This window comes from Vigna umbellata, chromosome 5 (genome assembly GCF_029865625.1).
Source record: "Vigna umbellata cultivar VRB3 chromosome 5, Vumbellata_1.0, whole genome shotgun sequence".
Lineage (NCBI taxonomy): Eukaryota > Viridiplantae > Streptophyta > Magnoliopsida > Fabales > Fabaceae > Vigna > Vigna umbellata.
In genome coordinates this window covers 51167197-51239104 of record NC_142169.1, presented here as the reverse complement: position 1 = coordinate 51239104, position 71908 = coordinate 51167197, and the positions used below count along the sequence as shown (strand labels likewise).

The 71908-nt window shown below is 38.2% G+C and overlaps 4 protein-coding genes and 2 pseudogenes across 5 annotated transcripts in view; 4 read left to right on the top strand and 2 right to left on the bottom strand.

Moving 5' to 3' along the window:
• LOC124838934 (uncharacterized) overlaps positions 1-267 on the bottom strand; it is a 3106-nt gene extending 2839 nt beyond the window's left edge. The window contains exons 1-2 of the mRNA XM_088115845.1: positions 127-267; positions 1-40 (exon numbers count right to left, since the gene is read on the bottom strand). The exon at positions 1-40 is cut by the window's left edge and continues 65 nt beyond it. Coding sequence (XP_087971971.1) covers positions 1-40; positions 127-267 — 181 coding nt within the window. The remainder of the gene's footprint in view (positions 41-126) is intronic.
• A 23039-nt stretch (positions 268-23306) lies between these two features.
• Positions 23307-27725, top strand: LOC148198550 (cyanogenic beta-glucosidase-like). Of its 2 annotated transcripts, XM_088091627.1 has the most exons (6): positions 23307-23915; positions 23992-25510; positions 25625-25740; positions 25819-26088; positions 26216-26318; positions 26670-27725. In XM_088091627.1, the coding sequence occupies exons 2-4, from the start codon at positions 25427-25429 to the stop codon at positions 25883-25885; spliced, it is 267 nt and encodes an 88-aa protein (XP_087947753.1). In that variant the 5' UTR covers positions 23307-23915; positions 23992-25426; the 3' UTR covers positions 25886-26088; positions 26216-26318; positions 26670-27725. The 2 variants fall into 2 exon arrangements, with proteins under 2 accessions (XP_087947753.1, XP_087947754.1); XM_088091628.1 differs by having other exon boundaries at positions 23307-25510; positions 26665-27725.
• Positions 27726-28623: 898 nt separating this feature from the next.
• LOC148198549 (uncharacterized) lies at positions 28624-31093 on the bottom strand (annotated as a pseudogene).
• A 3694-nt stretch (positions 31094-34787) lies between these two features.
• Positions 34788-40862, top strand: LOC148198548 (uncharacterized). The gene is made up of 3 exons (XM_088115844.1): positions 34788-34841; positions 36822-37829; positions 40518-40862. The coding sequence occupies exons 1-3, from the start codon at positions 34788-34790 to the stop codon at positions 40860-40862; spliced, it is 1407 nt and encodes a 468-aa protein (XP_087971970.1).
• Positions 40863-41126: 264 nt separating this feature from the next.
• On the top strand, positions 41127-50427 carry LOC148198547 (uncharacterized). The gene is made up of 3 exons (XM_088115127.1): positions 41127-41752; positions 46262-47445; positions 49970-50427. The coding sequence occupies exons 1-3, from the start codon at positions 41238-41240 to the stop codon at positions 50425-50427; spliced, it is 2157 nt and encodes a 718-aa protein (XP_087971253.1). The 5' UTR covers positions 41127-41237.
• Positions 50428-51732: 1305 nt separating this feature from the next.
• LOC148198546 (uncharacterized) lies at positions 51733-52982 on the top strand (annotated as a pseudogene).
• The last annotated feature ends 18926 nt before the right edge of the window (positions 52983-71908 follow it).

Genomic DNA, 71908 nt, shown 5'->3' with positions numbered 1-71908 from the left:
CTTCTTTGGAGGATACTCCTTTCTCTTCTAGTTTTTCAACCTATACGCAAAAAATCGCAAAGCTAATAAATTGAAAGCAAACAATTTTTTGAAATCCAAACAAGGAGGAAAACTGTTAGTTTTTACCATGGCTAGGGTGTCTATCATAATTTTTTTTGCCTTGGAATGCATTGTCCGCGCAACCGGATGGAATTTTGCTCTTGGACACGAGGAAGTCTCAATAAGTCCGATTAACTCCCATATCCCTTTACCAAGGCGGGTGGCCATTTCTGATTCCACGACCAAGCAAAAAAAGTCGCACAACAATATTTAGCTTTCACAAACAAATCGAACAGTTAACGAAACCACATCGCACTGAGAGAACACGAAAGTTTGTAAAAATCACGTTTCTTGTAGGTAAAGATGGATCGAAAATGGACTGTTACCTCAATCAATGACCAATGGAAGGAGAGGAGAGAGAAGCTGCTCGGAGCGAATGGCTTGTGGTCCACGAGACCTTCCTTTCTCGAAGTAGCTTGCGATCGGAGAAGAGAAAAGAGGAAGAGGCTCGGCGCTGCAGGCGACGATGATCCCGGTGGTGAGCAACAGTTGGTGCAACACTCTAGGCCTCGATTCGAGGCAGCCGTTTGGTTGGAAAAGGCGTGAGTGCACCGCTGCGGTAGTGGTTGCCTTTAGGTTTGCCGGCGGGGAGAAGGAGAGACTCTAGGTCCCTGAGGCGGTGAGTGCGAATGGTGGAATGGGGGTGGAGCTGGCCGAACCCTAAAGGATTTATGAGTTGAGAGAAAAAAAAAGGTGTTGGGCCTGGGTCTGGAGGCCATTTCGTTTATTTAATTGTTTTTTTTCTTTTATAGCTTTTTGTTTTGATTACTTCTCCGCATCCCTGTTTTCCATTCTTGCACCCTACCGTGTTTTGGGCTTCTATGGGTTTAAATCCTCTTTTCCTTCGTACAACCTTTTATTTTTTCATGCACCATTGTCATTATGTGCCTTGTTTGTTCATGCACCCTTTTATTTGTTAAATCTCACACCCTATATCTTGGTTTCATTTTTAGATCTACTTTTATTTTATTTGCACCTTGTTAATTTACTATCATTTCATTTTAGTTACTTAGGTAACTATAATTAGTATTTTTTATAATTTTATTTTCGTATAATATAAAATTTTAAAAATATAATAAAAAATTTAAATAACGGTATAGTACTCGTGCGATCATCCGCAGATCAGCCTAGTACTTATGATCATTAACCAAAATTATGTTTTAAAGGTTAAGCACACGTGTGACAGCTCGCGTCGTCCTTGTGCTAGAAACCTTTTCTCTTTCTTTTAAAAATAATAACCAAAAATATGTTTTAAAGGTTAAACACACGTGTGACCGCTTGTGTCGTCCTTGTGCTAAAAAACTTTTTCTCCTTCTTTTATAAATAATAACCAAAAATATGTTTTAAAGGTTAAGCACACGTGTGACCGCTCGCGTCGTCCTTGCGCTAAAAACCTTTTTTCTCTTTCTTTTAAAAATAATAAAAAAAAATATGTTTTAAAGGTTAAGCACATGTGTAACCGCTCGCTCGTCCTTGTGCTAAAAACCTTTTCTGTTTATTTTAAAAATAATAACAAAAATATTTAAATATCATTCTAAAGGTATGGGTACCTTCCCCCCGTTTTTTTTTCAAAAATGCCAAAAATATATAAAATTTTCAAAAACTAAAAACATCCATATTTTCAAACAACAAACATTCTCTCTAAAAGAACTACATAACCCTGATTTCTCGTTCAGAATGAGAATACGTAGGAGCAAGGTCAATCCTTGTCGAGCTTAAAAAACTAAAAAATATATTTTCTTTATAGTATCTTTTTTGGGATAGTTAAACATTTTGAAAGCAACATCACATTCACATATTTAATTAAAGGTACTGCCTTCGGGCAGGCGATGTAGGTTGCTAACACCTTCCCTACACGTAACCGACTCCCGAACCTCGAATCCGGTTTTCGTAGACTATGCCTTTTCATTTTATGGTTTTTCTATAGTTTTCCATAATAAACTATGGTGGCGACTCCAAATCTCTTTTCTAAACCCGTTTCTTTTTGGATCGTCGTCCCGTCGCGATTCCGGTTGCGATAGATGGTGACTCCACTGGGGATAAAGAGAGTCAAGCCATTTGATTAAATATGTGAATGCGATGTGGTTTTGCTTTATGTTTTTCTTCCCTTTTTCTTTTGCTTGTTCTTTATTTTTGAAATAATTGTTGTATATTGAACCCTAGGGTAGAAAACATGTGTATATCTGCCTGAGATTTTTCTGGTTGTTTTGTAGGTGAGAGTTGGGATGCATTGCATTCTCCCTTCACATACGCACATTGTGTATCTATTGAGTGTGGCCCTATACCCGGGTCTGAGTGCAACTTAGAAATAGAGGGGTTGTGTAGCGGTGCCACTTGGGACATACTTCTTGTTTGGCTATCGTGAGAACCCCATCTAGAGTTTGTTCTTTTCATTTGTGTCTCCGCACCTAGTTGATTACTCGACTATTGTGGAGATGCTATGAAGGGGGTCATAGCTCTAGTGACCATTGATCTTTAGGTTCAGGGAACCATCCTTGTGAGATTGTATATACTTGGCCTTGAATCCGAAGTATTGAACCTCTATTAGGGCATAAAGGAAGAAATGTATATTCCTGTAACTCTCACGCTGTTTGTTCTTTTTGAAAATAATGACTTTGCATTTTCATACTATGCATGCATTTTTGTTAGTCATGTTGTTTTACTTCGCGGTATTTTCATGCATCATTTTCATTCATCATTTGATAACATGCTGGTTTTAGGGGAAATCACAGGTATTCACTTGATCTCATACAAGATGGAAGTTGATGCAAGATCTGGTGCTACACAACAGACCGATTCTGCCGTGTTAAGAAAGACACATCGCTTGAGGACTCATGTGGGAAACCTAACATGGCTGATAAACTTAGGTAAGCAGCTAAAGACCATAAGGAGAGAAACCTTCAAGAAGAAGTATGGAAACCTGTTGAGTCTAATGGAAGTGGAAGTGCAATTGCTTGCTATCACAACCCTTGCGCAAGATTACGACTCTCCGCTTAGATGCTTCACATTTCAAGACTTCTAGTTGGCGTCGACTGTAGAAGAGTTTGAGCACATCTTAGGTTTACCACTAGAGGGTACCACTCCATATGAGCATTTGGAACACCACGCCTCTATCCCTACCATTTCCGCCATAATGAAATTACATCCCAAAGAACTTGAAGGCAAGATGGTAATGAGGAATCAAGTGTGTGGATTGACACAAGGATATCTGGAGCAATACTTGCATCATCTAGCTGATAAGGAAGAGTTGGAGACTTTCATGGTTGTGTTAGTTGATAACAGTTGAAAAACTGTTATTTTCATGCTTAAAATTGATACTAAAAGCAACCTTTATACTTAGAAACTAGCTTGAAATCATGCTTTTATTGATATTTTCAGAAATAAGAGAGCTGGACAGGTTTATGCTTGATTTCAGTGTTTTTGTGCAGGTTTTAAGGTGAATTTGGTGAAAGAAGTGAAGAAGGAGAGAGATGAAATCAGAAAAGACATCAAAAAGTGCAAAAGGAGAAGCCGCAACTACCGCTCAGCGGCAGTTTACCGCTGAGCAGCACTCAGGAGTTCACGTTGGAACCGCTGAGGGGCAAAATGGCCGCTGAGGGGAGAAAACTACTCACGCACTCACCGCTGAGCGGTACTTTACCGCTGAGCGGCACTCTTATGGGCTTGGACCTAGATTTTTTGTAATTTTAGAATAGTATATAAGCTTTAGGACGTCCTAGGGTTTGTATTTTTGGCAAAGACGAAGCAAACACTCTCTCTTCCACCCCTTTGAAGGAGGATCTTGGATGCTCAGGCTACCTCTTCACCTTTTTAGGGTTTTATCTTTCATTCTTTCATTATTGTTCATCTAGGTTCACCATGAATATGGTGAACTAAACCTTGTATGTTTGTTGGGGAATCAATGTAATCTTTTGAAACTCTCATATATGGAATTTGTGCTTGCATCTTAATCTAAGACTTATGCTTTCTTTCATCATTAGTTAGGGTTTTTCCTCTTTGCTCAAGGCTTGCTTTGTTTAACTCATTCAATGCATGATTATTGATTTTGTCGATACGGGAACGTACGGGGAAGTCTAGATCCGGGGAAATTCTCCCAATAGTATATTGGTTGCCTTAAGCTCCTATGCTAAATAAACTAATTATTAGGGATGCTAGGAATCGTATGAACTCGTAATTAGGGAGAAGCCTTCTTGAAAGGTAATTTAGAGAGTGGCATTAACAATGATGACTCGAATGTTGAATTCCTAAAATATATGAGAGTGGATAAGATGAAATTGACCCCCAACAACATATTCATCAATATATTTCATTGAAAGTGTCTGTCTTTTGTTTTAGCCATTGATCAACCTCATGCATACATGTTTATTTTCGTCTTTTGCATAGTAAAATCCAATTATTTCGTTCTTAAGTCTTAGCTAATCAACAAATCATATAACTAAACTAGGCCGTGAGTCCTTTGGGAGAACGATACTTGGTCTTACCGAGTTTATTACTTGAAACGATTCGGTCATACTTGCCGATTGTTAAACAAGTTTGTGACATCATATTTTGGTGATCATAAATTTGTCCATCATTAGCCCTTATAGTGTATGGCGTTGTTTTGTTTCCCAAAATAAAAGACTTTGTGGATTATACCGCAATAGATGTCTTTGTGGCAAGAAAGACAAGATCAGAGAATCCTGTAACAACAGTCCTCGCAAATGTTTATGGGACCATGTGCTTTTGCCATGAGAGAAAAGGAAAGAAAATTCTTTGTTGTTTGTCGGCGCTTTATGCGTGGATGACTGCGCGTGTATTTAAGGGGGCGGTTGATGTCAAGTGTCCGTCGGAAGATCTGTCGCACCAAGGGCTTAAAGACAAAGGAGGAAATGAGTGGGCCTAATTCTTTGCTGGTTTGAGTGAAGGAAATGTAAAGTGGTGCCTTCCTTGGCTTGGGATTAAACCCTCTATCCGGAATTGTGGCGACTTTCCCAATGTACCCCTCATAGGTGCCCGATATTGTATCAATTACAACCCTATTTTGGTTCAAAGGCAATTCGGGCATCCCATGAAAGGGGCGCCTTCACCGGACTATCTTGCTACCTTATTCATTTACTATGAAGACGGGCATTTCACTGAAATGTTAAGGAAAGTTAAAAGCGCTTGGGAAAGTGTTGTGTGAGCAGAAAATGATCAAAGGATGGGAGTGATGGACGGAAAAGTTAGTTATCATACATGGATCCTAGAAAGGGTAAAGGAAGTCAAACTCCTTTTCAAGCCAATCAGTGATCAGCCGACTAACGAAGGTCATCCCAAGACCTAGAGAGTGAAGAGATGAAATAGTTGAAGGCAAAGATGGAAAAACTAAGGGAGAAAAATGTTAGGTTGGAAAAAGAACTACAAAGTGCGCGCAACGATTTTGTCGATATGAGGAATGCTAAAGAGGAAAAAGCATGGGCCTATGAAGAAATTCTTAGAAGTTAGAAGGTCGAAAGAGATTACACATTCCGATTGAAGCAAGATCTGGTGGCCGCAAATAAAGAGCTAGCCATGAGAGTGAATGAGAAGAATGCGACATTAGAAGAGGGAAAACAATGGAAACACCTCTACGAAGAAGCCAAAAGAGATAAGCGAGAAGCCCTGAAAAGACTAAGACAAGCGCAAATTCAGGTAGAAAAAGTGGGGCATTAGATGAAGGAAATGGCCACGTTCTTTGAGGCAGATATGAACCATGAGCGCTGCAAGCTAGTAGAAGTAGAAGAAGATCATCGGGCCATGATGAAGCAAATGGAGAGTTATAGTGAGGAGCAAGAGGAGCGATGGAGGTCGATGGAGTTTGAAGAAAGGCATCATGCCTTGGTGAAGCGAATGGAAGATCACATCACAGAATAAGAAAGGGCTGCGAAGCATTGGAAGGAAAGTTTCTCCCAATTGGCTGCTTTGGCAAATGAAGCAATTGGGGATATCCCCAAAATGGTGTCGGACGTCGAAGCGAGTACTCATTTTTGTAGCCCGCCAGAAGAGATAAAACTTTTTATTAATCATTGTAAATGGTTGGTAGGCAAAATGAAATCCTTCATCGCCCGAGCTCGGGAATGATGTATATATGAGATACTTATATTTTGTTCCTTTGGTAATGTAATGAATTGAGTTTTCTTTAAATGAAAGATGTGAGATGTTCGTTTGGTATCGACTTGTGTTAATTTCCATTAGTAATGTCATCGCTATCCTGTGATTTCCACCTATCACTAGCATGCATCATGTTTTCTTTTGTTTAGCATATTTCATTCTCATCTAATTTAAATTGATCAAAATAATAAAATAGTACAAGTGAGGAAAACAACGACCAATTTTCCACGACATCCCTACAGGACTCGGGCCAATTCAAGAGTCATGGAAAGCTGGGAGGAGTCGCATGAATCCATCAAAGTTGATGTTAGCCAGTTGAAAGATCAGGTCGGCCAGATCTTGAAAGACCTCGAATCCCTAAAGACTACTAGAGAGTCTTCGTCTGCATGAGTTGAGGGGAATGCCCACTTTTATCCCCCGATGTTCAATGCTGTAAGCCAATCGGTTCCTTTCCCGATGTATGGTTTACCCCCAGGTTACACTCCTTCCATAGGAGATTACTCAAAAGCAGAGCACACTTCATTCTCCTTTCCCACAATTGTTAATGTACCGCCGATCGGTACTCTAGGACCTGTTTTAGTGTCGGCGCCCATGGCGAGTGTAGGAATAAATGAGACAACTACAGTTGAAGGAACACGAGTAACTGTAATGCCACATAGGGTTACTAGGGAGGACTCATCAGCCAAGAACATATCGCACGCTGCTTTGCATGGGGTAATTAGTAGCGTTGATGGAGCTAAAAGTAAACTGGAGATTCTAGAAGAGAGATTGAGGGTTATTGAAGAAGTCGAGAGTTATGGGTTCGGTGATTGATAACGGTTGAAAAACCGTTATTTTTATACTTAATTTTGATGATCAATCATCCCTTTTTGACTTAGAAACTTGCTTTAACTCATGTTTTTGCTTTAGTTTGGTGAATAAGAGAGTTGAAGGTGAATTTAATGGTTTTATGCTAGATTCCTTTGATTTTGTAGGTTATTGGAATGATTTGAAAGAAGAGTAAAAGCACCGAAGGAGTTGGAACCTAGAAAAGACAGAAACAGTACCAAACTGAACGGTAGGATGCAGGAGAATCCAAACCGATTGGTCAAGAACCCATACCGAACGGTTACTAAGACGGACTGAACGGCCAGATAGAGGAGAAGACAAAGACGGAACGGTTCATAATAGAGACCGAACGGTTCATGAAAAAGACCGAACGGTCTGAAGGTGGTGCAACTGAGGTCGAACGGTTGGAGACTAGGCCGAACGGTTTGTTAGAGGAGAAGCTGAATGAAGTGGTAGAAGACATGCCGAACGGTCAATAGTTTAAGACTGATCGGTCAGAAGTGAAACCGATCGGTCAAGTTCAGCTGTTGAGCACCAGTTGACTACCGCACCTGCCGCTGAGCGCAAGTTCTGGCAATGAGCACTGGTGACGCGTGCTTGGACCTGTTTTCTATTATTTTTATGTTCTATTTAAGGATTTGCACGTCCTAGGGTTTGTATCTTTTGATGGATACACAGAAACACACTTTTCACCCCTTGGGGGTAGATTTGGGGATGGTGACAACTCTCCTCTTCTCTTTCTCGAGTTTTTTTATCTCTTCCATTCTTTCATTCCATTATTCATCTAGTTTTTCCATGACGATGGAGGGCTAAACCTTATTGTTGTTGGTAAAGATTAACCTTTTTAAACTCTCATGTATTGAATTGGTTCTTTAAGATCTTTGAGATATATGCTTTCTTTCATTAATTGTTAGGGTTTTTCCTCTTTTCTCTAAGCATGCATTGTTTAACTCATTCGATGTCATGATTATTGATTTTGTCGATATGGACACATACGGGGAAATCTAGATCTAGGGAATCTCTCCCAATAGTAGTATTGCCTAGACATAGGGATATGATGGTTGGTTGCCTTTAAGCTTCTATATTGTGTAATGCATGAATAATTGTTAGGGAGACAAGACATTGTAAACTAGTGATTAGGATTAGGCTTTATTCGCCGAGACATCGGGTTTAAGTTAAATTAGAAAGTGACATTAACATTAATGAAGAAAGATGAATTCATATATGCATGAGAGTAAATTAGGTGAAATCTAAACCCCAACAACAATATCATCAACTTCATCCATTCTTTCTTGTGTTTAACCTCAATTGATCAAATTGCATTCATGTTTATTTTATTGCATTTGCATTCAAAACCACAAAATTTGTTCTTTAGAGTCTTAATTAGTTGAGTAATCACATAATTGTTTAGTCCCGTAAGTCTCTTGGGAAACGACACTTGGTCTTAACATGTTTATTACTTGATACAATTCGATTCACTTGCCGAGGTATTAACAAGTTTTTGACTCCGTTTTCGGGGATTAAAAATTTGTTTACCATGTTTTTGGTGCCGTTGCTGGGGACTCGTGGTATAACTATTCTATTTGTGTGATTCTTAACCGATTAAACTTTATCTTTAATTTTTATCTTTTTATTTATATTTTCATCTTTCTACCTTTTCCTCTTTCTATCTTTTCATCTTTCTATCTTTTCATCTTTCTATCTTTTTTATTTTTTCTTTAATTTTTTATTTTTTTATCTTTCTATCTTTCTATGTTTTCATCTTTTATCCTTTTCTTTTCTTCTTTTTCTCTTTTTGTTTTCTTTTTATCTTTTTTTTTTCTCTTTTTATTTTTTCTTTTTCTCTTTTTATTTTCTTTTTATCTTTTATCTGTTTATGTTTTTCTCTTTTTATTTTTTATATTTTCATCTTTTCATTTTTTTTATCTTTCCATCTTTTTATTTTTTTTCTTTTTATTTTTTTTTCTTTTATCTTTTTATCTTTTTCTATTTTTAATTTATCTTTCTATCTTTTTATCTTTTTATCTTTTTATCTTTTTATCTTTTTATCTTTTTATCTTTTTATCTTTTTATCTTTTTATCTTTTTATCTTTTTATCTTTTTACTTTTGTTTTCTTTTTATCTTTTTATATTTTTACCTTTTTAATTTTTAATTTTTAATTTTTATTTTTTATTTTTTATTTTTTATTTTTTGTGCTAATTGGGCGCTCTAGTGCAATGTTCTTTAGTGTTTGCAGGATAGAATTGAAAATCTATACTAGGAGCATAAGATCATTAAGAGAAGAAGCACAACATCTATTGATGGATGCTAGGTGATTGAGTATCTACTGAATGATACTATTCTATCATACACTTACTGATGAGTGTTGATGAAAAGGGTTTACATCTACTGATGGATGTTAGGTGGAAGAGTATCTAATGAAGGATACTATGTTTGTATACACCTACTGATGGGTGTTGGTGATAAAGATATGGGTCCACTAAAGGATGCTAGAGGATTTTGGGTCAGGCTCGTGACGTTAAACAAGCGCTACTTGGGAGGCAACCTAGTTGATTGAATTTATTTTTTATTGTTTGTGTTGATTTTGTTCTAGTTGCATTATAGGGATTGAATGTTTGAGTGATGTGAGAACCTAAATACATTGAGTGAGTGAGAGGCATTGGTATAAGACACCTAGGGCAAGCTAGGAAGAAGGTGAGTTGATGCTGCAAGTGCCGCTCAGCGGTAAATACCGCTGAGCGCGACTGCTGCAGAGTTGGGTGTACTAGTTTGGTTCAATTGGGCTCAGTGGGATTTGGCTCATTAGTTTTTTTTTCATACCCTAGGGCGCTATACAGTCTCAAGCACTCTCCCAAAAGTTCCCTTCATTTTCCCTTCTTCCCCCTTCACAAAACCTCTCTTCCACTCACTTTTGGACTAGGTTTCCATCCAAGTTTGGGGTTTGGTGAGAGCATTGTTGTTAGGGGCTGATTTCTTCGTATTCCTAGAGCATTTTAAGGTAAGGAGTGGTGTAGGGAGTTGTTTGTGGTTTATTAATACTTAATGATGTGTCTTGTGGTTTTGTGAATTGTGTTTGATGTACGGATGGCCTCCTCATCGGGCAAGAGATTCAAGAGTACAATATTCAAAAGGAAAGAAAAGGAACCAAATCAACCCTATTCCAGCAAGTTCCTTTCTTGTAAGCATGAGCAACACTTCCTCATTGTCTAAGATAGCATGGCAAGAGGAGCAGGCATAAGCCAATAGAGCTAGAGCAGCTGAAGCTCTAGCTATGGAGGAAGAGGATGAGGATGATGATTTTGAAGATGCTGAAGAAGGAGAGAAGGAAGACTCTAATGATAGCATGAGCTGATGAGGAGCTGAGATAGCATCTACTAATGGATGTTATCTGTAACACCCAAATAATTTAAAGGGTATTACTGGTAGTAAAGACTAAATTAATTCGATATCTGATATAAACAATTAAACTTTATTTCAATTTATCCAAAGTACAATTCCAAACTTTCAAACTTTAAACAATATAGTCTTCACCACTTAACATAAATTCGAAATTAAACTTATAAGTCTTACACAACATATTTTTCCAATGAAAATTTATTCTTTTTACAAAAATCCCTGAAAGTTTTTCCGAGCATATCTCTCATCATCTCTAAGCTTTTTCAACCGCATCTGCGACATTACCTGCTCACGTATAACATGAGTTATACGATCATAGCACAAACAAATAAGGGTAAGCCAACCATATCATACAATCATTAAACTTACATATAATATAAATATTTCAATCATGTATTTCTGCAATTTATATATACAATTATCCCGATGTCATTAATTCATTTTTCCTTAACTTCTTCAAAATCATCTTTCTCATTTTCATAAACCTTACAAGTATACCCTGCTTACTCACGAAGCCTTATGGTCAGACTGCTCTCTACCTGCTTCCTTAAGCCTTACCTGTATACTATATCTTACTTTCTGAAGCCTTATGGTCAGACCTCTCTCTGCCTGCTTCTATAAAACTTACAAATAATATGTTTATGTCAAAGCCTTATGGTCAGACCACTTTCTGCCTGCTTTCATAAACCTCATGTGTTACTCTGCTCATATCAAGGTCTCATGGTATAAACCGAACATACTACTCCAGTAGTAAACATCATTTCATAATTAATGATTTCTTATATTCACCCCAACATTTCATAAGATCAACAAAACATATCCTCTTATCCACCTAACTCAATCATGTTCATTCTTTAATCATAAATTGACAATAACCCATTTTTGTGTCAATATCCAAAATAATGTAAACATATTGCCAGATATCATACTTCATATTATAATATCATCTTTCCCATAACAAGTATAACTCAACATAATTTCACCAATCAAAGGTCATAGATCAGCCAAAATACATCAACATGTCTTAGGAACTACATATCTAAATTTTAGGTTAATCTAATGGTTAACTAGATTGAAATTTATACACCTTGAAAAAATTACTCAATTTGGGTTGTCGTCTATATCTAAATTATCAAATTAATTCCTCCAAGTACAGATAACCAGTTACAAATCCATGTCATCAAAATATAGTAATATATTTCTGGGATCATTTATCAAAATTTTCATCTTAATCTATCGACAAAAGAAGGGAGAAGTTAGATTTTTCCGATATAAATTAGAGATAGAAATAAAGTGATGGTCATTCTACCAAAAATTATAATATTATTTCCTTTAAGTACAATTCTCAATTTAAAGATCCTGACAGTCACAGTTAATTTCTATGTCTTATAAACCATATATTAAATTTCCAGATTGATTTAACGCTAGACTAAGTAGCAATTAGAGTTTTACTAAGATATCTTCAAAAAAATAAAAAGTAAAAACATGATCCAAATTTAAATTTCACAATTTGATTGAGTGTTTACCCCCACAATCTTATAGTTTACTTGTTCGACATAATAAAAATGTATTCATCACAGATTCCATACAAAATGAATGTAGCGCAAACTAAATTAATCATAATAAAATATCACAAAACAAATTAACAATAATAAAATATTACTATAAATGGTCACTGGAGAAGAATCAAATGTTTGACGAATCAAACTCACCATAAACGCCAGTACATATGACTAGTCACAACTTACTGGATCAGACCAGGGCTGCTCTATGATCAGGGATGTACCAACTTCGCTTTTTAAGAGTCCTCTATCCTACCATCAAAATTAATCTTAATATAAAATTCAGGGGAAACAAGAAGTTGAATCTGGCAGAGCCGGTTAGACAACTTCTCATCCTTCCAGAAAGATGCAATAACAAAATTGATAAAACAATAAAATTTTTGGGGAAACAAGAAGTTGAATCTGGCAGAGCCGGTTAGACAACTTCTCATCCTTCCAAAAAGGTGCAATGAAAATAGATAAAACAATAAAATTTCTAGGGAAATAAGAAGTTGAATGTGGCAGAGCCGGTTAGACAACTTCTCATCCTTCCAAAAATACAACATAAATAAATAAGTATAATAATAAAAGGTCTGGGGAAACAAGAAGTTGAATCTGGCAGAGCCGGTTAGACAACTTCTCATCCTTCCACAAATACAATATAAAGAGATAAGAAACAATAAAAGGTCTAGGGAAACAAGAAGTTGAATCTGGTAGAGTCGGTTAGACAACTTCTCGTCCTTCCAAAAATGCAAAAGAAACAACTAAATGTTCTAAGTAATAATAACGTACAAATAACATAACAAAATCAATATAACGTTTTACAACTATCAAACTTGGATCTCATCACAGAAGCATGTTCTCATTCAAAATTCAAGGTCATCTAGAAACAAAATACTCCATATTCAAGATTTAAGATTATACAAAAGCAAAATATTGTATATTCAAGACTCAAGAGTAGCTTCCCTTACCTGATTCTCGCTCCTTTCTGAATGAAGAGCACCTCTTCAGAAGCTCTTGCTACCTTCTCTACAACTCAGATTCTAGTCCTAATATCTCCTTATTTTTGACAAAAGTCTTGCTTAATTTCACTCTCCTCCCTTAAAACTTCATTTCTCACCCCTTTTTATAGTTGAAGTTAGGGGTTACTGTAGCAGTACTACAATTACTGTAGCAGTACTATAGCTGTACTTCGATTCACTGTAGCGGTACTGTAGCTTGTACTACATTTTTCCTGTAGCAGTACTGTAGCAACACATGATTCACGAGGTATTTTTACTGTAGCACTATACATATTTATTGTAGCACTATACGTATTTTACTGTAGCATTTTACTATAGCATTTATACAAAAATTTATTTTTTTATTTTAAAAATATCTAGTATCTTATTTACAACTAATTTCAAGGGTCTTACACTATCAACACTAGAGCAGGATTTTTCTTATCTTTTGTTTGCTTATGTTTTTAGTATAGGATTTGATGTACTTGGCTTAAAACTTTATCTGTGTGCAATGGTTTGTTGATGCTATGTTGTTTGTGATGAGTAATATTCTTGTGTTTGTTCTATTGTTCTATGATGCATGTTGAGTTAATATTGGTGAGGCTTTTAAGCATTGATGGTGGTTGCTCATAGTTTTGTTAAAAACCGATGCATGATTTCAATTGTGATTAATATACTGGGCAGGATGTTTATCAAATTGTGGAACTTTAGTTAACATGTGAGAGATTAGGCTCTAGAGTTTTTGATTGATTGAGTGTTATTGCTTTGGAAGCATGACTGATTTTGCCTAGTTTTCTATGATCGAACCACCTGCTTGCTTGTTAAAAATGATCAAGGCTATGTTTTTCTTCTCCCTTAGAGCCAATGTTTATAGGTGAACCCAATAAAGATCAATGTTGTCTCTAACCTTTGCACCTTGAGCCTAAATTTGAAAAGTGGAAAACCCTTTTTGAAAGCCTTACCTTGAGTTAAGTAGAGTATGTTTTTGTCGTAATGGAGAATGGTTCAAGTTTGGGGTGGTGAAAAACTGAAAAGAACTTTGTGAAATTCATTAAAGAGCATTGGGCAAAAGCAAAAAGCAAAAGAGAAGAAAAGAAAGAAAATAAAGGTTAAGCTCAATGCAAGTAAAGTTTGGGAATGAGTTGAATATTGGTTCATAATAGAGACCGAACGGTTCATAATACAGACCGAACGGTTCATGAAAGAGACCGAACGGTCTGAAGGTGGTGCAACTGAGGCCGAACGGTTTGTGAGAGAAGTTGAATGAAGTGGTAGAAGACATGTCGAACACTCAATACTGTAAGACTGATCGGTCAGTAGTGAAACCGATCGGTCAAGTTCAGCTGCTGAGTACCACTTGACTGCCGCACCTGCCGCTGAGCGCAATTTCTGGCGCTGAACGCTGGCGACGCGTGCTTGGGCCTGTTTTCTGTTATTTTCATGGGCTTGGACCTATTTTCTGTTATTTTTATGTTCTATTTAAGGACTTGCACGTCCTAGGTTTTGTATCTTTTGATGGATTAAGCACAGAAACACATTTTTCACCCCTTGGGGGTAGATTTGGGGATGATGACAGCTCCCCTCTTCTCTTTCTCGGGTTTTTCTATCTCTTCCATTCTTTCATTCCATTATTCATCTAGTTTTTCCATGACGATGGAGGGCTAAACCTTATTCTTGTTGGGAAAGATGTAACCTTTTTAAACTCTCGTGTATTGAATTTGTTCCTTAAGATCTTTGAGATATATGCTTTCTTTCATTAATTGTTAGGGTTTTTCCTCTTTGGTCTAAGCATGCATTGTTTAACTCATTCGATGTCATGATTATTGATTTGTCGATATGGACACATACGGGGAAATCTAGATCTGGGGAATCTCTCCCAATAGTAGTATTGCCTAGACATAAGGATATGATGGTTGTTTACCTTTAAGCTTCTGTGCTGTGTAATGCATGAATAATTGCTAGGGAGACAAGATATTGTAAACTAGTGATTAGGATTAGGCTTTCTTCACCGAGACATCGGGTTTAAGGTAAATTAGAAAGTGACATTAATATTAATGAAGAAAGATGAATTCATATATGCATGAGAGTAAATTAGGTGAAATCTAAACCCCAACAACAATATCATCAACTTCATCCATTCTTTCTTGTGTTTAACCTCAATTGATCAAATTGCATTCATGTTTATTTTATTGCATTTGCATTCAAAATCACAAAATTTGTTCTTTAGAGTCTTAATTAGTTGAGTAATCACATAACTGTTTAGTGCCGTGAGTCTCTTGGGAAACGATACTTGGTCTTACCATGTTTATTACTTGATACGATTTGGTTACACTTGCCGAGGTACTAACAAGTTTTTGACTCCGTTTTCGGGGATTAAAAATTTGTTTATCAGTGATGTCGCAAGACTGAGCTTGGTTCTTGGTGTGAAAATACGCATAAGTTTAAAGCATCGGAATTTGAGAAGTACAAGGGTAGTTCATGCCCAAAAGGCCACATAACCATGTATTGTAAAAAGATGGTTGCGTATACTTATGATGAAAAGTTCACTACAGTCGTTAGGTATTTGATATCCTAAGGGATCAGGATTGGTTCAGTTAAGAGAATATTAATGAAGATGATGAAATACGATGTTGATGAGAAGATATTGGTTATGAACGAGCGTTCCGGGGAGGAATGTCTCATGAATGAATATTGAAATTGGTAAAGTATGAATATGGTTAAGCTAAGCTGGCGGCTCATCCTGACATTCAATGATTACTCTTCTCATGTAGAGAGGGGTAAGTCATGTGTGTGAATAGCAGGAGGTCCTTAGTCCATAAGTTAACATGGGCGACGTAAGAACGGACTAACCTCGGGTGGCAGCTGTTGAGGGCATCCCAGTTACTACATCACCCGGGTGCACGAGCGTCGTAGCTACATAATTCATACAGTCCGGACAGTCAGAGTCTAGTAATAGGCTTTGTATGCTTTATTGAATGATGTATTATGTTCGTTTGAATTGTGTGAATTTTATACTTATATTTGTATGATTGAATTACATAAGCTTACCCTATTTTCGGTGTTGTCATGTATTCCCGTTCGTCCGTCCTTGTCATTGCGATGATCATCCTGTAGGTGGGAGCAGAAGGATCAGAGTTGCTGGAAGAAGCGTCGGATGAGACGAACGTGAAGGTCCAACCTTAGCACGCTCGGTCAATTATTGGCCTACTCTTTTGTAGGAGCGTTCGGTCATTCATCTACTTTATCTTTTGAATTGACCGTTCGACTTAGGATGAGTTAAAATCCGCTCGTTCTTTGATTGTAGCCCTTTGTACAATTTTATCTTCTTGCAAATTTCTTTTGAAGGTCGTTCGGTCTTAACCGTACGTCCTATCTTCTGTAAGAACTGAACTATATTATTATTACATGTTAACGATCCTATGCGTACGGTTTTCCATCGAATTTTTGGGATGTTACATTAATGGTATCAGAGCGGTTGTTCCTGAAACAACCTGCGAGTTGTGGGTTTGTTATGTTTTTCCTGTGGAAAGTTGAGTCTAAATGGTATGTTCTACCATTTTTCCCAATTTATATGCACACTCATGACTTGTACCAGAGATGATTTTCTTCTCTCAACTCTGATTGAGATTAGACCCTTCTATTTATTGAATTCGACCGTTCGGCTTCTTGTTGATCGTATGGTCTCTTGCTGACTTTCTAGTGACCGAACGTTCTATTAATTGAACCGTTCGGTCATGCACTGTCTTATTGACTAAGCTGATTTGGCTTTTGGTTGTAGTCAGCGTTCGGTTTTGGTAGTATCCTTGTTTCCTTGAATTAGACCGATGGTTATTTCTTCTTGTATAATTGGAAGAGGACATCTAGGTCTCTTTCTCTCTCATCTGTGATTGGATGCGCTTAACTCCACGACATTGATGAAATGAATAATCACAGCTATGCAGCAACAGGACGTCGCGTTAGTTCAGGCTCTTCAGCATTTGGGAAGCACTCGGATTTCAGTAGAGAAGTCTCAGCAGCAGTATGTGCATTTGATGATGAAGGATGGAACTACAGCTGAGGCGTATACTTCTTATACTCTTCATCACCAAGAGTGGAGCTTAGAAGATTCTTTGCTAGTTCATTCCGGTTAAGTCCAGTGGGAAGTGCAGTCCGGATGAGTCCGACCAGTGGTTTAAAGATGTGGAGAGGATTTCCAATACTAAGAAGTGTCTTAGCGGGAGCAAGTTTAATCGTTTAGGGTATTTGCTGACTGGGGAAGCAAATCATTGGTGGAGTAACAGTACATTCATCTCATGGGAATTATTCAAGCAAAAGTTTTACTTAGAGTATTTTTCAACAACGTTCGGTTTGCAAAGGAAATGGAGTTTTTGGAATTGGTCCAAGGGACATGATGTTGTCTGAATATGCCGATCGTTTTAAACATCTTATGAGGTTTCATACTGTGGAAATGGATAAAGAATGACAGTGTAGAAAGTTGAGAACGGGTTAAGGGGTGATGTTGAGTTGATAATCAAGTGTTCATGCATTCAGAAGTTTCCAGTTTTGATTGATAGAGCGAGCATTATTGAAAAGACGGAGGCGAAAGTAGAAAGTCAGCAGATGCAATCACCAAGAGTTGGGAGACCTAACGTGTCTAGAGATATGGTTCCAGGAAGATTTTACAGTCATCTGTACCGTTCGGTAATTCAGGACAACAAGGTTTAGTAAGTTGTTTTAACTGCGGAGGACATCATCAGAGGACGGTCTATCCTAACTTAGAGAGATCCAGGGATAGTAAACTACGAACAAGAATGCCTACTGGGCAGAAAAGCTAGTTCACGATCGCTACTTGCTGGGAGATTTCAACCAAAGGGAGATGGTAGATCTTAGGATAAATAGCCGAATCAAGAATTTCATAATCATAGGTAGTAATGTTAGAAGTTAAGACGAGCGTCTGATATTTTTGTTCGACCAAACAGTTTTTGTTTAACTGTCCTTGGTGGTTGCTTTTCAGTTTTAAAAATACTAAACCTTTGTACTTATAAAGTGAATTGAAGATTAGTAGAATACGAATCTTCAGTGCATTTGCATTTTTACTTTTTCTTTCTTACTTCCCTCCTTGACTGTTCGGTGCAAAGGGATTTACCGCTCGATTTAATACGCTTGACGTTTTCAAACCAATTGATTAGACGCTCGGTACAAAACCCTCGTTCTTTTTCTATTCCAACAAGTAAGCTCATGTAATCTCCGTTTTATACTCTTTGATAAACCTTGCTGTGTTTAACTGTCCGTAAGTTAGATGTGTCGTAATAATGTAGTGAGCGTGTTACTTTTTGACGTTGCCTCACTTGGAAGTCATTCCTAGTAGATAGTGTGTAACTTGCTCGTTTTGTTTTGTGGTATGGACCGTTCGGCAACAAGTGGAATATATTGAACGACAAGGAGGGGCATTTGGGACGTGTTTCATAAAGAGGTTCTTTGAGTTTACTCTTCAACATGAGAATTGCGTCTATTTGTATTTAATGCGAGGTGCTGAGTAGTATTGATAGCTTTATAGGACGGTTTCAACTGAGTTAGTGGATCTCAAGAATCAAATTTTTAAGGATTAGCTGAAGTAGTTCAGAACCGAACGTTTTGATTTAGTACATGCCAACCTTACTAGTAAAGAAGAAGGATGAGTCATAGTGGCGCATCGGAAGCGTGGTGGTTATTAGTTGAGAAGTAAATGATAAGAATTGAGTCAACTCTACAGCAGGGAAGTGGTTTGATCGCTTAGAATGCAATCTAGTAGCAATTCAGGCAGAGATTTTCACTCCATCCTTCGGTACTGTGCAATCATTGAAGAATAAGTTGGACAACCACTTGAAGACTGGTTCAGTTATCATTCTAGAGGAACGATCAAATGAATAGAACGATTCATACATCCGAATACTTGTACGAACCCCGCTTTGAATCAATTAGGGGTCAAAGATGAAGTCTTGTTTTCTCCATCGACCAAGAAATCCAATCTCCGCCTAAACCAAAGATGTTTGATACTCTTCTTCAAATTACTCGATAATTATTTATACACTCTTTCTTAAACAGTAACTGTTAGTTAGACTCAGCTCTTAATTGAATCCATTCGGTTCTGGTTAATAATCGTTCGATTTTTGTCTGGTCATTTGTGGCCAAACATTCTCTTTCTTCTGAGCGTTCGGTTAGAAACGAACGTTTGGGTCTTTTGACTGCTCGGTCTCGTTTGTTCTTTATTTTTCGTTCTTTATCGTTCGTTCTTTATTATTCGTCATTTCTGTCCTTTAGTTGGATTGGTTATATATATATATATATATTGTAGCTTGTCTTAGTTTTCAATGATAATTCAACCCCGTAATATTCAGATTATCCTTCTCTTTGTTTTCTCTGCTTTATTTTCGGGTTTCTGTTTCACACTCGAATCCAATAGTAACAAACTCCCATATTAATTCTTTTCCTCTTGAAAGACTTGTTACTCTTTATAATAGTAATTTTCCCGTTCGGTATTTATGTTACCGTTCGGTTCACCTTTCAGAATCATTACCTCTTTATTTAAATATAACCATTCAACTCTTACTCAAATACAACCATTCGATAGAGTTGAAATCGATCAGCATTGAAGATTTGCTAAGGACGTGCGGGTCGGCATAACCGTTCGTCCTAAGAAGCTGTCTCCCAAATTCATTGGCCCTTACCAAATCATATACGAATCGGACCAGTTGTGTACGAGATAGCTTTACCTCCTCAACCATACAACCCTCATCCAGTCTTTCATGTGTCTCAACTCAGAAAGTATGTGGCCGATCTTTCTTACGTGCTGGAAGTAGAGGACATTTATATTCGAGAAGACCGTTCGGTAGAGATGCAACCAGTTAACCTTGAAGACAGGCAAACCAAACCACTCAGGGGAGAAACCATCAGTTAGTTGAACTGGTTTGGGATAAGAAGACAGGTAACTTTACATGGGAACTGGAAGGTGTCATACTAGAGTTGTCTCCTCAACTGTTTCTGATAAGTTTTAATTTTCGAGGACGAAAATTTTTGTAGTTAGGGGGAATGTCAGAACCCTTAAAAACCCACCAAGAAACCCATTTGAGTGGAAGCCAAGTGTCAAGGCGAGCGTCTTAATTTCAGAGTGGAAAACAGGTGGCTGCAGGAGATTGGACGTTCGGTTTTGACGGTAGAAGTAAAACTCAAAGTTTTCAGAAATTCACGCCACTTCTGCATGCACCCTTCTTCCCTAAAGCTCTGAACTTTCATTTTCTCCTTCTTCTCTCTAAGACTTCTTCATCTTCTCTCTAAGAAATCTCACATTTTCTTCCTCTGATCACCATTTAGGCACCGTTTCTACTTCCCCAGTGTCAGGTGCTTCCGTTTGGACCGATCGGTTTAGGATTAGGAGTTGGTAAGTTTTCTCTTCGCTCGGTTGTGTTGTTTCCTGGACATGCAAACCAAGTTCTGGTTTCATGTGTTGATCACTCTTCTAAAATGAGCGGTTCTGGTAGTGTTTTAATCTTTACTTGGTTTTGTTTTGGAAGTGGTCGAGCGTTGAGGGTAGAAGGACTTGAAGAGATGAACCAGTAAATCTAGCTGTGAACGTTCGTTCACGTTAAGAGGTAAGGGAAGCTTATATAATTTGATTTTTACGTTCGTTTTCAATGAATGTATGTTCGTTGAATTGCTGAATGAATATGATGGTTGCTACGTATGATTGTATGAATATGGATGTTGAGAAATGAATGGATGTATGATTGTATAAATATGGATGTTGAGAAATGAATGGATATGTATGACTGTATGAAGTTAAATGTTGGAAAATGAATTGAAAAGATTATGAATTCTAAGTCTGAAAGTTTATATGAAAATTTATGTTCGTTACTAACGGTTTTTGACCGTTCGGTTTTCTGGTGAACTCGGTTTGAACTGGATTTTTTCATTTGGAGAGAATTCCAGTTGAAGACCGAGCGTTTTCAGTTTGTTCATATCCGCACTTAAACGTTCGACTAAGGAAATTCGTTCCTTGGTGTTTGATATGAAAATCCAGTATATCTATATGTAATTGTATCTCTCGTTCGTTCTTGAACCATTGTTAAATGATATTTTATATTTATCAAGTCTTTATTTTATAAGCTAAGTGTCAATACCAAATTTCGTCCGGATTGATTTTTGGCTTTACTATAGTCTATTTTCCTGTTTTTATTTTTATTTTTACTGTTTTACTTTATTTTTGCTTTTTATCCTTTTATTTTTATTTTATTTTTATTGATTTATTTATTTTATGACTTTTCTTTATTTATTATGTTTTATTCTATTCTTATTTATATATTATATTATTTTTTATCTTTATTTTTATTTTTATTTTTTATTTCTCACTTTACTTATTCTTATTCTTATTCTTTTCTTCTCTTTTTATTTTTATTTTTATTATTATTTTTATTTTTGTTTTTCTAGTTTTATCCCTTTATATTTTATTCTGTTCTAATACAATATAACTAAAAAAAGAAAAAAACAAAGAAGAAAAAAGGCATTTTGTCTGTAGTGAAAAAGAAGAATGTTTTGTTTGGAGGGACAGTGTCGTGTAGGTGGGAACGAGAGGAGGCAGAAACGGTTATTGGCAGGTGCGATTTGGAGCGTACGAAGGAGTACATTTCGTTGGGGGCGCATGCAGAGTTGGAGAGAAAAAGCACAAAAATTGCAAGGGAAATAAGGAGAGGAAGGGGGCCTTCATCTGGGATGATCCATTGCTGAGGAGGTTTTCACCATTGGCAGCTGCAAAGAGTCAAAGAGGCCAATTAGAAAAGGGGAAAGAAAGCTCGCGGCCACAAGCTCTTCCACAACTTAGGAGGAAGAAACCTCCCGGCCAAAGTCCAGAGAGAACCGATTGCCATCACCCAGATAAGCTCTTTCGAAGCTGCGGAGGAAAGTTATCACATTTAAACTCTTGGAATGCATGCTCCTGTATTGCCTGTCTGGACATGAATAAATGATGACAATATCTGCTTGTCATCGTTTTCCTTATGCCATCATCTTTTAATCAAAAACTTCAACCAAAATGTGGTCTCAATGCCTACGAGGTTCACCAAATAACTAACAATAGTTACATAACTAGCAATAGTAGTGTAACTAACAAGTTGACACATAAATGCAAATTGAAAGTTTAAGAAAGTAGCCGTGAATTCCCTCAACGTCAAGGATTCCTTTCCCTACACCCAGAAAAAACATTCAAGAGAGCAAATTGTACAGAACTAAAGCTCAAACTTAGACTCAAATCAGATTCATTCTTCCCATGTCAGCTTCCAGGAAACATAAAACAGAAGTAGTTTGATCTCAGTACCCCCCTTTCATCTGTACCAAACATAATAAACAGCCAATAACAAGCAAAGCAAATGTGACTCGCATCATCTTTATCACATAAAGACTACAACCACGGAAGAGCAGCAACGACGGGTTTATTTTCAACAGCAGTGGTGGAAACGGACTGTGGCGATTTCAGTGGAGAATGCAAGAACAACGTCGTGGAGGTGGCGGTGGTGCTCCGGCTTGTAACTTGCAGCTCGCGGCATGCGAAAAAGAGAAAGGGAAGATCGGAGTTGTCGCCGGCGATGGTCCTGGCGACGAGCGGTGGTGCTCGAGTTCCCTCTTCGCGACTCACGGCGGCCGATCGCGGTGGAGGCGGCGGCAACGAGCTTGTGGTCAGAGAAGGAGACATTGGTCTCACTTGAGAGGAACGGCGTGAATGAGAGTGGGAAGTGATGGGGAAGTGCATACCTAGAGAGAATATACTAAATGACATTTAAGAAATGGAAGAGAAATTAAAAATGGAAGAGATTAGAGAAAAGGAAACTTAGGAAATGAAGATGCGCCACTTGAACAAGCTTCCAAGATAAGCATCATGAAGAGGACCGCCACTTGCTTGAGCAAGATAAGGTCTGCCTAAATTTGGGACTTTAGAGACAAAATTCTATCTCAAAGAAGAATGCAAGATTGCAATTCAACTCAAATTTCATTCAATGCAAAGGTGTCTACAAAGAAGAACCCCTAGGTTGCTTATATAGCTTTTGGAATGACTTTGGTGACGAGTTTCAAGAGATGTGGGACTTGGAAGGCTCCAAGTTCTGTCCAGCAGCAGCTGCAACGTCCCTAGGTGCATGGGAGCCCCACATTGCTTAATTCTCTCATTCCAAAAGGGTTTATAAGCTTCCTAGCTCTCCTAGAGTTCAAAAACTAACACTAGCTATGCTTCCTAACTCCTACACGCCTAAAAATGCTCACTTTCTCTTCTATTCTTTTTAAGACCAAGCTATGGAAAGTCCCACATTGCTTACTCTTAAAGAGAAAGAAGACACTACAGGAAACGCGTGTATTACCGACGGTGTGTTTCCGAAGGCTTTAAGGCCCTCGATAATACTGAGGTGATTTTAATTATCGACGGTATACGGCCTTCGCTATTTCGCTCCATCATTAAAACCCAGAATTAGGATTTCCCTCTCTCAAATCGTAGTTTCGTCGTCCCTGTTGCGATTCCTCCCGCCCTTGGTCTTTCATCGATTTGAAGTCGTTGGTGCAGCTCTGGTTCTTCCCGGCGAATGTTCGGTGGTGGTCGTTAGGTGGTTGAGCAAGCCCGATTTGGCAGACCAGAGAATACCTTTTTTCGCCTCCTCCAGAAAACCTAATTGCTCTTTCTTCCCTCCCAAAGCTGAAAGCTGGTCGTGGTTCTTCCCAGGTTGGTCTCGTGAGCATAGGCGTTTGGTGCATTTGGGTCATTCGATCATCGTTGTGAGGTGAGGTGTGTGGGCTATTGACGCTGTGATGAGGACGTCGGTGTCGTGAGCAGAGGCGATTGGTGCTACGGTTGGTGTTGTGTTTGGGGGATTATGGTTGAAGACTCTCAATGGATGACGATTCCTGCACATTCTTTGGCTGTCGTGGTGTAGGGAGGCCGTTGTGGAGGTAGGGTGTCGAGAATCATCCCTTTCGTGTAGGTCAAATCTCTATTGTTGTTAATGGGTTGTTGTTTATGATGCAGGTCAATTCTTTTGGAGGATTTTCATGAAGGGTGGGTCCTCCGGTTGAGGTTTTTTGTTGAAGGCTAGTGGAAGAGTGGTTGATCGAGCAAGAGGGGAGAAGCGGCAGTGCTCTTACCATCAAAACCGTAAGATGTTAAAATGGTTAGCAAGCTCAAGAAAATTCCAGGTAAGGGGAGAACAAAGTTATATCTAATGCATGATGAGTTAATGAATATGAGTTTTGGGTGGATGTTTTATGGTGCTTTTGTGTTTTCTCTTGTGTTTGGAAAAGTTCTATGTAATGAGAGTGACTTTGTTTATATTGGTTTATGTATGAATATGCATGAGGGAACAAAAAGAAAAAGAGAAAGAATTGGGTTAAAATAGGTTGACCATGTGGGAAGAGCATGCATGTGGAAGGATTTCTTATTTTATTTCTGTAAGGTGTGGGTGATGTGTTTCAATAGAAGAGCCACAGTGTGGTGGTGATGTGAAGAAAACAGAAGAAGAATAGACAAGAGTGTGTGGCTGTGAAACTGTAGAGTAATGGTGTGTGAATAAATAGAGAAAGGAGATAGAAGAGGTTATGGTTAGGTTCAAAAAGTGGAAAAACAGGGGAGTAGAGAATGGTGGCGTTAGGAGGGAGTATACGAAAAAGAGAAATAGAAATGAGAGTTAGTTAGGTATTATGAGTTTTAATTGAAAGAAAGAAGAAGAAAGGCGTTCATAAACTAAGTTGAGGTTGCTTAAAGTATCCAATTTCCTTTCCACAATATACAAGATATTTTCCTATAGTAGTTGGTAAAGGCTGCTGATATTTTCCTATAGTAGTTGGTAAAACCAAATCATTTCGTCTGATGCACCTCTAGCTTTTGATTCTTCTACAAATGTTGCTATACTTGGAACTTAACCATTTCAACAAGATTTAAACATCAAAACAAACTTGTTTGAGCTGCTAATGGACACTAATTCAATGTAATTCAAAATCTAACTTTGCAACATTCAATTATGCAGAAAATTGACACAACCTCATCACCAATTCCGAGTTTTAGGAATTCAAATGACTGGCTAACAATAAAAAAGACTCAGAGAACTTTCAACTAACTGAACTAAGCTAGAAAAGGTGCAACTAAGTATGAAGAGACCATAAATGAACTTACAAAGAAATTTAGCACAATGATAAACTAATGATAAGACCAAAAGAACTTCTGTGTACTTAGTTTAAACCATTAAGCTTTGTAGAAGCAATTCAAGGCTCACATAATGTGTTGAACCTTTCACATTAGCATATAATACCAGAACAAAGAGAAACAAACTTCACAGATTAAAATCAGAACAATTTTTTCATCAAATAGATTACATTCAGCTTTTAAAGACTACGCAGAGCTATGCTTCAAGGAATTTGGAGATAGAGTGAAACATTGGATTACTTTTAATGAGCCATGGAGTTACAGTATGGGCTCAGAGCCCTACATGAGCTCACACTACCAACTGCTAGCTCATGCAGCAGCTGTCAAAGTTTATAAAACCAATTATCAGGTGCACTACCAGAAAATCTTATTCCAGTTTATAAACATTTAACCCTTTTCTATATATGCTTGAATGTGTCAGTAGTAGACATCATGTTCTGCTGTTCATTCTGAATGTGAGCAGGCATTTCAAAAGGGTTTGATAGGCATCAGCTTAAATTGTCACTGGTTTATTCCGTTCTCAAATGACACATTAGATGATCGAGCTGCCAAACGAGCTCTTGATTTCATGTTTGGATGGTAAAGTTTAAGTAATGTTGTTAAACTGTCTCTTTGAGCCTGTGTTAGTTTGATGTTTCTAAATTGGCTTCATTGCAGGTATATGCAACCACTTACAAGAGGAAAGTATCCAAAAACCATGCATTCTTTTGGCTGCAAATCTTAATCAGGAATTATACATCATATCCTCTTTTTTTTTTATCTTTAATTAAAGTAAAATACCTTAAAGAATGGATAATTTCTTAGAAAATTAATTACTGATACTGCCTTTTATTCTGCATTTCAAAAAAATGGAAACTGTCTTTGATGGAAACAAAATTCTTTTGACTTATGACAGCTGAACGTAACGGGTCACCCATTGGACCAAGGGTACGTAACACTCTTCTTCATTTGATGTTATTATATCAAAAAAATTAGCCATCTCAGTGTACCTCATAAGTAAAATAAAGTCGTTTGTATTATGATGAAATAACAAGGAAACATCATCTCTGTGCAGGCTGCTTCATCTTGGCTATATGTTTATCCAAGGGGACTTAGAGAACTATTGTTGTACATCAAGATTAAGTATAAAAACCCTGTAATTTACATAACAGAAAATGGTAATACTTTATTATTCTCCTATTTGTTTCCATTTATACTACTTGAAAAACTTTGGTTTGATACTTAGTTGGTCATTTACCACTTCATATAAGCTTCCCCTGTGATCCAAAGCTACAAACTAAAATAGAGTCATCTGTGATATTTTTTAATTACCATTTTCTTGTCCTTCTTCATTTTCACTTGGTCCAAGGCAAGAAGTTAAATTGAGACAGAGGGTTTCACACTCAGCTGCCAATACTTCTTAAAGTTATTACATTGTTTATTGGTTTAACTGTTTATTGGTTTAGTGTTAAAATTTGGATTGATGTTTATATTGTTGGTTTGTGCTGATCTTAAGTGTTGTAGTGCAGTTTCCAACTTAGAGACCTTATTCATTTGAGGTAGCATCTTTAGGAAGAGGAGCTGAAACAGAATATTGGTTGAATAGGGAACTTTCAGGCAGCTGTAAGTGCTAACTTTAGTTCAAAAATCTACAACCTGTGAGTTTTTTTTTATTCATGTCATCCATAATGAATTTCCTACCATTCCAGCTCTGCATTATTGAACTTGATCATGCTTGACTATTGAGGTTGAATTTTAATTATTTGTTATGATTGGTGTTTTTGCTTCTGGTTCAAACATTCCTGTAGACATAGTGAAGGCAACACGTTAATTATTTGTTATGATTGGTTTTGGTTCTCTTCAAGTTGTAGTAGTAAAATACATAATCTAGATTGAGGTTTATATCTCTTGATTTTATTGTATAATATCTCTTAATTTTCAACCATATGTTTAACACTCTAGCATCACATTCTGCAGCAGCCTAGCGCCTTGTTTTTTTTTTCGCCCCTCGGAAATTACCGAAGGCTTTTGCCCTTCGGTAATTACCGAGGGCCAAAAGCCTTCGGTAATTTCCGAAGGCTTTTGGCCGTCGGTAATTACCGAAGGGCGAAAGCCCTCGGTAAATGTTAGCGACAAGGGATTTACCGAGGGCTCTTTGGCCGTCGATAAGCCTTCGGTAATTACCTTTTACCGACGGTTTTGGGCTGTTTCCGAGGGCTTCTGGCCTTCGGTAATGCCCTTCTTTTTTGTAGTGAGAGTTTATAAGCAATTATTCACAAGAACTAAGAGAAAGAAATCAAAAGGCAAATACACGCCCAAAGGAAACCTATTGTACTCTTTTTGTGTTTTTGTCACTTTGAAACTCTTCACTACTTGACCCATTTATGATCATATCATCCCCCCAGGTTGGAGAGGATTCGACCTCGAATCTTGAAAAGCCTGCAACAAAGAGAGATTTAGTGACTTATTTCGTGTATAAACCAAAGCAACTCCTCCTAGATCAAATGTCAATCTGCAAAAATCATTAAACATTTTGTGAATGAATTTATGTTGACCAATCAATGTATATAAACAAGTAATAGTAAAAGAAAGTCTCCTGATATTTTTATTGCATTTAGTGGTGAAAACTAGGAGACCATTTTTAGAGAAAAAATTATTTTTGTCTTGAGTTGAATGGACCCAAAGGGGTAACACTAACTCATGACATGTTTCATAAATGTTTATGGAATAGTTGGAAAGAAGGAAAGAGGGAGGTGAAAAAGTTGTGCAAAATATTTTTGGAACAAAGAAAGAAAACTTAGTAAAAGGAGAAAAGTAGAAGGATTGAAAAACTCCCCTGTGATGGTTTAGATCTATTTGAATGATGGGAGTGGATGGTGCCTTCAGTAACACTTCCTTTTTGACTAAGACTTTGTCCTTCTCTATTTCTCTCACAAGTTCTTCTTTTTCTTTCTTTTCTCCCTCCTCTCTTTCTTTTCTCTCAGTCTCTTCTTTTACTCTCTCCTCTCTTTCTTTTCTGTCGTCATTTAAACAAGTAAGCATGACCTTCTCTTTGGCATCACTTGATGAGGAAGAAGAGCTATAGGTTGGTGAAGTTAAGGAAGACGTAGACTCATTAGTCACAATTACTTCACCCTCAATGCATGTTGCCTTTTTCGTGGGGCAGGCAGAGGCTATATGACCATGTCCTAAACATTTAAAACATTTAATGTGACTTGGTCTAGAAGAAGATTTAGGTGGGGAAGAGGAATGATTAGAAGAAAAATGAGAAAACGATTTGTTAGTGGGCTCCTTAGAAACATCCTTGTTTTTATCCTTTGATGATGAGGATTTGTAGAAAACATCTCTTGAAGATTTGGAAAATTTGTTTTCACAAGCTTCTTTTTTCAAGAGTTTCTTCTCTACTTTCATGGCTCTATGAACCACTACATCTAAAGTCTCATCATCATGGAATTCAATTATATCTTGGATGTTGCTATTAAGTCCACTAATAAATCTAACTATTTTTGCATGATCATTTTCTTTAAGGTTAGTATGATGTAGGAGCACTTCGAGCTCGCGAGCATACTCCTCCACACTTCGTCTACCTTGAGTAAGCCATTGGAGCTTAATCAAGAGGTCCCTATGGTAGTATGGAGGTACGAAACGTTGGTACAAAATGTCCCTGCAATGTTCCCATGTACTCGCGGGTGAGGCCATGGTTAAGTATCTCCTATTTAGCCATTGTTTGGCGTATCCCTCTGAAGCTAAACAAGCTAACTTTACACGCAAAGGTCCATTTACACTATATAAATCAAAAATTTGGTCTACTTTAGCTATCCAATCTAAAAAAATAGACGGCTCGACTTCCCCTTTGAAAGTAGGCAAGTTCAACTTTGGTAGTGTAAGGCCTTGGTCCATAGCTTTATCTTCTTGATGCTTCTTTGGCGAGGGAAGGTATACATTTATGGTTCTAGCTTCTTGCTTCTTCTTGTAGGAACCATGATCATGACCATGAGATTGCTTCCCTTTAGCCTTTGTTTCCGCGTTTAACCGTTTGCTCATAGCATCAAGTTGATGTTGCATTTGTTGGAAGGCCTTCATCACATCAAACTTGCTAGAAGGGCTTCCATGGTTGTTATCTCCATGAGATGAAGCATGGCTGGAACCTGCAGACATGTTAAAAAAAAAACAGCAGCAAGCTACACACAAAACAGGTTAGAAACAACCAAAAATCAAGGCAAAGCAGCAGCCACAAAACAGCTCACAGTTTCACTCAAAGAATGGAAGGAAACGACTCAAAACTCACGGCCAGTGTCTCAAAAAACAAGGAAAGGGCAGCACCCTTCTTTTAAGATAGTAAAATGTCTCACAAGTCCACTTTGAGAGCACCAACTCAAGTCCAAAGCAAATGGAAAGATGTACAATCCACTTTAATGCAAAGAAGCCAAATCAAGACAACACATGGTAGAGGCCAAAGAAAGAATGAAAACTACAAGACAAATGATGAAAATGGAACCTAAAAAATCAAGAAACTTGGCACAAAAACAAGGAGGCAACACTCTAATGATTTTATGAAGACAAAACAGCAAGAAAATGGAGTCAAAACAGTGGCACAAAATGAACAAGACAGCAAAGAAATTTACACAACCAAGAAGCAAATATACATCAACATACTAAGTATACATGAAGAGCAAGACCAAATTAATGCTGGAAATAATTTTGGCAAACCTCAAACCAATATATTCTGTATTTAAATGAGAAAAGAGGCTTGAAAACAATGCTCAAACACACTAAACACAAGGAAGATGTCTCGGCTAGCAAGCATGCACACCAATTACCAAAAATTTGTTTTGCTGTTTTGGTGCAGTTTGCAAGAATGTTCTCGGCCAAGCTAAGTTTAACACATTAAGTGTGTTTGATTAATATGCCAAATAGAATGGATGGATGCCTCTATGAATACAGAACATATAAGCAAGGTTCACACACTTAAATCCTATAAAGATCAAGCTCAATTCAGCATACCACCAAGGAGATGTAAAATTTACTCTTAGCTATGCAATTTCAGAAAAATACTCTAGAAAACTCCTAAAGAGGAAACACATATGACTCAATTAAAAGCTAAGCAATTAATAAAGACACATACAATCCAGCCAAGACAAAGAATTAATAGCTGGAACAAACAAACAAAAGGAAATAGGACACCTACTTGCTGAAGACCTCCAATAGCATTGTTGCTGTTTGATGAAATGTCTACTTGCACAAGGCTCTGGACAGCCACGGTTTAGTCCCTCAAAGCATTGATTTGAAGTGTTGATTCCTTTCTTAAGAGTATTGAGAGGGTGTAGCAACGTCCAGGGAGCAATTCCAGCCACCAAAATGTCCAAACAGCCAACAACAAAGCAAAACAGTGGAGTATTAATTCAACAGCAGAAATCTGGATGAACACAGTTGAGAAAATAATTTACTGGGAACAGTACAGAACGAATTTGAGAAAAGTAAAAATTGTTCATGAAACTAGACATCCAGACGAAACTAGGAAAAAAAATTTCATGGAAAACGGACAAGAAATGAAGCTAAACTAAATCATACAAGTTGACTGTAACAGGGACGCAGAAGCTGGGCGAGACAGAAATTGGCTCAGCGAAAATGAACATTTCTAAGCTATTCTACTCTAGCATGCAATTCCTAAGAGATCAAAAACCTAAGGCTCATGATACCACATGATGGGGAAGTGCATACCTAGAGAGAATATACTAAATGACATTTAAGAAATGGAAGAGAAATTAAAAATGGAAGAGATTAGAGAAAAGGAAACTTAGGAAATGAAGATGCGCCACTTGAACAAGCTTCCAAGATAAGCATCATGAAGAGGACCACCACTTGCTTGAGCAAGATAAGGCCTGCCCAAATTTGGGACTTTAGAGACAGAATTCTATCTCAAAGAAGAATGCAAGATTGCAATTCAACTCAAATTTCATTCAATGCAAAGTTGTCTACAGAAAAGAACCCCTAGGTTGCTTATATAGCTTTTGGAATGACTTTGGTGACGAGTTTCAAGAGATGTGGGACTTGGAAGGCTCCAAGTTCTGTCCAGCAGCAGCTGCAACGTCCCTAGGTGCATGGGAGCCCCACATTGCTTAATTCTCTCATTCCAAAAGGGTTTATAAGCTTCCTAGCTCTCCTAGAGTTCAAAAACTAACACTAGCTATGCTTCCTAACTCCTACACGCCTAAAACTGCTCACTTTCTCTTCTATTCTTTTTAAGACCAAGCTATGGAAAGTCCCACATTGCTTACTCTTAAAGAGAAAGAAGAGTTTATAAGCAATTATTCACAAGAACTAAGAGAAAGTAATTATTAACCTTAAGTCGACTGACCGTTCAACCTACTCACCAACGAGCGCTCGTTAACCATAAGCCTTTCTCGACTGACCAACTTCTCACCAACGAGCGCTCGTACGACCGATCGTTAACCTTAAGCTTTAAGCCCTGACCACACGATCGCATCCAAACAAACGACTGCTCGTTATCCTTAAAAAGCTTTTTGACTAACCGTTCGACACCTTATTTTTTATTTTGGCACCCCCATTTTGTTTTTTTTTATTATTTACTTATTTATTTGCCTTTTTATTTATCTTATTTCATTTTATTTTATTTTATTTTATTACTTTATTTTATTTTATTTTATTTATTTCTTTTAAATATCCACTTATTTCAAAATATATATATAATAATTTTACTTATATACACATAAAAAATAAAATTTACAAAAATACGCTTTAAAGGTTTAGCACACATGAGACCGCTCGCGTCGTCCTTGTGCTAAAAACCTTTTCTTCTTTCTTATAAAATTTACAAAAGTACGTTTTAAAGGTTAAGCACACGTGAGACCGCACGCGTCGTCCTTGTGCTAGAAACCTTCCCTTCTTTCTTAAATTAAAAAATACGTTTTAAAGGTTAAGCACACCTGTGACCACTCATGTCGTCCTTGTGCTAAAAACCTTTTTCCCTCTCTTTTAATAAAAATAACAAAATATGTTTTAAAGGTTGACACTCGTGTGATCATCCGCATCGTCCTAGTGTTCAATACCTTTCTCTCTTGTTTACATAACATTAAGTAGGGATATGGGTGCTCGTGCGATCGTCCGCATCAGCCTAGTACTCAATATCCTTAATATAAAAAAGTTTTAAATAATGGTATGAGTACTCGTGTGACCGTCCGTGTCGGCCTAATGCTCATTACCTTCCTTTCTCAAAAATCTCAAAAACATAAAATCTTCAGAAAATTTAAAAACATCTGTTTCTTTTCAAACAACAAACAATCTTTTAACCCAGAACTACGTGATCCTTAATTCTCCATCAAAAGTGGAGATACGTAGGAGCAAGGCTAGTCTTTGTCAGGTTCACTACCCAAAAATCCAAAATCATTTCAAAACAAATTTTCAAATAATTTCCAAACGAATTTCTCAAACAGTTTCCAAAAGAACTACGTAACCCTGATTTCTCATTTTGAATTAGAATACGTAGGAGCAAGGTCAATCCTTGTCGGGCCCAAAAAATTAAAAAAAATATATTTTACTTATTTAGAATTTTATTTTAGGGGATAGTTAAACATTTAGAAAACCACATCATATTCGTGTATTTAGTTAAAGGTACTGCCTAAGGGTAGGCGTTGTAGGATGCTAACATCTTCCCTACACGTAACCGACTCCCGAACCCAAGATCTGGTTCTTCCTAGACCATGCCTTATCGTTTTTTTTGGTTTTTCCGTAGTTTCCCATAATAAACTATGGTGGCGACTCCAAATCTCTTTTTCAAAACCCAGTTTTCTTTTTGGATCGTCGTCCCGTCGCGATTCCGGTTGCGACACTAAGTAGTGTTCGGTCTTATACCATGCGCTCGTACTAAGTAGTGCTCGGTCTTATACCATGCGCTCGTACTAAGTGGTGCTCGGTCTTACACCAAGCGCTCGTTCAAAGTGCTTAGTCTTACACTAAGCGGTTCTTCTTATTTCCGAAATTTTTCTTTATAATGAGAGCGTTCGTCCACAATGCGTAGCGGTCGCTCTCTACATTGTTCAGTATTTGACTGACAACGGGTTCCTTTGATGTTTGACTCATAAATAGTTAGTTATACATTGACGTGCGATTTCTTTGTACTATTCATTCAGAAAGTATTATTGGACGTCCTACTGCGTCAGTTTCCAATGTCGTTCGGCCTAGAGTCTTAATACTCGGCCTAGACTTAGTTGCGTTCGGTTTGAACTCTCAAGAGTCAGTTCATACTATAGAAGCATAGCAGTTTTTTGGGCTTCGAGGTAAGGAAAGCTTGTAATTTAATTATTCTATCGGATATAGTGTCTACTGAACGGTTACTAATTATTAACCGTTAGGTCAACTCTAAATCTAAAATATATAGTTAAAGATATTGGATATGATGTGTTTGAAAAACTGACCGAATTTTAAGGTAAGTCTGTTTATATTTTATTGGGCCTGTATCATATTAGATCCATGAGACAACTTATAAATACAAGGTCAGAGCCATCAGCCAGGTATGCTCAATTCACACTCCAAAACGTTCCATTCACATTCTACGCACACTCTACTGAGTTCATAATACTCAATTACCATAATATTCATCTAGGAGCAACAGTTCCTTCAACAGACGCCTAACTTGAGCGTCAGAGTGCCTTTGTAGGTACCTCCCCCTCTCTACTGGTGAAGGAGAACGAACAGTGCAAATCAAAGAAGCGTGAGCGATCCATCAAAGGACGAGTGTGCGGTCTATATTGCAGGAGAGCGAGCGGCAAAGTCATCGAGAAGCGGCAAAGTTACGTGTCTCAGTCCCACAAAAATCTTCACCAAAACATTTTGGCGCCCGCCGTGGGACCGGGGGCATCCCTTATAACCACAAGAAACCAGACAAGGATGCAGTCTCGTCATCAACGTCAACAAGCTTCTACGGCTTTACAAATAATTATTTTGATATAGATTCATTTTATTATTTAATTTACATGATTTAATTTAAATATCTTAATTCCATACTATAATATTGTTCAAGATTTATTAAGGGTCCAATGATGCACTCACCACTTAGCCAAATTTGGCATTAAGTGTTCAACCATTCGGCCATTCGGCCTCGTAGGAATTAGGTCGTTTGGCCTGACAAGAATTCGGTCGTTCGGCCTCACAGGTATTAGGCCGTTCAGCCTCACAGGAATCCGACCATTCGGCTTCACAAGTATTCGACCCTTCGGCCTCAACTATTAGGTCATTCGGCCTCATAGGTATTCGGCCATTCGGCCACACAGGTACTCGGCCAATCGGCCTTACAGGGCCGTCCAAAAAACTCAAGGAACGTTCCAAACCAAACTCCTATGTTCAAAACCAAATGGCAAAGACAGTCCCCCATGGACTATAAATCAAAGATAGTCCCCCATGGACTATAAATCAAAGATAGTCCCTATGGACTATATATCAAAGACAGTCCCCCATGGACTATAAATCAAAGACAGTCCCCCATGGACTATAAATCAAAGACAGTCCCCCATGGACTATAAATCAAAGACAGTCTCCCATGGACTATAAATCGAAGACAGTCCCCCATGGACTATAAATCAAATACAGTCCCCCATGGACTATAAACCGAGTGGTAAATACAGTCCCTCATGGACTATAAACTGAATAGTAAAGACAGTCCCCAGATGAAGGCTCACTCACAGGTATTCAGCCTTTCGACTTCTCAATACAGGTGACAACATCCTACGCACAAACTATTCGGCCTCTTTCAAGCTCATAAGTCCTATAGTTAATCATAGCTAAAAGCCGAACTATTAACTCGAACTTGGGGGGCATGTATCGGATATAGTGTTTACCGAATGGTTACTAATTATTAACCGTTCGGTCAACACCAAATCTAAAATATCTAGTTAAAGATATTGGATATGCTGTTGTTAACCCTCGGCAAGTGTAACCGAATCGTATCAAGTAATAATAAATGGTAAGACCAAGTATCGTTTCCCAAAAGACTCACGACCTAAATAGTTATGTGATTTGTTGATTAAATTAGACTTGTGAACAAAGTTTTTGTAGATTTAAATGCAAATACTAAAAAGAAAATATGAATGCATGTATTGATCGATTGAACAAAAGAAGCAAAACGTGATTGAAATATATGGAATGATAATGTTGATGGGGGTTTTCAATTCATCCTATCCACTCTCATGTATTCAAGAATTCATCTTCTTCATTAATGTTAATGTCACTTTCTAATTTACCTTAAACCCAATGTCTTGGTGAAGAAAGCCTACTCCCAATCACTAGTTTACAATGTCTTATCTCCCTAGCAATTATTCATGCATTACATTCGCACAGAAGCTTAAAGGCAACCAATCCTCCTATCCCTATGTCTAGGCAATAGTACTATTGGGAGAATTTCTTCATGTGTAGATTTATCTATATGTGTCCATACAAATAACACCAATGATCATGCAATTGAATGAATTAAACAAAGCATGCATAGAGTATAGAAGAAAAACCCTAACAATTAATGAAAGAAAGCATATGGATTAAAGAACTAATTCAATACATGAGAGTTTCAAAGGATTACATTGATTCCCCAACAAGAATGAAGGTTTAGTTCACCATAATCACGGTGAAACTAGATGAAAATTAATGAAAGAATGAAAGATAGAACCCTAGAATTTGAAGAGTGGAGCTTAAGCATCCAAAATCCTCCTCAAAGGGGTGAAGAAAGTGTTATGTTGCTTCGTTCTGCCAAAAGATACTAACCCTAGGTTGACTAAAACCTTATATAGACTCCTAAAGATTACAAAAAGGTGGCCCAAGGCCCATTAAAATGGGGCTCAGTGGTAATTACCGCTCAGTAGTAAGTGCGGTTCTTCTATTTGACGCTCAGTTGCTGTTTTTCCCCTCAACGGTGACTGCGGGACTTCAAAGTGCCGCTCAGTGGTAATTTCCGCTGAGCGGTGCTTGCGGGTCTTCTTTTATGCATTTTTTCTTCCTTTTCTAACTCCAACTTATTGCTTCTTCACTTCTTCCATTCATTTCATCTTAAAACCTGCAAAAACAAGGAAAACCACGCATAAAACCCATCAAACTCTCTTATTTCCAAAACATGATTACAAGCTAGTTTCTAAGTCATAAAGGTTGTCTTTAAGGTCAAAATTAAGTCTAAAAATAACAGTTTTTCAACTGTTATCAGCTGTTTATGAGAAACCGACCGAATTTTAATGTAAGTCTATTTATATTTTATTAGGCCTGTATCATATTAGATCCATGAGACAACTGATAAATACAAGGTCAGGGCCATCGGGTAGGTGATAACGGTAATTTTTACCATTATCTTTGAACCAATTTTTGTATCAAATCAACCCTTTTGAAGCTTGAAACACGTTTAATCCTTCATTTTTATCTAAGTTTGTGAATAAGTTAGTGTTTGCTTTACATATAAGTTTTCATCATTAATTCCTCAAATTTGTAGGCAATTAGCGTATATTGGAGAAGTACTTAATTATCAAGAAAGGGAGCCAAGGAAAAGATACAAAAGCAGGATCTGAAGGAGCAGGGAAGGAAGTTCGCGCCTGGGCACCATAGAAGAAGGGGGCTGGGCGCAACTTTGTGCGCAAGCCTCGCGCTCGGGCGCGACCAAGAGGGCGCCGGGCGCAACTTAATGCGAGAAGCTCGCGCCCGGCGCCCCCTATGTGAGAGGGAGGCATGTGGCCTTTGATGCAAACACAATCAACTCCTTCTTCAACACTCAGTGGCCAGGGGGCAATATACAATGTCATTATTCAGAAGCACTCAGGACTGATTTTGAAGGGATAGATTACCAAGAGGTTGAGAGGACTTTATGCCTTCCAAGAGGCCACTTTCATAGGAACAGACAAGAACAACCATTGCACATCAAGCGTTCCTTTTTAACACCTCTCTCAAAATATTGGGTGGCATTCATACATGCAAGCATATCTCCATGCTCCCATGTGTCTGACCTCAATGTGAGTAGAGCAATTCTCCTTTATTTTATACTGCAGGGCCAACCAATCAATGTGGGTCAGATTATTGCACATGAGATCAATGATTGTGCCCATACTGCACTCACCAACACTCCACTAGGGCACCCATCTCTGATCACTCACCTATGTGAGCTTGCTGGGGTGGACACTTCTACTCCTCCATTTGAGAGACCAAGGAAAACAATCGATCGGTCCTATTATTTACAATACTGTTTAATTGATGAGGAGGGTCAACACATTCCTGCACCCCAGCCACCAAGACCGCATAGGAATAATCGTCCAGACCCACTTGCCCAGCCTGATCAAGCCGACCCACAAAACCCCTTCCAGATGTATGATATGAGGCTGGCTGTGATCAATGCTAAGCTTGAAGCAATCAACAGGATGGGCCTCGCTCACGCAGACATGATGCGTCATGTCTACGCCTCCTCTCACCCAGGTTTCATGACTCCAGAGGAGTATGCTGCCAGAGTAGCGTGGCCTGGAGACCAGACCCCTACTGATGGGGGAGCTGGAACATCCTCTGGAGCTCAAGCAATGGAAGAAGATCAATCTGAAGAAGAAGAAGATGAGGAGGAAGCCACTGAAGAGAACATAGAGAGTGATTCTGGAGGAGATGAGACAAAGAAGGGGGCAGCAATCATTTCTTTCATTTCTTTTCATGCTTTAATTTCCGTAGTTAATTTAATTTCAGCACTCGTATTTTTAGAACTTTTGGTTAAATTTTGAACTTGGCTGAATGAATAAGTTGATGAAAATGTTTGGAACTTGACTTGACTAGAAATCGTTTATGCTTGCTCTTACTCTGTGAGACTTTGAGAAATCAGGATTGAGTTGTGAAGTTGCATAGTGTGGTTACTCTCGATTGAATGAATTTCATGCTCTATTTTTCTTGTGATTAATGTGCATGGCATTGTGTTTGAAAACAAATATGGAAACCTGAGTAACCTAGTGAGATCTTGTGCTCCAGAATTATTATTGAATGATATCACTTTAGAAGCACAATTGAGTTTTGCCTGATTTTCTCTGAATGGAATCATTTGCTTGTATAGTACACATGATCAAGGCTGTCTTGTTCTCCCATCTTGTCTTAAGTTTTTGAACCCAAAGCCTATTGTAACCGTATGAAGCCCATCCATGAACCTTAAAAAGTAATTTGAAAAATTTGTGATCCCTCTACCTTGAGCTAAGATGAGCATTCAAATGTGGAACAGGAAAATGGTTCAAGTTTGGGGTATTTGAGGTGACAAGAGAAAAATGACAATAAGAGTCAAAAAGAGAAATGAAAAGAAAAAGGAAAAAGAACAAGAATAAAAAAAAACTACAAAAAGGAAAAAGAAGTAAAATTTTGGTACAATTGGTGGAAGTATAAGAGACGACTTTGTTATCTTGTGCTAAAGTGAATGCTCTCTTAGTTAAAGGTATTTGTTTTACCTAGAAAAACCAAAACTCCTTCTTAGCCCAACCAAAGTAAAGCCTTGAATGTTCTTGTAATGCAAATTTATAGGTAATTGTGTTCATTGTAGGAGAAATGAAAGGCAAAGTTCAATTGTGTGATATTGTGATGATTGAGTGAGAGACACACATTCCCATACACCTTTGAAAGTGAGAGAAACAGTCTTCTCAGAGGAAGGGTTCCATGTTAGTTAAGAAAATACTATTGCAATGTGTGTTGGTCCCTCATAGAACATAGCGGATTTCTTTTGTAATTTTGTGAGTACCATCAGTGAAAGCTTCACTTCTTGTGACAAAAATCAAGTCAACATGATGAGCAAGCATGATTGAATTTTACTCTTCTTGAGTGATGAAGCATTAGATTTGAGTTGTTTATTCAAGCCATTTCATTCATTTTTCTGCTTGAGGACAAGCAAGATTTCAAATTTGGGGTTGTGATAACGGTAATTTTTACCATTATCTTTGAACCAATTTTTGTACCAAATCAACCCTTTTGAAGCTTGAAACACGTTTAATCCTTCATTTTTATCTAAGTTTGTGAATAAGTTAGTGTTTGCTTTACATATAAGTTTTCATCATTAATTCCTCAAATTTGTAGGCAATTAGCGTATATTGGAGAAGTACTTAATTATCAAGAAAGGGAGCCAAGGAAAAGATACAAAAGCAGGATCTGAAGGAGCAGGGAAGGAAGTTCGCGCCTGGGCGCCATAGAAGAAGGGGGCTGGGCGCAACTTTCTGCGCAAGCCTCGCGCCCGAGCGCGACATAGGGGGCGTCGGGCGCGACCTAATGCGAGAGTTTCGCGGCCGGGCGCGAGTGAGTAGGGGCGCTGGGCGCGACCTCTGCTGACCTGGAACCCTAGATCTATTTAAAGCAGTCTGAAACTGAGGGTCGTATCTTCTTGGCGGCTGAAGCTTGGAACACCATTTTTTGGACCTCAGGGAGCTGGTTTTGGGCAGTGGGAACTCTCCATTCTTCCTCCTTGGATCCCCATTCTTCCATTTTTCTCCATTGTAAGCTCAAGTTCTCCATGACTATGGAGAACTAATTTCAATTTGTTGGAGAATGATGTAGTTACGAAACTTTCATGTAAATGCACTTGAGTTTAATGAATTTAAGCTTCTTACATTTGATTGTGAGTGTTTAATTTCCTTCTCTTAAAGCTTGTTGTGACTTGATCAACCATAGCATGATTCTTAGATTTGCTTGATATTGGGAAATATTGTGTGGATCTGGAACTGGAATTAACACCTATAGGGGATTGTATCTAGGGATAGAGCTTGACCCTTTAGTTGTCTTAAACCTCTAATTGTAATGCAGATGAACTTTCTAGGTTACCAAGGGATTGGGACTGCAAAAGTGAATCTAGGCTCTTTCTACCAAGGGGTTGGGTCTGAGTATAATAGGAAGGTTGACAAAAGCAATTAAGTGAAGAAGTAGTAATTTGCATTTGCATGATAGTGTAGTAATTATAATCATTCTCCAACATCTCAAATCCATATTGTTTCATCATCCATTAACCACTTTCAATCTTTTAGCCTCTAAGAAGTTCATTTTATCACATATACATGAATTGGAATTTTATTGTACTTGAGTTATACTAAAAAAGATTATTCTTAGTCTAAGTGAGTTAAACTATTATACGGTTGTAAAGTGTTACACGAGTCTCTTGGGAAACGATATCCGGTCTTACCGGTTTATTACTTAGAACAATTTGGTACACTTGCCAGAAAGTTAACAAGTTTTTGGCGCCGTTGCCGGGGATTCAGTGTTAATACTTTATTTGTGTAATTCTTAACCAACTTAGGCTTTATTCTTATTCTTATATTCTTTTTACTGTGAATAATTTTTGTTTTCTTTTATTTGTGGCTAACCTTGTGCTCTAGTAGTGTTGTTTTTAGTGAATGCAGAGAAAAATTCGTACTAGAAGCACACCATCATCTGAACCTCTTCTATTGGATCTTGAAGTTGAAAAGACAGCAAGAAGAAACAATAGCCGAAGAAGGAGAGAAAACAGGACATCAAGAGACATTTCTCCCACACCTGAAATCTCTGAGCGACCAAACTCTCCCACAGCTAATCAGGAAATGGGGGATATGGCTGACAACATGAATGATAACGGTGATAGACAAGCAAGGCGCACATTGGAAGACTACTCTACTTTCGCAGGGCCACTCCACTTTAATAGTATTGCTCGACCACGGGTAAATGCTGTGAACATGGAAATGAAGCCAGCCCTCATCCATCTGGTGTAGAGTAATCAGTTCAATGGCCTATCACACGAGAACCCTTATAATCATTTGGTAACTTTCTTGGAAATTTGCAACACTGTAAAAATCCATCAAGTGCCAGATGAGGCAATAAGGCTCAACTTATTCCCATTCTCCTTGGGAGGTAATGCTAAGATGTGGCTGAACTCTTTCCCTGAAAATAGTTTTACTACTTGGGAGGATGTTGTGGCAAAATTCCTCAACAAATTCTTTCCACAGTCCAAGGTTAACAAGGGGAAACAGGAGATTTCATCTTTTCAACAGGATGTCAATGAGACTTTGAGTCAAGCCTGGGACAGATTCAAAGGGCTACTGAGAAAGACACCCACTCATGGGTTTGATGAGCCTACCGTTCTCAATATGTTTTTGGGAGGATTGAGATCCCAAACCAAATTGATGTTGGATGCCTCAGCTGGAGGAAATATCCAATGGAAGACACCAGAAGAAGCCCATGAGCTAATAGAAAACATGGCTGCAAATGACAGTGAACTGCAGAATGAAAGGGCTCAACAAAAAGGGGTTTTTCAACTACAATCTCAGGACGCCTTATTAGCTCAAAACAAGATAATGACCCAACAACTTGAAGCGCTCATGAACAAACTCTCTCAATTGCCAAAAGAGCTCCAGAATGTATCACAAGCCCAACATCAAGGGTGTGAATTGTGTGGTGGAGAACATGCTAATGGTCATTGTGCTATGCAGGTCAATACCCAAAAAGATGTGAACTATATGGGTAATCAGAACCGTCAAAATCACTATAATCAAGGATGGAGACCGCACCCAAGCATGGGCCAAGGACAAGCTGGACCCTCAAACAGACCACCACAACAACAATACCAACCACACCCCTCTCTATCAGACAGGAACTCTAAATTGGAGGATGATGAATCAATATTTTCTCAATTTCACTTAGCTTGTTGTACCGAATTTAATCAGGGAATTGTGCTAAAACGTCCGGTATTATCCTATTTTTCCTAATTGTGCTAAATTTGATCGGAAATTCTTATTTTAACTAATTTGAATTATCTGAGCTAATTATTTTACAAGGAAAATTTGGAGATACAATTTGGGACATTTGAAGGTTAAATGAGAAATGGCAATTGAGCCCAATGCATCTCAGTCATTTCAATTTTCGCACAGTGCTGCGTGAAAGTTGTGTCAACTTGTGTGTCCTCGTTTGAGTTCAATTCTTATCCGTTTTCCATGCAATTTTTTTTCATAGTTTCGTATGGATGTCTATTTTCGCGTATAGTTTTTATTTTGTTCAAATTCGTTCTGTGCTGTTCCCAGTATTTTTTTTTACTCCCCTATGTCAGTCCAATGCTTACTGTTTGAGTGATTTCTAATCTGTTTGCATTTGCTTGCTGTTGGGTACTTGTGGTGGCTAGGAATTGATAATTGGACAGTGCTAAAACCTCCCAACACTCTTAAACAAGGCATACAACAGCTTGGCTTTATTGGATAGCAAAGAAAAAAAAAAGAAGAAAGCAGCCACATGCACATCCAGCACCATAGAGAAGCCACGGCTGGAATAAAAAAAGTGGAGAAGGTGGATTTGTTTTAGTGAAGTAAGGAAAGGAGGTGTATTGATTGACAAAGGGAAGGCCACGTAGAAAGCTACCCATTTTTCTTTGGATTAGACACCTAAAAGAAGGAGACACGGTTTACATGGTAGAAGAAATTCCAAATTCATTTTCTGCATGAGTTACGGGAATGATAGATCAACTTTGGAATATTTTATTATATGTTCAATTGGAAGGGGTTTGCAGGAGACGTAAATGCCAATTGCTTTTTGGGAAAAAGACAAGAAGTGGTAAGAGTTTGGAGTGGTAAGCACGTGGTGGCAGGAGAGAAGCGGCCCAGAGATTTCTAGCTGCCACGGGGGATTAATTGGAACATTGTTTAAGAATGGAGGGGGTGCAGGAAGGAAAAAAAAAAGAACCACGTCCAGATTTAGTAGTAAAAAGAGGTGGCATCCAGCAGCTTGAGAGGTCCAGGAGGTGCAGGTTTTCAGAGGAGCGGTAGCCACCACGGAAAGGACACACTGCCTTAAAGGAGGGACCAGCCGCTACCTAGAGAGATCTTCATTTTTTTTTTGGCAGTAGCACGTTGAGAGAATGGAAGGCTACGGCTGAAGAAAAGAATGGTGCTGGAATGAAGAGCATGGAGTTTTGTTTGGAGGGTGTCTCGGCCTGAATCAGGACAGCAGCCGCCACCTTCTCAGATTTTTGGTTTTCTGGCTTTGCTTTTGAATGTTTCTCGGAGAGTTTGGAGGGAGAGAAGGAAGCACACTGTCATGGCCTGAAAGAAAGAGCACACGCCCCCTTCCCCCACCTTTTGGATTCACTTTATTTTGCTGTTAGAGGTTGAAGCAAATTGACTCATTTTATTTTTATTCTACTGTCCAAGCATTTATTTTTTTTGTGTTGTTCGGTGATGAATGGTTTTTTAATTTTGCATTGAATGAAAAGTGCATTTAATTTAGTTGAAAGCCGTGCACAATGTTATGGTCTGGATGGAATCTTTCATTTCACTATTTCTTTTAGAAAGTAAAGCATTATTGGAGTGCTGCACGGTGATAGACATCAACTTAATTGCTTTAGATTGCTTTTGGAAAGTGAGTGGAGCATGTGTGTAGAAGATGGGAATTCACGTCTGGAAGGAAGAGGTTTTGACATTTTTTTTCTTTGCTTGCCAATGATGTCACGGCCAAGAGGATCCAAGTAGAAGCATTTTGTTTAATTTTCTTGAACTCAAGAATTGTCACGGCCAAGGAGTGGTTTCCCTCTTTAAGCACTAGCAATTTTTAATTTCTTTTAGTAGATGAATTTGTCACACTTCATAGTAGAGAAGTTTTTACTGTCTTTCATTTCTTTTGCTTTAAAATATTTTATATCATATGCAATGATTTTTTGTATTTTTGTTAGTTGTATTTTGCTGCTGTCATTTTAATTCTGTTTCCATATTTGAATTTTGCTGTTTTCTGTTTTTACTGTTTTCTGTATTTTCGTTTTTCTGTATTTTCTATTTTCTGTTCCAGATTTGTTTTTATTGTTTCGTGTTGCTGTAATTTCGTTTTCACTGTACCAATTTTGTTTTACGGTTATAAATTTCGTTTTACTGTTTTGAAATTTTAATTCGACGCTTTTTTTAATTTCATCCGCAAACAAACTTTCACAATCCCCCCCACTACGTGTTCGATCTGAGACTGAACTGCAAATTGGTCCTTGAGAGACGACCTAGGAGTCACTTCCTAGCACTATACTGCATTCTTTAATGCACAACATTTGTGAGAGGTGTGACCCTCTCATCAAAATGGCGCCGCTGCCGGGGACTAACGGTTCAGTCTTAGGTCATTTTGTTGTGTTTTGTCTTGTGTTGAGATGTGATGTGATGTGATGTTCTGTTTTCTGTGTGCGTGTTGCATGTATAAATGTGTTGTGTTTTATTTGTTTTGTAATTTTTAGTATTTTTCTTTTTCCATGTCTACCTATTCTGGTTATGTGAACAATGCTTATTCTATGAGTGCCTCTGATCATGATTCTCCTTCTACATGTTACTCTGATTGTAATTCTGCTGATTTTTATGCTGAGAACAATGTGGCTCATCCTCAAATTTCTGAGAGCTCTCTTTGGGAGCCGGTTCCACCTAATGAGGATGGTGATCATTTAGTTCTCACCACTGGACTGATGAATTTGTTGCCCAAGTTTTATGGTCTTGCAGATGAATGCCCACATGAACATTTGGATAGGTTTTATCGAATCTGCTCTCTAATGAAACTTCCAAATGTCCCGGACGATCTAGTTTTCTTAAGGGCATTCCCGCACTCATTAGAAAGAGCAGCAAAAGATTGGAAGGACTCTCTTCCTCCAGGATCCATTACCAGATGGGAAGATCTTGAGCATAAATTTCTGAGCAAATTCTCCCATGTGCAAGATGGATACGACAACGGTCTTTGATGGAATGACCCTACCTTGGGATGGTACAATGCTCCACAACATCAATATCAAGAACCACCATTCCAGAGTACTTTCATGCCTCCACTAGTCCAGCAATATCAGAGTCAACAATATGATGCTTCTGCCGAAATAGCTCCTCAGCCTTCTATTTCTGAGCCTACATTGCAGGAGTTGTTGGAGCAGTTGACCATGCAGAACCTGCAGTTTCAGCAAGAGACTAGAGCGTCCATTCAGAGCTTGAATGACCAGATAGGGCAGATGGCTACTCAATTAAATCACGAACAGTCTCAAGATTCAGAGTTACCATTTCAGACTGTTCAGATTCCAGATGATGATGATAGTGGCATCAACATAGAAGATGGGGAGAAGAGTCATGAGCTTACTGTTGCGCCACCTACTTTCCCATCGCCCTATGGCCCTACTCTTGCACCTGAGGAGACTGCTGAAGATTTTGAGGAGCAGGCAGAAATAAGCAGTAATCCTGAACCAGGTAGACCACCTTCATCTTCCCACACTTTAGCAATCTTCGAGGAAGAGGAGGTAAGCATACCTCAATTTGATTATGTAGATGATTACGTTGTTGAGAGGTATGCTGATGATTGTATTGTTGATGAGTCTGTTTTTAATTTCCCTTCTATGCATGATGAGAACCAATTTTTCCTGTCGCATCCGAATGTTTATTCTCCATGCATTGAACATGAATCTGAGTCTGTAGTTGATATTGCTTGTGATTTTGAATTTGATTCATGTTCTGAGGATGTATCTGAGGTTCAGTCTGATAAATTGGGATTGGGTGTTATACCTTTGCATGTTATTTCTTTGGAACCACATTGCACTAACCCTATTGCAGGAGGTACACATGAATTTGACCAACATGCACCCACAGTGGAAGACAAAGGTGCCAATATACACAAAAATTTGAAGATTTATAGGCATCGGCTGAACTCGCTCATCAACAATCTTTGCTTCTTAGATCCAGTTGTGGAAGATATCTCCCTGCTCGATCAGATTTGGAGGATGAAGCAGTTCGTCCTCAAAACCTCCTTGCGGGATACTATGGCGGAAAACATCTCCCTGCAAGTCCAAAATTGGCAACTGCCACCATGATCAGGGGAGTTTTCCTTTTCTCTTCCCCCCCTTTCCCTACTTTTATTGCACTTGTCCATGATCTGTTGATTGTTTTGATTTCTGATCTTATGCTTATGACACATTGAGGACACTGTGTAGTTTAACTGTTTTGAAATTTTAATTCGACGCTTTTTTTAATTTCATCCGCAAACAAACTTTCACAAAACCCCCCCACTACGTGTTCGATCTGAGACTGAACTGCAAATTGGTCCTTGAGAGACGACCTAGGAGTCACTTCCTAGCACTATACTGCATTCTTTAATGCACAACTTTTGTGAGAGGTGCGACCCTCTCATCAGAGGACACTCTTCAACAATTCATGCAAGTATCCATCTCCAACCATAAAAGCACAGAAGCATCCATAAGGAATTTGGAGATACAAGTTGGCCAACTGGCCAAGAAGCTAGAAGAAAAACCTGATAAGAGTTTTGGAGCCAATACTGAAACTAACCCAAAGGAGGAGTGCAAGGGAATCACTACAAGAAGTGGTAAGTTTCTAGTGAGTGGAGAGAAAAAGAACTCAGAAGAGAGTGATGAAAGAAAAGATGAAAATGAGACAAAGAGTGAGAATAGAAGAGAAGAAGAGAATGAGAGAAAAGAAAATGATAATAGTGTCAGTAGAGAGAAAGAAAAAGATGAAGAGGATGAGAGAAGAAAAAGAAAAGAAAAAGAAGTTGAGAAGCCTCTTCCCTATCCACAAATATACTCAAGAAAGGATAAAGAAAAGCAGTTTGGGCGGTTCATGGATATCTTCAAGCAATTGGAGATAAAAATACCATTCTCAGAAGCACTACAACAAATGTCGGCCTATGCAAAATTCATGAAGGAACTCCTCACTAAAAAAAGGAAATACATTGAGGAAGAGACCATTGAAGTACAAGGCAACTGCAGTGCCATTATCCAGAAGCTCCTCCCTCCTAAATTCAAGGATCCTGGTAGCTTCACCATTCCATGCACTATAGGTAAGCTAACTATTGGAAAAGCATTGATCGACTTGGGTGCAAGCATCAACTTGATGCCTTTCTCTTTATTTGAGAAAATTGGAGAGCTTGAACTCAAACCTACTCGGATGAGCCTACAATTGGCAGACAGATCCATCAAGTATCCACTTGGTGTAGTGGAGGATGTTCTTGTACGAGTAGATAGATTTGTGTTTCCAGTAGATTTCGTTATCATGGAAATGGAGGCGGATGTGGAGGTACCACTCCTTCTTGGAAGGCCATTCATGAAGACGGCAAGAGTACTCATTGATGTTGATGATGGTAAGCTCAAGGTGAGGGTGCAAGATGAAGAGGTGAATTTCAATGTTTTTGAAGCAATGTCTCATCCCACTGATGAGGGAGCTTGTTTTCAAGTTGATGTGCTTGACGAAGCATGCATAACTGTAGAAATGGAAATACATGTGTCGTCTCCACTAATAAAAACCCTCATAGATGCACGTGAATCTCTCAATGAAGAAGAAGAGAGAATGATTGAAGAACGTTTAACAGATTTGGATGTGCTGAAGGAGATCCCATCTCATGAGGTGCAGATTGAAGATATGAAGACTGATGTCATGGTGGAAGAGAAGAAACTTGAACTAAAAATCTTACCCTCTCATTTAAAGTATGTTTTTCTATATGAGGGCAACAACAGGCCTGTGATTATCAGCAGCTCCTTATCATCTGCTGAAGAGAAGAAGTTGATTGAAGTGTTAAAAAGAAACAAAGGAGTTGTAGGATGGTCTATCTCTGATTTAAAGGGGATAAGTCCAACCTATTGCATGCACCGCATTTTCATGGAAGATGATTTTAAACCAGCAACTCAACCTCAAAGAAGGCTAAATCCAGTCATGAAAGAGGAGGTGAGGAAAGAGGTTCTCAAGCTTCTTGAGGCAGGGATCATTTATCCTATCTCTGATAGCACATGGGTAAGTCCTGTGCAAGTGGTGCCCAAGAAGGGTGGCATGACAGTTATATGTAATGAGAAAAATAAGCTTATACCTACACGAACTGTCATTGGTTGGAGAATGTGCATTGACTACCGGAAGTTAAATAAGGCCACTAGAAAAGACCATTTTCCCCTCCCCTTTATGGATCAAATGCTGGAGAGATTAGCAGGGCAAGCTTTCTATTGCTTCTTGGACGGTTATTCTGGTTATAATCAAATAGCTGTTGATCCAAAAGATCAAGAAAAGACCGCATTCACGTGCCCCTTCGGTATATTCGCTTATAGAAAGATGCCTTTTGGGATTTGCAATGCCCCTGCTACTTTTCAAAGATGCATGCAAGCTATATTCTCCGATCTTGTGGAGAAATGTATAGAAGTCTTCATGGACGACTTCTCAGTGTTTGGAAGATCATTTGATCTATGTCTGGCAAATTTGGAAACACTTTTGAAGAGATGCATCCAAACCAACCTCATCCTTAATTGGGAAAAATGTCACTTCATGGTGACGGAAGGGATTGTTTTGGGACATAAAATTTCATCCAAAGGAATTGAAGTGGACATAGCTAAAGTGGAAGTCATTGAAAAGCTTCCATCGCCGACGAATGTAAAAGGGATTCGAAGCTTTCTTGGGCATGCTGGCTTTTACAGAAGATTCATTCAGGATTTTTCCAAGATTGCTAAGCCTCTAAGTAGCCTCCTTGTAAAGGATACACCGTTTGAAATGAATGATGAATGCTTGAAGGCATTTGAAGTTCTGAAAGCCAAGCTGATTTCCGCTCCGGTGATTATAGCCCCTGATTGGAATAAAGACTTTGAACTAATGTGTGATGCAAGCGACTATGCTATAGGTGCAGTTCTTGGGCAGAGAAGAGAAAAAGTGTTCCATACAATCTACTATGCAAGCAAAGTCTTGAATGGAGCACAACTAAATTATGCAACCACAGAAAAGGAGTTTCTTGCCATAGAAATTTAGGCCCTATCTCATTGGGTCTAAGGTGATTATATACACTGATCATGCTGCCATCAAGTACTTGCTCACCAAACCTGATTCCAAACCGCGCTTAATTAGATGGGTGCTCTTGCTACAAGAGTTTGATGTGCATATTCACGAAAAGAAAGGTAGTGAAAATGTCATTGCTGATCATCTATCCTGGCTCATCAATGATGAAGTTACAAGCAAAGAAGAAGAGATCCGGGAATCCTTTTCAGATGAGACTCTCTTGCACATTCAACAGAGACCATGGTTTGCTGACATGGCAAATTTCAAGGCAACGGGAGTTATCCCAAAAGCCTTATCTTGGAGTCAGAAAAAGAAGTTCTTTTCTAATGCAAAACAATTTATTTGGGATGACCCTTTCTTGTTCAAGATTGGGGCTGACAACCTATTGAGGCGCTGTGTAACCAGTGAAGAAGCAGCAGGAATCCTTTGGCACTGTCATAATTCACCATATGGGGGGCACTTCAATGGAGAAAGAACAGCTGCAAAAGTCCTTCAGTCAGGATTCTATTGGCCCACATCATTTAAAGATGCTCACAATCATGCCAAAAGCTGTGATAGATGTCAGAGAACCGGAAGCATATCAAGAAGGCATGAAATGCCATTACAAGCAATCTTGGAGGTTGAAGTTTTTGACTGCTGGGGCATAGACTTTTGTTGGCCCACTTCCACCAGCTTTCAATAATGAATATATCTTGGTGGTTGTTGACTATGTAAGTAAGTGGGTGGAAGCATCAGCATGTCAGAAAAATGATGCTAAAACAGTCATTAAATTCCTGAAAAGGAATATTTTCTCAAGGTTTGGGGTACCTAGAATTCTTATTAGCGATGGAGGATCTCATTTCTGCAACTCCCAGCTAGAAAAGATACTAACTCATTATGAAGTGAGGCACAAAGTTGCATCCCCATACCATCCTCAGACCAACGGCCAGGCCGAGGTTTCAAATAGGGAAATTAAGAGGATTCTTGAGAAAACAGTTTCGTCTTCAAGAAAAGACTGGGCAATAAAGTTGGATGATGCCTTATGGGCCTACAGAACAGCAATAAGACACCGGTGGGAATGACTCCATTCCAGTTAGTCTATGGAAAAGCACGTCATTTACCAGTGGAATTGGAACACAAGGCTTATTGGGCTCTCAAATTTCTAAATTTTGATCCTACCTTGTCTACAGAGAAAAGGAAGTTGCAACTACAAGAGTTGGAAGAACTGAGACTAAACGCCTATAAAAACTCCAAGAAGTACAAGGAAAAGGTCAAGATGTATCATGATAAGATGCTGCTGAATAGACAATTTCAACCTAGCCAACAAGTCTTACTCTTCAACTCTAGATTCAAAATTCTCCAAGGCAAGTTGAAGTCAAAGTTGTTTGGACCTTTCACCATAAAGGAGGTAAAGCCCCATGGAGCCATTGAATTGGTTGACCCCACATCCGATGATTCAAATAGAAGTTGGGTGGTAAATGGACAGCGGTTGAAACATTACCTGGGTGGTGAGATTCAGCGTCTCACCACAATCATTCATCTCTCGGATCCTTGAGCATCATTGTGTCAAGGTAATGACATTAAACAAGCACTTACTGAGAGGCAACCCAGCTTTCTAACCTTCCTTCAGTGTTATTTTGTTATTTGAGTGTGATTTTGATTGTTTGAATGTGTTTTAGAACTTGTTAAAATTTGGCTGTGTGGAAGCATGTTAGTGTGTTGTGTAGCTTGAGAGGTTAATAGTGTGATTTTGTTGTGTCCTGTTTTGTAATAGCTTGTTTTGGAGAATGCTGAAAACTTTTGAAATTGAGCACCTAAATTTTGATTCCTGAATTGAATTTCAAGTGTTAGAGATTTGAGCAAGTTTGTTTAGTAAAATAAAGGTGTTCTGGGTTGTTTTGAGAGCCAGAGAAGGTAAAAACCAGAAAATTGTACAGTGAGTTGAGCAATTCTGCAGTCCGCTGAAATCTGCAGAACTCACGCCCAGGCCCCCCCTGACCAGGCGCGCCCAGGCGCGAGATGGCACAACCTACGTGCTGGTCGCGCCCGGCGCCCTCCACACGAGGGGCGCCGGGCACGACATGTGCAGGCCCAATCTAAATGGCCTTTTAGTGCACAGTGGTCAGATTTTCCTCATTTTCTCAAACCCTAATGCCTCAACTCCAGCTCTCTCTCTGTTTTGCTCTCTCGTTTCCCCTCTACCACAATCCATCACTCCAATTTTCTGAATCCCTCACTACGCACACATCATCTCCCTCACCATCAACATCTCATTACCTCTTCAAACCCTTTTTCCCAACTCACCCCAGCCACTCAACCCAGCCAATAAACCCTTCCTCATACGCAATCATCCTCATCACTAAAGCAATCCTTTCTGGGCACTCTTGACTCACGGCCAAGCTTTCAACTCATCAAAGAACCCCAATTTCAAAATCAATTTCACTTCTCCAAAACAAGTAGGTTTCAATTTCTCTGTTTGTACTTTGAATTTCTGATTTGTGGTTTGAAATAGACTTACATGCGTGTCTTTGAACTGCTTATTGATTATTAGAGAGGCATTTGCTAACGAAAGCTAAGCCACAAATCTGCAGATTTTTCTGCATAAGTCGCGCTGGGCGCCCCCTGCAAGGCCGCGCTCGGGCGCGACTGTCTCGGCCAGAATTTGGCCTGGGTTGAGCTTTTCAACTGTTTTTCAATTTTAGCCTTTTGATCTTCTTGTGATTGCTTGTGATTGATTGTCCTAATTGTTTGTGTATGATTTTAAGCCTTGAATGCACATTCTTTTGCACAAACATTACATTTCACTTTGATTATGTGTTGCTCCTCCTTAAAATCACAATGCTTGCATGTTTGTGCAGAAATGGCATCTGCTTCAGGATCAAAGAGAATCAAAACAACGGCGGTCAATACAACAAAGGGCAGCAGAGAAAGAACAAGTCGCATCCTCAAACTTTTCTCTCCAAGAGACATACGAAAAACTTTGATGACTCTCAAAACAGACGGCTACTTATGGAAAGAGTTGTTGAACAACTACCTCGGGAGGAACCACAGTTTGCACAAGAGGTGTGGCGTTGGCACTGGAGCAATCTTATCTCTTTCCCTGCCCTAGCTAATATTGTGGTAGTCCGGGAATTCTATGCAAATGCCCGCAGTTATTCAGATGAACCAGAGCCATTCACAAGTTATGTGAGAGGGAGGCAGGTGGCCTTTGATGCAAACATAATCAACTCCTTCTTCAACACTCAGTGGCCAGGGGGCAATATACAATGTCATTATTCAGAAGCACTCAGGACTGATTTTGAAGGGATAGATTACCAAGAGGTTGAGAGGACTTTATGCCTTCCAAGAAGCCACTTTCATAGGAACAGACAAGAACAACCATTGCACATCAAGCGTTCCTTTTTAACACCTCTCTCAAAATATTGGGTGGCATTCATACATGCAAACATATCTCCATGCTCCCATGTGTCTGACCTCAATGTGAGTAGAGCAATTCTCCTTTATTTTATACTGCAGGGCCAACCAATCAATGTGGGTCAGATTATTGCACATGAGATCAATGATTGTGCCCATACTGCACTCACCAACACTCCACTAGGGCACCCATCTCTGATCACTCACCTATGTGAGCTTGCTGGGGTGGACACTTCTAGTCCTCCATTTGAGAGACCAAGGAAAACAATCGATCGGTCCTATTATTTACAATACTGCTTAATTGATGAGGAGGGTCAACACATTCCTGCACCCCAACCACCAAGACCGCATAGGAGTAATCGTCCAGACCCACCTGCCCAGCCTGATCAAGCCGACCCACAAAACCCCTTCCAGATGTATGATATGAGGCTGGCTGTGATCAATGCTAAGCTTGAAGCAATCAACAGGATGGGCCTCGCTTACGCAGACATGATGCGTCATGTCTACGCCTCCTCTCACCCAGGTTTCATGACTCCAGAGGAGTATGCTGCCAGAGTAGCGTGGCCTGGAGACCAGACCCCTACTGATGGGGGAGCTGGAACATCCTCTGGAGCTCAAGCAATGGAAGAAGATCAATCTGAAGAAGAAGAAGATGAGGAGGAAGTCACTGAAGAGGACATAGAGAGTGATTCTTGAGGAGATGAGACAAAGAAGGGGGCAACAATCATTTCTTTCATTTCTTTTCATGCTTTAATTTCCGTAGTTAATTTAATTTCAGCAGTCGTATTTTTAGAACTTTTGGTTAAATTTTGAACTTGGCTGAATGAATAAGTTGATGAAAATGTTTGGAACTTGACTTGACTAGAAATCGTTTATGTTTGCTCTTACTCTGTGAGACTTTGAGAAATCAGGATTGAGTTGTGAAGTTGCATAGTGTGGTTACTCTCGATTGAATGAATTTCATGCTCTATTTTTCTTGTGATTAATGTGCATGGCATTGTGTTTGAAAACAAATATGGAAACCTGAGTAACCTAGTGAGATCTTGTGCTCCAGAATTATTGTTGAATGATATCACTTTAGAAGCACAATTGAGTTTTGCCTGATTTTCTCTGAATGGAATCATTTGCTTGTATAGTACACATGATCAAGGCTGTCTTGTTCTCCCATCTTGTCTTAAGTTTTTGAACCCAAAGCCTATTGTAACCGTATGAAGCCCATCCATGAACCTTAAAAAGCAATTTGAAAAATTTGTGATCCCTCTACCTTGAGCTAAGATGAGCATTCAAATGTGGTACAGGAAAATGGTTCAAGTTTGGGGTATTTGAGGCGACAAGAGAAAAATGACAATAAGAGTCAAAAAGAAAAATGAAAAGAAAAAGGAAAAAGAACAAGAATAAAAAAAAAACTACAAAAAGGAAAAAGAAGTAAGATTTTGGTACAATTGGTGGAAGTATAAGAGACGACTTTGTTATCTTGTGCTAAAGTGAATGCTCTCTTAGTTAAAGGTATTTGTTTTACCTAGAAAAACCAAAACTCCTTCTTAGCCCAACCAAAGTAAAGCCTTGAATGTTCTTGTAATGCAAATTTATAGGTAATTGTGTTCATTGTAGGAGAAATGAAAGGCAAAGTTCAATTGTGTGATATTGTGATGATTGATTGAGAGACACACACATTCCCATACACCTTTGAAAGTGAGAGAAACAGTCTTCTCAGAGGAAGGGTTCCATGTTAGTTAAGAAAATACTATTGCCATGTGTGTTGGTCCCTCATAGAACATAGCGGATTTCTTTTGTAATTTTGTGAGTACCATCAGTGAAAGCTTCACTTCTTGTGACAAAAATCAAGTCAACATGATGAGCAAGCATGATTGAATTTTACTCTTCTTGAGTGATGAAGCATTAGATTTGAGTTGTTTATTCAAGCCATTTCATTCATTTTTCTGCTTGAGGACAAGCAAGATTTCAAGTTTGGGGTTGTGATAACGGTAATTTTTACCATTATCTTTGAACCAATTTTTGTACCAAATCAACCCTTTTGAAGCTTGAAACACGTTTAATCCTTCATTTTTATCTAAGTTTGTGAATAAGTTAGTGTTTGCTTTACATATAAGTTTTCATCATTAATTCCTCAAATTTGTAGGCAATTAGCGTATATTGGAGAAGTACTTAATTATCAAGAAAGAGAGCCAAGGAAAAGATACAAAAGCAGGATCTGAAGGAGCAGGGAAGGAAGTTCGCGCCTGGGCGCCATAGAAGAAGGGGGCTGGGCGCAACTTTCTGCGCAAGCCTCGCGCCCGGGCGCGACCAAGAGGGCGCCGGGCGCAACTTAATGCGAGAAGCTCGCGCCCGGGCGCGACATAGGAGGCGCCGAGCGCGACCTAATGCGAGAGTTTCGCGCCCGGGCGCGACTGAGGAGGGGCGCTGGTTGCTACCTCTGCTGACCTGGAACCCTAGATCTATTTAAAGCAGTCTGAAACTGAGGGTCGTATCTTCTTGGCGGCTGAAGCTTGGAACACCATTTTTTGGACCTCAGGGAGCTGGTTTTGGGCAGTGGGAACTCTCCATTCTTCCTCCTTGGATCCCCATTCTTCCACTTTTCTCCATTGTAAGCTCAAGTTCTCCATGACTATGGAGAACTAATTTCAATTTGTTGGAGAATGATGTAGTTACGAAACTTTCATGTAAATGCACTTGAGTTTAATGAATTTAAGCTTCTTACATTTGATTGTGAGTGTTTAATTTCCTTCTCTTAAAGCTTGTTGTGACTTGATCAACCATAGCATGATTCTTAGATTTGCTTGATATTGGGAAATATTGTGTGGATCTGGAACTGGAATTAACACCTATAGGGGATTGTATCTAGGGATAGAGCTTGACCCTTTAGTTGTCTTAAACCTCTAATTGTAATGCAGATGAACTTTCTAGGTTACCAAGGGATTGGGACTGCAAAAGTGAATCTAGGCTCTTTCTACCAAGGGATTGGGTCTGAGTATAATAGGAAGGTTGACAAAAGCAATTAAGTGAAGAAGTAGTAATTTGCATTTGCATGATAGTGTAGTAATTATAATCATTCTCCAACATCTCAAATCCATATTGTTTCATCATCCATTAACCACTTTCAATCTTTTAGCCTCTAAGAAGTTCATTTTATCACATATACATGAATTGGAATTTTATTGTACTTGAGTTATACTAAAAAAGATTATTCTTAGTCTAAGTGAGTTAAACTATTATACGGTTGTAAAGTGTTACACGAGTCTCTTGGGAAACGATATCCGGTCTTACCGGTTTATTACTTAGAACGATTTGGTACACTTGCCAGAAAGTTAACACTAGGTATGCTCAATTCACACTCTAAAATGTTCCATTCACATTCTACTCACACTCTACTGAGTTCATAATACTCATACCATAATATTCATCTGTGAGCAACAACTCCTTCAACAGACGCCTAACTTGAGCTTCGGAGTGCCTTTGCACGTACCTCCCCCTCTATTGGTGAAGGAGAATGACCCATCAAAGGACGAGCGTGTGGTCTATATTGTAGGAGAGCGAGCGACAAAGTCATCCAAAAGCGGGAAAGTCAAGTGTCTCGGTGCCACAAAAATATCAACCGAAACAATTGTGATTCTCGTTTTATGATTGTTTACTTGTTGGAATGATGTTATGTTTGATGATTTGGTTGATGTTGAAATATTGCATGTTTGTTTGGATGTATTGATGATTGATGAAAAGGCATAAATTGGGTAGGAATATAGTTTGATCGTGATTCTGCAATATTTTGCAGAATTCAGTAAACTGTAACCGAGAGTCATTCGTGACCGTTCAGTTTTCCTTTGGTGTGTTCGGTCTTAACTGGATTCTCCTTTTAAAGAGAATTTCAGTTAATGAACACTAATATTTAGTTTAACTTTAGCTTTCGATTTCTACTTAGTCATCACCCTATTCAGGGTATTCAAATAAGTTAAGTAATCAACATTATAATCGTTTTCAGTATGTAAATAGATGTTAGGTTGTTTTTATGGTCGGCTTTCTATATATATATATATATATTTCTATTAGCTAGAGTGTTCGGTCTCTACAGTGCTAGGTCTGAGACTAGACTTGGTCTCTTAAGTGCTAGGTAGCGTACTAGTTCTCGGATTCTTCATAGTATTAAGCCTGTTACTGGTATTCGGCGTCAAACAGTATTCGGCCTCAATAAATGGTGTTCGATCTAGAGTCTTAGTATTCGGCCTAGGTTTCGAAGTGTTCGATTTAAACTCTTAGGAGTCGGGTCAATGAAGTGGTGAACTTGGTAAATAGCGTTCGGTCATGTTAGTTACTAAGGAGTGTTATTCCATTCGACCTTGTTCATGATTAGTATTTTATTTTATCGTTCTGTTTGATTGAATTGATAGTTAAGTATGATGATATTGAAGAGTGATATGAATTGAGTAATATGGATGTAAAAGAGAATTCCAAGGAGGAATATCTCATGAATGATATTGGAATGGTAAAGTATGAATGTGTGGGAATGGTAGGAGGTCCTAGGCCATAAGGTGAACTTGGGCGGAACAGACCAACCTTGGGTGGTAGCTGTTGAGGGTATCCCAACTATTACATCACCTGGGTGCAAAAACGTCGTAGCTACACAGAATTCATACAGTCCGTACAGTCAGAGTAAGGTGGTCGGTCATTGCATGCATTGACGTATAATTTTGGTTGGAAATGTATGATTGGATGATTGCATGATTGACTTATTGATGTATATCAAATATATGTGAAATATGTTTTACTGAATTAATTAAATTACATAAGCTTACCCTATTTTCCTGTCTTGTCTGTATTGCCCGTTCGGACGTCATTTCCTATTGCAATGATCATCCTATGGATGTGAGCAGAAGGGGAAGAGTGTCTACTGGAAGAGGCTCTAGAAGAAGTGGAAGTGAAAGTTGAACCATAAGATCGTTCGGTAGTTAGAAATTGGTTCTATTTTGTATAACCGATCAGTGTAAGCTTAGTTTTAAAAACCGTTCTGTCTAGACTGTAGATTTTGTAAAGTTTAAATTCTAAAGTATTGTTGTAAGGCCTTTCGTCATAAACGTACTTATTCTCTTTCAGAACTGAACTGTAATATTATTAACTGTGAATATTCTATGGTATGATTTTATACTGTATTTTTGGGATGTTACATTTAATGGTATCATAGCAGTTTGTTCCTTAGAAATACTGTAGGTTATGAGTATGTTATGCTTTTGTTGTGTACTCAGTGTTCGGTTAGTTAGTGTTTTTGACTCTTTGAATTAAACTAATGGTTCTTTTTCTCTGTTAATAAGAGAAGATGGCTCCTAGACCTCCTCCTCCACCTACCGATCGGGATACATCTGATAACACTAGATTGTTAGAATCAGTGATAGAGGCTCTACAACAACAGAACGCTGCCTTAGTACAACAGAATACAACGACGTTACAAAGTTTGGAGGCTGCTAGAGCAAATTCAGAGGCAACCCAAAGGCAACTCATGGAAATAATATCAACAAATAGGAATATAACTGGACCATCCTCTTCCACTGCTAGTCATCAAACCGAGTGGAGTTTAGAGAGTTTTCTCCAACATCACCCGACCAAGTTTAATGGAAAGTGTCTTTCGGATGAAGCCGATCAGTGATTAAGGGACATGGAAAGAATTTACAACGCCAAGAGTTGCTCGAAGGACAACAGGCTGGCATATACAGAGTATCTTTTGACAAGGGAGGCAAGTCATTGGTGGAATAGCATGAGGTTTATATTAGAAGGTGTAACATCCCAAAAATATAGTTGTAAACTATACTTAAGAGTTCTTACATTTACAATAAGATAGAATAGTTATAGGAAATAAAGCTAACTTACAGTTATCCTAAAATAACCATAAATTAAAACTTTAAAGAAACGTACACTAATACAAATTATAAAATCAGACCGATCGGTCATACAAGAGCTGTATCGACCAAACAGTCCTACAAACAGTGTATTACACCAAACAATCCTATACTAATTGCGAAAACAAACACAAGACCGAACAGTCTTACTCTTAGCCGAAACCATCCTCTCCAGCCAGTGCATGCTCTAGAGAACCCTCAATATCTTTTGCTCACACCTACAGGGTGATCATTGAAATGACAAGGACGACCGAACGAATAACATGATACGTCCGGAAAGTAGGGTAAGCTTATGTAATTTAATTAATTCAATAAAACATATAATTCACACAATTTTGAGATATTCAATAGATCAATCATGCAACAACCAATCATACATTACGAACCATAATCATACAACAATACATGCAATGACCAACCACTTTACTCTAACTGTCCGGACTGTATGATTTTTTTTATAGCTAGGACGTTTTTACACCCAGGTGATGTAATAGCTGGGATACCCTCAACAGCTGCCACCCAAGGTTAGTCTGTTCCACCCAAGTTCACCTTATGGTCTAGGACCTCCTGCCATTCCCACACATGAGTTACTCTTCTCTACGTGAGAATGAGCAATCACGGAATATCAGGATAAACGTCAGCTAAGCTTAACCACATTCATACTTTACCATTCCAATAACCAACCATTAGATATTCCTCCCTGGAATACTCTTTCATATCCATATTATAAGTATCTCATCATACCTTCACATTACATTAGAATTATCATACCATACTTCAATACCAATATACGTCCTAATCCATCACATTTAAGTATAATCAAACTGATCAGTAAAATAACCATCATTCTTGAACACGACCGAACGAAAAAGATCAACCTAACCTATTAACAAGACCGAATGAAAGAAACTCTCCCTACATACTAACATGACCGAACGGTCATTTAAGAGTAAGACTCAAGCATGAGCAGAACACAGTTTTAGGGCCGAATACTAGAATAACCGAAAACTAGAGTTAAATCGAACGTTTTTATCTTATGTCGAACACTATCGGCTTAGACCGAACACTCTGAGACTGGTGGAGATCGAACAGTTTCTCACTTCCCAAAGGACAGGACCGAACGGTTCATAACAGATAAGACTGAAGGAGTGGTCGTACACTATTTAGGATCGACCACTAAGAGAGACCTCATTAACAGGTAAGGCCCATCAGGAGCCGAACGTAGTTAAGACTGAACACCAATACCAAACCGAGTACCAGTGCAAGACCGAGCACTACCAAGACCGAGTGCTAGTACAAGACCGAGCACTATCGAGACCGAGCGTTAGTACAGAACAAGCACTACTGAGACCGAGTGCTAGTACAGAACAAGCACTATCGAGACCGAGCGCTACTAAGGTCGAACGGTCATGAACTGGGAGGACTCCAAAGAGACCGAACCCAGTTAATGACCGAGCGTAGGACAAGGCCGAACAGCCAAATCAGTGCATGACCGAGCGGTCAACAACGAACCCTCAGTTTTCTGCATAATTCTGCAGAATTATGAACACATCAAATTTTACCAAAACTAAACATTTTTCCAAACTTCTAATCTTCCAAACACGAATCATATACACATTTACACCTATCCAAGAGTACCTAAATCTTTCTAACATCATTCCAAAGAGTCCCATACCAGATTTCACTTGAAATTCTGCATAATCCACAACTCAAAGACCAAAAATTTGTTTTCCTACTATTTACACATTTTAGAAGGACTTAAGGGTTCTAATAGTCCCTAAACAACTTACCTAGATTATCCTTACAGACCAAAACTACTCTTGATACAATTTCCCCCTTTTCACTACTCCACTTTCTCACAATTCACTCGGCACAGTAACTATAATTTTTCAGAACTGAAATCAAACATGGTCACAACAATTAACAGTTCACAAAACAATACCGATCATACAAACGTTCCATTTTCACATACATACAACCACAACAACCATCATTCTCATATATCATAACCAAATCAATTAAATTAAATAGCTTCCCTTACCTCAAAGCAACTTGACATATTAAAACTTCTCCACAGTTTTGCTAAACCACAAGTGATACCAAGATAGTCTACAAATTTTGGATCGGTGAAAGGAAATCAACCACCGAACTAGAAACAAAAACAAAATCAGAATGAAAGGCTAATGAACACATGCAAGACCGCACAAGGCTTGCATGTGACAGGAAATGCATGATTTTTCAAAAAGACAAAGGAATTGAACTTACCAGCTCAAAACAACAACTTGATCGGTGCAAAGGAAAGCTTTTGACACCAGGAAGGCTCTGCCACGGTCTGATTGATGATCAGATGAAGAAGAAGTGAGAATTTCTAGAGAGAAGGGACATGAAAGGTAGATGATTCTATTTTAGAGAGATACAGAGTCTAAAAATAATGAGACCATCTTTGTTTAAATTTTCTATTTATATGCTCATGCAACACTTGGTCTCTTTATTTTGAGACATCTGTCCCCCTCATAACACTAAATTTCTAGTCTCTTACAGAAGGAAGCCATATTCCCATCTCTTGGGAAGTTTTCAAGAACAAGTTTTATGAAGAATACTTCCCAGATAGTGTCTGGTTTGCTAAATAGGTTGAATTTCTTCAGTTGGTGCAAGGAGGAATGTCATTATCAGAATATACTGATAAGTTTAAGCATCTGGTGAGATTTAATACCATGGTCACAAATGAAGAATAGTAGTGTCGAAAGTTTGAGAATGGGTTGAGGAGTGATCTGAAATTGCTGATCTTCAGTTTGTGTATTAAGTCGTTTCCTGCAATGGTTGAACGAGCCAAGGTATTGGAGAAGAACACGTTGGAGGTGGATCAACAAAGGAAGCTACAACAGCAGAACGTTCAGGGTCAAATTTCTTCCAAGAACAGTTCGGGTCTGAGGAAAACCCCTTATACTCGGCCTTTGCCTTCTACAAATGTTGGTTTTTCTTCTCAGTCCCCGGGTTCTGTTGTTTAGTTTGGAAAACAAGGATCAGTGGCCTGTTTTAATTGTGGAGGACCCCATTACAAGTCAACATGTCCTCAACTGGTAGGAGGAAAGTTTTATACTCGGTGCAGGAAGAATGACCATTTGGAGAGTGAATGTAATATGGGAAGAAGGGCAGTTCTAAAGCCTCCAAATGCTGGAAGAAGTCAACCAAGAGGTGGTGGCCAAGCACAAGCAGTGGGACGCGTCTATTCATTGACGGGATCTGAAGCAGCAAGTTCAGGTAACCTCATTATCAGTACTTGCTTGTTGTTTGGTGTTTCTTACTGTGTGTTGTTTGATTTGGGGGCAACACATTCCTTCATCTCGAAGGCATGTGTTGAGAAATTGGGATTGACCGAGAGAGAGATGTAGTTTGACTTGGTGGTGTCAACCTCAGCAGTTGGTGAGGTTAGGACGTCTACTGTGTGCATTAGATGTCCTATTGAGGTTGATGGGCGTAGATTTAAGATGAATCTTATTTGCTTACCTCTCCAAGGCTTAGAGGTAATTCTAGGAATGGATTGGTTGACTGCCAATCACATTCTTATTGATTGCAGAGAGAAGAAGTTGATTTTTCCTAGTGAAGAAGAGAACCTATCGTTGTCTATCGGTCAACTTAGGGTAGATCTAATGGAAGGCGCAAGTTGCTTCTTGATATTGTCTCATTTGGAAGTGATTGAAGGAGAGCAACGTTCAAATCATTCAGTACAAGGTGGGCAAAGTGAAAACCGTTTGGTGTAATGGAATTCCTGGATGTTTTTCCCAAAGAGGTGCCAGGATTGCCTCCTCCAAGAGAAGTGGAATTCTCCATAGATCTGGTGTCTAGAGCAGGACCCGTATCTATAGCGCCATACCGAATGGCTCCAGCAGAGTTGGCCAAGCTCAAGAAGCAAATTGAAGAGTTAATGGAGAAGCAATTCATTCGGTCAAGTGCATCACCGTGGGGTGCTCCTGTGCTACTTGTTAAGAAGAAGGATGGCAGCTCTCGGCTTTGTGTTGATTATAAACAATTGAACAAGCTGACAATAAAAAATAAGTACCCCTTGCCAAGAATTAATGATTTGATGGATCAACTGTATTGGGCTACTGTATTTTCTAAGATTAATTTAAGATCAGGATATCACCAGATTTTGGTTAAGGAAGGAGACGTCCAGAAGACTGCATTCAGGTCTCGGTATGGTCACTATGAGTATGTAGTAATGTCGTTCGGTGTTACTAATGCTCCAACCATATTCATGGACTATATGAATCGCATTTTTAGACCTCTCCTGGACAAGTTTGTGGTTGTTTTTATTGATGATATCCTCATTTATTCTAAGAGCCGTGAAGAGCATTTGAGGATAGTTCTCGGTGTGCTAAGAGAAAAGCAGTTATATGCGAACCCATCCAAGTGCAAATTATGGATGGAAGAAGTACAGTTTTTAGGGCATGTGATATCTGCTGGAGGTATCTCGGTGGATCCGGCTAGAGTGCAAGCTGTACTGGAATGGAAGAGTCCCCGTTCGGTCACTAAGGTCAGAAGATTTGTAGGATTGACGGGCTACTATAGGCGGTTTATTGAAGGTTTCTCTAAGATAGTAGCATCGTTGACCTAGTTGACTAGAAAAGATCACCCTTTCTCACCGATCAGTGTGAAGAGAGATTCCAATAGCTTAAGCAGAAATTGACGAGTGCTCCAATTTTGGTTATTCCTAACACGGCCAAACCGTTCGAAGTTTACTGTGATGCCTCTCACCAAGGTTTGGGTTGTGTGCTTATGCAAGAAATAAGGGTAGTTGCTTATGCTTCTCGGCAGTTGAAGGTTCATGAGAAGAACTATCCTACACATGACCTTGAATTGGCAGTTGTGGTTTTTGCGTTAAAGATTTGGAGGCACTACTTGTATGGAGCTCAATTCCAATTGTTCAGTGACCACAAGACTTTGAAGTCTTTATTTGAGCAGAAAGAACTGAACATGAGGCAAAGGAGATGGATGGAGTTTCTGAAGGACTACGAGTTTGAGCTGTAGTACCATCTAGGAAAAGCCAATGTAGTGGCTGATGCATTGAGTAGGAAAGTTGTCCATGTATCTACAATGATGATTCGAGATTTAACCTGATGGAGAGCTTTAGAGATTTAAGGCTGCAATTTGAATTAGAACCGAATAGAAGTGGGATAGCATCGCTATGGACTTTGTTACCCACTTACCCCGCACTATCAAGAATGATGATACCATTTGGGTTATAGTAGACCGGTTGACAAAGAGTGCACACTTCCTTGCTGTCAACTTGAAGATGTCTATGACAAAGTTGGCTCAACTCTACATCAAAGAAGTGGTTCGGTTGCATAGAGTGTCGTCTAGCATCATCTCAGACCGAGACACTAGGTTCACCTCTCAGTTTTGTCAATTCTTTAGCAAGAATTGGGCAACCGATTGCAAATGATCTTAGCTTATCATCCCCAAACGGATGATCAATCTGAGAGAACAATCCAAACACTTGAAGACTTGTTGAGAACATGTCTCTTGGATCATTTAGGAGTGTGGGATGAAGTATTGTCGTTAGTTGAATTCACCTACGACAACAGTTTTCAGTCCAGTATTGGAATTGCACCCTTCGAAGCTCTTTATGGGAGAAAGTGCAGAACGCCACTTTGTTGGTTTCAAGAGGGAGAAGTGGTGTTAACTGGACCGGAAATCATTCAGCAGACGACCAAAAAGGTGAAGAAAATTCAAGAAAGGTTGAAAGCATCTTAGAGTAGGCAGAAGTCTTACGTTGATAAGAAAAGAAGACTTCTGGCGTTCGCTGCAGGAGATCATGTCTTTCTTAGATTGAATCCGACTACTAGCATTGGCAGAGCCGTTCGGCCTAAGAAACTGTCTTCCAAGTTTATTGGTCCTTACCAAATTCTAAGGCTCATAGGACCAGTTGCGTACGAGATAGCCTTGCCTCCTCAACTAGCTAGCCTTCATCCAGTTTTCCAGGTCTCTCAACTCAGGAAGTATATAGTCGATCCTTCTCACATGGTGGAAGTAGAGGATGTTCAGGTCAAACAAGACCGTTTGGTTGAGTTGAAGCCTACCAGCATTGAGGGGAGCCAAACCAAACAACTCAAGGGCAAAACCATCAGTTTAGTTAAAGTAGTTTGGGATAAGAGAACAGGTGACTTCACCTCGGAATTAGAAGATGTCATGAGAGAGTTGTACCCTCACCTGTTCTCGGGTACGTTTTAATTTTCGAGGATGAAAACTTTTGTAGTTAGGAGGAATTTCAGGACCCTTAAAAACCCTATGTTTGTGGAAGCCAGGTGTAGGTGCAAGGGTTTCTGAAATTCAGAAAGTGGAAGACAGGTGTGGGCTGCAGAGTGGACGATCGGTTTTGACGGTAATTTATAAGTCAAGTTTTCAAATTTCGTGCGACTTTTCTGCATGCACTCATCTTCTTCAACCTTCTGAGCTCTTCATTTCTCCTCTTTCTCTCTACAATCTTCTCCTTCTCTCTACAAATTATTACCTTTCCTTTTCTTCGATCATCATTCAGGTAGTACCTAAATAATCTTGGTGTCAAGCTCTCTCTTTTAAACCGATCAAGTGGCTGTTTGGAATTGGTAAGTTAAACCCCTTCGTCCTTTTAGGATTTATGTATTTTTCTGTTACATGCAAGCATTGTTCAACTTGCATGTATTCATCAAACTATCCTCCGAATCTAGCTTCTGTTTTTGATTCTATGATGGGTTCCTCTTCACCGATCAAAGGTTTGTAGGATGGTATAAAGGTTCTAATGGTGTAGGAAATACTGTAGAAGCATAGCAGTTTTCTGGTTGTCGAGGTAAGGGAAGCTTGTAATTTAATTGTGATTCTCGTTTTATGATTGTTTACTTGTTGGAATGATGTTATGTTTGATGATTTGGTTGATGTTGAAATATTGCATGTTTGTTTGGATGTGTTTATGATTGATGAAAATGCATAAATTGCATAGGAATATCGTTTGATCGTGATTCTGCAATATTTTGCAGAATTCTGTAAACTATAACGGAGAGTCAATCGTGACCGTTCGATTTTCCTTTGGTGTGTTCGGTCTTAACTGGATTCTCCTTCTAATATTTAATTTAAGTTTAGCTTTCTATTTCTACTTAGTCATCAGCCTATTCAAGGTATTCAAATAAGTTAACCAATCAACATTATAATCGTTTTCAGTATGTGAATAGATGTTAGATTGTTTTCGTGGTCGGCTTTCTATGTATATAGATATATATATATATATATATATATATATATATATATATATATATATATATACATATATATATATATATATATATATATATATATATATATATATATATATATATATATATATGTATATATGTATATATATATGTATATATGTACATATATATGTATATATGTATATATACATATATATGTATATATATACATATATATATATATATATATATAGTATATATATACATATATATGTATATATACATATATACATATATATGTACATATATACATATATATATATGTATATATATATATGTATATATGTACATGTATATATATACATATATATATATGTATATATATATATGTATATATATACATGTACATATATACATATATATATATATATATGTATATATGTATATATATATATATATATGTATATATATATATATATATAGTTCTATTAGCTAGAGTGTTTTGTCTCTACAATGTTAGGTCTGAGACTAGCACTCGATCTCTTCAGTTGTAGGTATCGTACTAGTTCTCGGTTTCTTCATAGTATTCAGTTTGTTACTGGTATTCGGCGTCAAACAGTATTCGGCCTCAGTAAATGGTGTTCGGTCTAGAGTCTTAGTATTCGGCCTAGGTTTCGTAGTGTTTGATTTAAACTCTTAGGAGTCGGGTCAATGAAGTGGTGAACTTGCTAAATAGCGTTCGGTCATGTTAGTTACTAGGGAGTGTTATTCCATTCGGCCTTGTTCATGATTAGTATTTTATTTTATCATTCTGTTTGATTGAATTGATAGTTAAGTATGATGATATTGAAGAGCGATATGAATTGAGTAATATGGATGTAAAAGAGAATTCCAAGGAGGAATACCTCATGAATGATATTGGAATGGTAAAGTATGAATGTGGACAAAGCTTAGCTGGCGTTTATCCTGATATTTCGTTATGGCTCATTCTCACATAGAGAAGCGTAACTCATGTGTGTGAATGGCAGGAGGTCCTAGACTAGAAGGTGAACTTGGGCGGAGTGGACTAACCTTGGGTGGCAGCTTTTGAGGGTATCTCAGCTATTACATCACCCGGGTGCAAAAACGTCGTAGCTACACAGAATTCAAACAGTCCGGACAGTCAGAGTAAAGTGGTCGGTCACTGCATGCATTGACGTATAATTTTTGTTGGAAATGTATGATTGGATGATTACATGATTAACTTATTGATGTATATCAGATTTATATAAAATATATGTTTTACTGAATTAATTAAATTACATATGCTTACCCTATTTTCCTGTCTTGTCAGTATTACCCGTTCGGCCGTCATTTCCAATTGCAATAATCATCCTGTGGATGTGAGTAGAAGGGGAAGAGTGTTTACTGGAAGAGGCTCTAGAAGAAGTGGAAATCAAAGCTGAACCATAAGACCGTTCGGTCGTTAGAAATTGGTTATATTTTGTATAACCGATCGGTGTAACCTTAGTTTTAAAAACCGTTCAGTCTAGACTGTAGATTTTGTAAAGTTTAAATTCTGAAGTATTGTTGTAAGGTCGTTCGGTTATAAACGTACTTATTCTCTCTCAGAACTAAACTGTAATGTTGTTAACTGTGAATATTCTATGGTATGGTTTTATACTGTATTTTTGGGATGTTACAAATAATAATAATAATAACAATAACAACAATAATTTTAATAACAATAACAATAATAACAATGACAATGACAATGACAATGACAATGACAATGAATATGACAATGACAATGACAGTGACAATGAAGTGACAATGACAATGACAATGACAGTGACAATGACAATGACAATGACAATGACAATGACAATGACAATAACAATAATAATAACAAAAACAACAACAATAAAAATAATAATTATAATAATAATAATAATAATAATAATAATAATAATAATAATAATAATTGTCAGGACTCTTAAAAATCCTGTGTTAGTGGAAGCCAGGTGTAGGTGCAAGGGTTTCTGAAATTCAGAAAGTGGAAGACAAGTGTGGACTGCAGAGTGGACGATCGGTATTGACTGTATTTTATAAGTCAAGTTTTCAAATTTCGTGTCACTTTTCTGCATGCACTCATCTTCTTCAACCTTTTGAGCTCTTCATTTCTCCTCCTTCTGTCTACAATCTTCTCCTTCTCTCTACAAATTCTTACCTTTCCTTTTCTCCGATCATCATTCAGGCAACACCTAAATAATCTTGGTGCCAAGCTCTCTCTTTTAAATCGATCAAGTGGCTGTTTGGAATTGGTAAGTTCAATCCCTTTGTCCTTTTAGCATTTATGTATTTTGCTGTTACATGCAAGCACTGTTCAGCTTGCATGTATTCATCAAACTCTCCTTTGAATCTAGCTTCTGTCTTTGATTCTATGATGGGTTCCTCTTCACCGATCAGAGGTTTGTAGGAGGGTATTGATAACACTTTAAAAACTATTATTTTTATACTTAAAATTGATATAAAAAACAACCTTTATGACTTAGAAACTAGCTTGAAATCATGTTTTTGCTTATGTTTGTGGAAATAAGAGAGTTAGACAGGTTTTATGCTTGATTTCCTTATTTTTGCAGATTTTGAGATGAATTTGATGAAAGAAGAGAAGTAGGAAAGAGATCGAATCAGAAAAGGACACAAAAAGTGCACAAGAAGAGAAGAACCAAGTGCCGCTCAGCGAAAATTACCGTTGAGCGGTTTTCTTCAAGACTCGTTGACACTGTTGAGGGGCAAAAGTGCAGATGAGGGGTGGAATGGAGGACACGCACTTACCTCTGAGCGACATTTTGATGGGCTTGAGCTCACTTTTCTGTAATTTTTAGAATACTATATAAGGTTTTAGTTAACCTAGGTCAATCATCTTTGGTTGGGACGAAGCAGAAACACACTATTTCACCCCTTGGAGGAGGATTTTGGATGCTACAGCTCCTTTCTCACCTTTCTAGGGTTCTATCTTTTCACTCTTTCATTGTATTTCATATAGTTTCACCATGAACATGGTGAACTAAACATTTATTTTTGTTGGGGAATCAATGTAATCTTTCTGAAACTCTCATGAATTGAATTTGATCTTCAAAATTTTCTTTAAGATACATGCTTTCTTTTATTAATTGTTAGGGTTTTTCCTCTTTGCTCAAAGCATGCATTGTTTAACTCATTAGATGTCATGATCATTGATTTTGTCAATAGGGACACATACGGGGAAATCTAGATCTGGGGAATCTCTCCAAAAGTAGTATAAACCTAGACATAGGAGTATGATGGTTGATTGCATTTAAGCTTCTGTTCACTATAATGCATGATTAATTTCTAGGGAGACAAGACATTGTAAACTAGTGATTATGATTAGGCTTTCTTCGCTGAGACATTGGGTTTAAGTTAATTTAGAAAGTGGCATTAACAATTAATGAAGAAAGATGAATTCCTAAATACATGAGAGTAGATAAGGATGAAATCGATAAACCCCAACAACATAATCATCCATATATTTCAATTCACGTGTTTTGTTTCTTCTTACCATTGATCAATCCATGCACACATATTTATTTTTGAGTATTTGCATTTAAATCTTAATCAATCAGTTTTACAAGTCTTGGCTAATAAACAAACCACACAATTGTCTAGGCCGTGAGTCCTTTGGGAGAACGATACTTGGTCTTACCAGGTTTATTACTTGATACGATTCGGTTATACTTGTCGAGGGTTTAACAAGTTTTTCGCGTTGTTGCCAGGTACTCGTAGTTTAACTAGTCTATTTGTATGATTTTTTATTTTCTTTGACTTGATTTGTATATTTTTTATTTTAGTTTATTTTTATTTTTGTATCTTTAAATTTATCCTTTTAGGTTTTTGTTTTTATCTTTTTGTATTTCTAAATTTATTTGTTTTATCTTTCTATCTTCTATTTTTTTCTCTATCTTTTTGTGCTAACAATTGTTTCTAGGAACTTGTTTTCTTGTGTATGCAGGAAGCAATTCGCACTAGAAGCAAAAAAAGTTCAGAACCTCTTCTTGAAGGCTTGGACGAGAGTAGACGGAGGAGAAGAATCCGTACATCTAGAGAACTTTTCCCTCCTCCAGAAACAGTGTTAGAACCTTCACCACAAAGGTCTAAACAAAGCATTGAAAATATGGCAGAGGAGAATAATGGTAGACACACTCTTTGATGGACGAATGCCGAGGAGAGGCCAACAAAGGCGCGACGCGGACTCCTCGAAGCTTCCTCCAGAGAGATGACGTAGTGGAAAAAACAAAAACTCGAAGAAGAACAAGAACTAGAGGGTTAAATTCGATAGAAACCCTAGAAATGGAAGGAAACCTAATACTAACCTATTAATCGGTTCAAAATGAAGATTGAACAGTGGAAAAGGTTTGGAACGAATCAAGAGTGATTTTAATCGGCTAAAATCAGAGAAAATGATGAAAGATGAAGAAACCCTAAGCAAAGGTGCAGATGATTCTGTGACAGTGGAATAAGGATGAAGAAACTGGTGAATCTGAGACTTACTGAAGCAAAGAAATGGATCTGTGATGAAGAATGGTTGGTGATGATGAAGAACATTCTCGAGAGAGAAACGTGAATGAAAAAAATAAGTGAAGAGTGATGTGCTGATGAGGATACGAAAGAGGACGCGTGGCTGCTGAAGGTGTAGGCAGTTTGGAGTGCTGATGTGAGGTAGCAGCGAAGAATAGTAGCGAGGAAACGAGAGAAATAAATGGAGCACAGTGGAATTCAAAGAAAATGAGAATGAAGGCAGTGTGCAAGGAAGGTGGCTAGAGGGAGTCTTTGGACTCTCTAACCTGACTTTCAAGAGAGAATTGTTTCTATTTCAGAAAACTTAATTCTCATTAATCTCAAAAGTACTAATACAAGAGAGGAGTTGGGTATTTATAGTAACCCATGCTCCTTAAGAACTAAGCTAGGAAAGGTAAAAATACAAAAGGAAGACTAAGTCAAGTAGGATTCCATCATGCCCTCCCTCTTAAGAAAAGATTTGTCCTCAAATCTGGCAATCGCCTTATAAAGAAGCTCCACACAATCTTTGGGAGCATGGCCATCTTGGAGTGGCCTTATTCTTTTAGATCTAGTTTTCTTCCTCCTGGATCAAACACGAATCTGCAATACACATCCAATATATCTTTGGTTAATATTAATCCAAGAAAGAATTTTTCTTTAAAAACAAGAGAATAAGAACTTCTAATACTTTGATTTGTAATCTTTGAAAATTTTAGAAGTCCAAATTCAATTTTATCTTGAGTTAATTGTTTTTCTAAAGATAACAATAACTCAAGATTTGAATTGTCATATTTTGAAAATGTTTTCATAGAGAATATAATGACAATTGGTTTGAAAGAGAAGTCAAAAATTGAAAAGTAATCAATTATTGAAAAAGAAGTAAAGATTTGGAAACCTTCCCTTTTAGGTTCCATGGTCTTTGAAAGAATAGGATTTGTCATTAGTAACAATTTCTCCTTTTCTTTCTTCTCTCTTTCTTGCCTTTCTCTCTTTTCTTCTCTTAATTCCTCTCTTCTTTTCTCTTCTCTTTTCTCGTTTTCTTCTCTCTCTCTCTTCTCTTCTTCTTTCCTTTCTTCCTTTTCTTTTCTCTCAATCTCTCTTTTTCTTTTCTTATCCTTGATCTCTTTAAGTCTTGCCCCAAATTCTAATTCTCTACGAAGAAACCCATGATCATTTAAACTCTCAAGAAATAATTTTCCATCATCAATGTAATCCCTAATTAGTTCTAGGTTTCTTTTTATGCTTGAAGGCACAAACTTTCTTCTCATGCAAGCTTTTAAATCATGCCAATCACGTATGGAGGACTTTCTACCTTTCCTAACATGATATTGTCTTTCATTCCACCACTCTCTTGCATGCACTTCTAACTTAGAGAGATATATACTAAGAACATAATATTCACTCTCTTCATAAAACCAAGGATTTATTTTATCAATTTCTTTCTCCCAAGCTAGGTATGTTAATGCACCTATGTCTTTACCAAATGATGGAAGATTCCTAGCTTGTTTAAACATTTCATCAACTTTATCTAACCTAAAAGACCTATATGAACCATAAGAAGACATCTTTGTTTTTAAAAGTTTTCTTAATCTAAAGGGTTCAAAACTTTCACTTAGACAAGTCCCAGGTAAGAGAGGTGAGCTAAAGAGCTGCTTAAGTACCAAGTCTTGCCTTGCCAGAAATGTCTTAGGCTACTAACTAATTACCCCTTAAACTAAAATCACCTTTAGAAACAAAGTACAAAACTCAAACAATTAAGCACAAATAAAAGACTAGACTCTCGGACTCTAATGTGAAAAGGCTTAGACTTTAATCTCTTTTAGCCTAAGTCACCCCTAACCGTGAACACAAAATCAAACAAACATAACACTTAAGAATCCAGCGGACTCTAATGACCCCTACGAGAAACACAAATCAAATCACACATTCATCTATCTACCTATGCTAAATTTAAAGC

Bases quoted from the DNA above. Each gene is read 5' to 3' on its own strand.
- LOC148198550 (XM_088091627.1), top strand. From the start codon at position 25,427: ATGGGCTCAGAGCCCTACATGAGCTCACACTACCAACTGCTAGCTCAT. The intron at 25,511-25,624 runs GTGCACTACCAG...GAATGTGAGCAG, and splicing joins TTTATAAAACCAATTATCAG to GCATTTCAAAAGGGTTTGAT. The intron at 25,741-25,818 runs GTAAAGTTTAAG...GCTTCATTGCAG, and splicing joins CTTGATTTCATGTTTGGATG to GTATATGCAACCACTTACAA.
- LOC148198548 (XM_088115844.1), top strand. From the start codon at position 34,788: ATGGACTATAAACTGAATAGTAAAGACAGTCCCCAGATGAAGGCTCAC. The intron at 34,842-36,821 runs GTATTCAGCCTT...TAATGCGAGAAG, and splicing joins AGATGAAGGCTCACTCACAG to CTCGCGCCCGGCGCCCCCTA. The intron at 37,830-40,517 runs GTAGTTAATTTA...TAGTGAATGCAG, and splicing joins CTTTTCATGCTTTAATTTCC to AGAAAAATTCGTACTAGAAG.
- LOC148198547 (XM_088115127.1), top strand. From the start codon at position 41,238: ATGTTTTTGGGAGGATTGAGATCCCAAACCAAATTGATGTTGGATGCC. The intron at 41,753-46,261 runs GGAGGATGATGA...GACCCTCTCATC, and splicing joins TCAGACAGGAACTCTAAATT to AGAGGACACTCTTCAACAAT. The intron at 47,446-49,969 runs GTTTAACAGATT...CATTCCAGTTAG, and splicing joins AGAGAGAATGATTGAAGAAC to TCTATGGAAAAGCACGTCAT.